This window comes from Daucus carota, chromosome 5 (assembly GCF_001625215.2).
Source record: "Daucus carota subsp. sativus chromosome 5, DH1 v3.0, whole genome shotgun sequence".
Lineage (NCBI taxonomy): Eukaryota > Viridiplantae > Streptophyta > Magnoliopsida > Apiales > Apiaceae > Daucus > Daucus carota.
In genome coordinates this window covers 40961092-41033180 of record NC_030385.2, presented here as the reverse complement: position 1 = coordinate 41033180, position 72089 = coordinate 40961092, and the positions used below count along the sequence as shown (strand labels likewise).

At 34.4% G+C, this 72089-nt stretch overlaps 4 protein-coding genes and 1 pseudogene across 12 annotated transcripts; 4 read left to right on the top strand and 1 right to left on the bottom strand.

The window, feature by feature from the left end:
• Positions 1–21846: 21846 nt before the first annotated feature.
• Positions 21847–24840, bottom strand: LOC108221027 (subtilisin-like protease SBT4.14). The gene is made up of 8 exons (XM_017394925.2): positions 24622–24840; positions 24393–24525; positions 23656–24229; positions 23521–23564; positions 23259–23447; positions 23032–23143; positions 22671–22917; positions 21847–22520 (listed from the first exon to the last, which is right to left on the bottom strand). The coding sequence occupies exons 1-8, from the start codon at positions 24638–24640 to the stop codon at positions 21994–21996; spliced, it is 1845 nt and encodes a 614-aa protein (XP_017250414.1). The 5' UTR covers positions 24641–24840; the 3' UTR covers positions 21847–21993.
• Positions 24841–28653: 3813 nt separating this feature from the next.
• Positions 28654–48876, top strand: LOC108222550 (uncharacterized). Of its 9 annotated transcripts, none has more exons than XR_010291776.1 (6): positions 28656–28976; positions 30684–30848; positions 47428–47508; positions 47565–47807; positions 47969–48387; positions 48499–48876. XR_010291776.1 is itself a non-coding variant. In XM_064092822.1 (6 exons), exons 3-6 carry the CDS (start codon positions 30825–30827, stop codon positions 48095–48097), a joined length of 477 nt encoding a protein of 158 aa, XP_063948892.1. In that variant the 5' UTR covers positions 28656–28976; positions 29158–29231; positions 30684–30824; the 3' UTR covers positions 48098–48876. The 9 variants fall into 9 exon arrangements, 3 of the variants coding, with proteins under 3 accessions (XP_063948892.1, XP_063948893.1, XP_063948891.1); XM_064092822.1 differs by adding an exon at positions 29158–29231 and having other exon boundaries at positions 47969–48876; XR_010291780.1 differs by having other exon boundaries at positions 28654–28976; positions 47442–47508; positions 47969–48876.
• A 6196-nt stretch (positions 48877–55072) lies between these two features.
• On the top strand, positions 55073–57179 carry LOC108221041 (uncharacterized). The gene has a single exon (XM_017394941.2). The coding sequence runs from the start codon at positions 55145–55147 to the stop codon at positions 56519–56521; it is 1377 nt and encodes a 458-aa protein (XP_017250430.1). The 5' UTR covers positions 55073–55144; the 3' UTR covers positions 56522–57179.
• Positions 57180–59357: 2178 nt separating this feature from the next.
• Positions 59358–62896, top strand: LOC108224100 (geraniol 8-hydroxylase). Its single transcript, XM_017398654.2, has 2 exons — positions 59358–61377; positions 62073–62896. The coding sequence occupies exons 1-2, from the start codon at positions 60484–60486 to the stop codon at positions 62691–62693; spliced, it is 1515 nt and encodes a 504-aa protein (XP_017254143.1). The 5' UTR covers positions 59358–60483; the 3' UTR covers positions 62694–62896.
• A 188-nt stretch (positions 62897–63084) lies between these two features.
• On the top strand, positions 63085–66784 carry LOC108224101 (geraniol 8-hydroxylase-like; annotated as a pseudogene).
• Positions 66785–72089: the final 5305 nt, after the last annotated feature.

Here is a 72089-nt window from a genome sequence, read left to right as displayed (position 1 = left end):
TCCCCTAAGAAATAAGAGTATCAAAATATTTAAAAATGTGATTTTGCACAAAGCTAAAAAAGTTACTATACGACTAATTAAACTAAATATTTCTTATTTTTATGAACTTCATAGTGCCAACTGACATCTACTCTATTTTTGCTATTTGAGATCTGGTTTATAACAATTACATGAAAAATCATTAATAGTCTTAATCAACAAGCTCAGAAAACTAATGATAAAAAATTAATATTTTATAACAAGACAATATTATAACACGCGGTATCAAAGTATAATCATCTAATATTTCAAATTAACAAAAAAAAAATATAAGGCATTGAAGTACTATATAATTGTTATGAAAATTAAAAGGGTAAGCCACATCAAACGTGTCGGAATTTTTCGGGTACAATTATAAAGTCAGTAGTTCAATTGATACTTTTATAACAAAGTAAGGTAGGGTCTTTTACATACAGTATATGTTTCAATTATTATTTATAGGAGGTGTGTGCAATATATGATAAAAAAGAATGTGTTGATAGTCCGTCCATCATATATCACTTAACTATTACACAAACGTACGCTCAAAAAAAGAGAAATAAATATAAAACAACGCGGACAACACATCTTTATCTAATCATGATTTAGGATATCGTAATTCACATATCAAGAACAAGTTTTCATATTGGATGAAATAATTTAATAATTTTCAACAATAAATTACAGATCTTTTTAATGATGTATAATATATTTAAATTCTAAAAGTTTCAGTATTAATTTCGAATACATTTTTGAACATGTTGATAATATGGTAGTGACCTCTATATCCTAATGAATTTGAATATAGAAAAATCAGTTCAAATGTTGTTTTTTATCCATAATTTTTTTTAAAATATAGTACATATTATTACTATCAATGCTATTAGATTGCAAATGTTACATTTCATATTTACATATTCTGTTAAAAAATAAGACGTAATAGTTATGCTCGAAATAATATGATGACACACGAATATTATTTAAAATATAACAAAAACTAGAGTCCCGTGCCTCGCACGTAGGGGTGCCCATAATTTGACAAAACCGATCAAACCGACCCAACCCGCCCCTACTTTTAGCCAACCCAACCCGATATTATTAAACCGAACTTTAAATGGGTTAAATATTTAAAAACCCGAATTAAATGGGTTGGGTTAGGGTTTTAATAATTTTTAACCCGTTCCAACCCGACATATATTACTCCCTCTGTCCCTCTCATTTCTTTACGGTTACTATTTTGGGATGTCCCTCTCATTTCTTTACGTTACTATAAATAGTAAGTTTTTCCAATCATTACACCCACTATCTTCCTCTACTATCTCATATTTAACAATAAAAACTACTATTACACCCACTACTTTCCTCCACTATCTCAAATCTATTATTAAATATTAGTAGGTCCCACCACTTTACCCACTTTTCATCTAACTTTACTCATTTTTCATATATCGTCTTGGTCTCCGTGTCCCCCTCCAATGTAAACTATTGAGGGGGACGGAGGGAGTATGTACTAACGAGCCATACTACTAGTTTACTAATCGACTTAGAAGTTAAGATTTTTTGATATTAATATGTTACATACTCAAATTATGAATTATATTTAATATAATGATGTTCAATTTATATGTAATGTATTTAGTTTTTTAGATTTTAGTGTATTATGATGTGTATATATGGTGATCAATTGTCTAATTGCATACTAGATTAAGTTAGCACGTGATTTTAATTCTTAAACTTCTAAATTATTTTATCACTGACGAACAAATACAAATTTATATTACACTAAATTTTATTTATAATTAACCCGATCAACCCGACTAATCCGATCAAACCGAACCAACCCAACCCGATTTTAATAAGGTTTACGATGGGTTCAAATTTTATAAAACCGATCTAATTGGATTGGATTACTAATTTGCTAGTAACCCGCCCAAACCGATCCGCGGGCACCCTGACTCGCACGGGCTTTTATGCTTCTATATATTAAAGGAGAATCAAGGATAAAATGAGCAAAGAAAATGCCGGTGAAATCACTTATATACCCTCAGTTTTCACATAATTTCTGCGGTGCCATCCCCTCTTCATTTTCTTTGTACTCTCGGACATTTTCTTTTATGCGTATATTGGGCATGTTTGTTTAACAGAAGCACCTTCTGCTTCTGGCTTCTTCTTCTATTGACCCGTTTGTGTAAATAAGTAGAATCACTTTTAAAAAGCTGAGAATGCTAGATTCTCGCTTCTGCTTCTTTCCCAAACACTTTATTAACTTATTTATTTCTCACTCCTAATCCATTTTTCTAATTTAAGAAGTCACTTCTTTTAAGTTTGTCCAAACGCCCCGTTATCCCGCTGCTTTTGATTTATTCAGCTATCCTCTCCTGCCAACAATTTATGTTATATACTGGGCTGTCTCTCCTGTATTGGGCTCTCTGTATTTGTATTACACACCCGCCTGGGTTATATCGCCGGCCGCCGGCTAAAGCATTATGGCTGAGAAGGCGGACGTGGAGACCGAAGCATACAGACACATATATGCGCTAACACAGTTGGTAACGAAATTGGATCTTGCGACCTAGGGTATCCATCATCGCCATTCGGAAGGGGAGGATCAAAGGTGTTGTATGACTTGTATTGGCGGGGCAGAGGAAGAGCCATGTGTCGAGGTAATTTTATCCACTCAACTCGGTGCTTATATCCCTGTCTTTACAGCCTCTGCATTTTCAGTTACTTACCCTTTTAATTTTTTGTTTATTCAATGATTTTCTTCTGGTAAAAATCGGGTCTCCGATTGATTTGATGATTGAATGTGTTTCAAAGGTAATTAAGTCATGTGCCCTTTTATTTTTATTTTTATATTTAGTACTTTCTTGTGATAAAAATCGTGTCTTGGATTGATTTGATGATTAATGTGCTTCAGAGGTAGTATGTGCTGATTTCACCTTCAAAACACAGCCTAAACTTGAGGTTTGAGGCCAAGCAATTATATCAGGAGCTTTCACCAAAATTCTCAAGCCTCAGAAGTTTAGGTGGTCTCCAAAGATGAAATTAGTACACACCTCAGACTACTATGAAGGCCAAATTTACGTACCATTCAACTACATGATTATGCTAACATGCATATTTGCGTACAAGATTGGCTACTTCAGGCGATATGCAAGCATGGTGAAGGATTAAACCAACAGAAATCCGTCGCTTAGGCAGCACCACATTTGTTCTGATTCTAATTTTCTAATTTTGACCTTAATGATAAGATATTTCAGATGCTCTTGTACTATTAACAGGATAGAATTATGTAAAATATAAAAACATCTTTAAGATCAATATACTTAAACAGCATACGGCCCAGGTACTGCAGAGAATCAAAACTGTAATCAGACATCCTATAACAGAACTGAAACTTTAAAACCCCAAGAAATTCAAATTCCATGTTAAACGACAATCAAACAGAAAGAGTGTCGGTAGATATCAGTATACCAAACTGTTTGAGAGATATACTTAGTGACAGAAGCAAACAAATTGTTAAAAGGCATTGTCTGAACAATACCCAGAGCATGATCCATCTCAATAGACTATCTTTTCATATTATTAGCTCAATAAGTAAAAAGTGTCTATCTTTATAGAAGTTGCATTGTGAATGTTTCTTTATTTTATACTTATCAATGGAATTGTGGAAATGAATACTTACAAAGATCACAAACCATTGTCAAGGGAACTAATGAGGCCATCTTCAAAATCATCTCCACAACTAGCACCGCGAAAACATGGAGATTCAGCGATGCCTTCTAATTGATCCTCTTCAGCATCTTCCGAGTCTAGCTTCAGCTTTTGTTTCATTAACCTTACCTGACCTTCCAACCAATTCCTTTCTGTCTTGTATTTTACCGCAATCCACTTCAGTGACTGAATAACATCTTTATCATGGAGTTGTTTCTCCTCAGCCAATCTCCGGTACTGTTTAGCCTCCATTTTAACCAAGCTCTTCTCATTCTGAACACGTAAAATCATTGCCATCATCTCCTCAGCAGCTGAGGCTGCTGCCAACCTCTCCTTTTCAAGCCCCATACACGCAGCATCTGCCCTGTCCAATCTTCACCAAGTTCATCAAGTCCATAACATCAAGTTCTTCATCGCCATCACAGAAATTAGAATCATCACCACCACTCCGCACTAATAACAAATTTCCACTTCCAAAGTCTATTTGCAATGCTATAGAAGATAGTTACTGTCTAAGCTGTTCCAGACAAAAACTAAAGGAATGAATGAACATGTTATCTTATAAACCTTTGTTAGTTTTCAAATTAATTAAACATAGAAAGAAGCGCATGTAGACTCTTTTTCAGTTGTTGGTTTTTAGATTTATGTCCAGGGAGTGGATCACATTATTCAATATTATATAAGCTAAGAACCAGATGTTTTACATGTGATAACATAACACTTGTATGTATCTTATAACCTGATGGCCTGTATTATGCCTGTTCCCCCTTTTAAGTGTCCAGAGCTAGAAAGCAGGGATACTTCATCTGGGTGAAGAACTGGGGGATACTTGGGGGTGCGGGGGTGCGGCGGAGTGCGGCGGGATACGCCACGTGGCGTATCGGTGGAGGCAGTGACGGGGATACGCGGGGGTGCGGGGATGGGGGTGCGGGAGTGGCACAAATCGTAATTTTTTACAACTTTTTTTTTTAAAAAAAAACTTAAAATTAGTTGGTCAAAATCATGGAAGCCATGATTATGCTCAATTGAATCACTTAAATTGCAATAGTTATATATGTATTCTAATTGTCAAGACTTAAAGATGATTAATTTAGTTATTCCACTATTTTGTTCTACTTAAATGCATCTTATGTATTATTTATATATATATAATATATATAATATTTTAATATTTGCCGTATCCCCCCGCACCCGTATCCCCATATTTTGGAATTTGACGAATTCCCGTATCCACGTACCGCGCACCCGCACTCCCGCACCCGCACTCATGCTTTCTAGGTCCAGAGTGACTGGCAAAACGATGCAAGGCATAATTGAAATATTTCCGTTTGGCCGAGTTTAAAATTATAGCTTATGATTATAACACTTGTATGTTTCTTATAACCTGATGGCCTGTGTTATGCCTCTTTCCCCTTTTAAGTGTCCAGAGTGAATGGCAAAACGATACAAGACATAATTAAAATATTTCCGTTTGGCCAAAATTATAGCTTATGATTTAATTTTGTGTAGTGGTGTTTAGGCTAAACTTATTTTTCTGCAGAAGCTTGATAATCCAAACCTAAAATCCAGAAAGAGTGAAAAGAATAGAAAGTACCAAAAAAAGAGCAGCTTGCACTGAAATCGCACAATTTGTTTTCAAAAGATCTTCTCTTTTTCAGATATTTAGTAATTACCACAATATTGTATTGGCATCATTAGTCGTAGCAAATAGCAAACCTTGAACTAAAATAGAACCATAATTCTTCTTTTTAAATACTTATTTCTTATATACAATGATGGGCATATCTGATTTTTGTTTTTAATATGATATGTTCTTAATATTATATAGTAATAATTTTGGCTCTGGTTCAATTATATCTTCTTCTGTACAGTGTCATGGTGCTACACATTCTGCACTTTGGCTTTCTATCGATATATTTCTAGAAGATACTATGGATGGGTCACAAGTTGTGGCTACAAGTGCCACTGAGACTGTTATTGGTATGTTTTATTCTTTGAACTAAAATTGTGTTATGAGTATGAACTTCTGTCCAGCTTAACTCCCTCTGAGCATCTAGATATATATGCAATGCAATGTTATATTACCACGAATCATGTGCAAATTTCAGAAAACAAAAAAAGAAATGGAGAGTGAAAGCATTGGAGAACTTGTCAAGAATCTTATTACCAGAAATGACACAGAATACAATGGAAATTTGACTTTATAGGCTCATATGTCTCTCCACTTCTTTCCTTCAGCACTACCCTTGCTGGATTTATTAATCTCTCTAATGGATGTGCTTTACGTTTTAACTTCTCTTAAATTTTTTTTGTTTTAGGTTCTACTTCATATGAGAATCATTGAGCTCCCCAGTGTTCGAATACTCATGATTCTACGTAGGTCAGAGTGACTTAAAGGGCAAGAATGGCAGAATCATCAGGTAATACAACTAATTTATCTGAAACGAGTTCAGCTACAAATTATAAATGGATATTTCGTTGTCTGGTATGCTTGCAGGTAGTCTCTTATGTTACCTCCTGAGTATTTAATCTAGACCTAATTGATTAAATTTTAACAAGCATTAATCTTCAATAGGAAGACCTTAAAGTTTCTTTTACAAATAAAATTTAAAACAGACCTTCAAAACTCTGTCAAATGCCTCGAGCACGTCAACAATAATCTCTGGTAGTCATGACAGTTGTCTCATATAAATTTTTTAGTCAAGCCTCAGATATTATGTGTTCAGTTGACATAAGAGATAACTGACAACGAAAACTTATACCGTCTTGCACGCCTGCAAGTTCTATATGTCTTGTTCATGTAACAAGGATTGAGTATTAGTAGTTTATAAATCGTTATTGTCACGTTAGTTTCAGAATCATGGAGGAAGGAACAATGAATCTGGAGGACGTATATGCAAGGTTAACAATGGAGGAGGAAGGAGGGGTTATAATAGGGGAGGACGATGTAGGGCAAAGTAAAGAAGTGTTTGTACTGATTGGGCGGTTCTTGACGGATAGAAACATAAACTTCTCAGCCATGCAGAATGTCTTGGCATCATTATGGAGGCCTCGAGAAGGAGTGGAGATACGGGACATAGGTGGACAGAGGTATTCATTTGTCTTCTATCACAAGTTGGATCTTCAGAAGGTAGTGGAGGGTGGACCATGGACGTTTGAACAGAGCACTTTGGTTTATAGACCTCTGAAAACTGGCGAGGAGCCACAATCACTGCAACTTAACACTATGGACATATGGGTACAGATCTATGATCTGCCGCATGGGATGGTAACGGAGAAGGTTCTGCAGAGCATTGGCAACTATATAGGTGAGTTCAATAAAACGGACCCTAATAATGTTACCGGAGGGTGGAAGATGTATCTGCGCATAAGAGTAACAATGGATGTGAGGAAACCATTGAAAAGAAGAATGAAGATTAAGAGGGAGGGAGGAGACTGGGGGTGGATTAACTTTAAGTATGAACGTTTAGCTACATTCTGTTTTGTTTGTGGTTTGCTGGGGCATTCAGATAGGGAGTGTGGGGTGGTTTATGCAAACCCAGATAAAGTGATTGATCGTGCATACGGTACGTGGCTACGAGCACCTCTTAGAAATGCTCGAAATCAAAACATCGGGGCGAGATGGTTACGTAACGGAGGGGAGGGGGGACAGGCATGGTCACCGGTAGGTGGAGCAACGTCATCAACCGTCGTACAGGGGGGACAACAGATTACAGCGAGATTCATGGAGATTGATGGTAAGATGACCGAGATTTTAGGGGGTGAAGGAGCTGTCTGTTACGTCCAGCGTGATCATAGGGATAAGCAATTGGGGGGAACTTTGTTGGGCGGGGATAAATTTGAAGATACAACAGTTGTCATGGATACGAAGCGCAAAAGAAGGGATAATGTAACAGATTTCGAAGGCGAGGAAACGGAAAGCAGAAATGTCGGGTTGGATGACTCAGCCAGTGATTTTGATTATCATGGGCCAAAAAACTTGCGAGAGGCGGGACCTGTTGTACAGGCCCGCCTATTACAATGAGTCTGTTAGCATGGAATTGTCGTGGGCTGGGTAAACCACAGGCAATTCGATTTATAAAAGAAATTACCCAACAATTGAAGCCCAATATTATTTTTTTATCTGAAACATTTGCACAAGAGAATAAAGTTCGTGATTTATGTAGGAGTTTAAATTTTGCTGATTATTTTACTATTGAAGCTCAGGGACACAGTGGGGGTCTAGCCTTATTGTGGAAGAATGAAGGCGGGTGTATTATTACAGGGAGTAGTAAACATTATATAGACTTTGAGGTGGAGAATAATCAAGTGGGAAGATGGAGGTATACGGTTTTTTATGGCTGTCCGGAGAGAGAGAGGAGACGGGAATCCTGGAGTTTATTGAGAGAGTTAGCTGAAAGATCGAATCTGCCATGGTGCATAATAGGAGATTTTAATGACATGATGTTTGCTGCGGAGAAAAGGGGAGGAAGGGAGCAACCTAGAAGCCTACTTCAAGGTTTTACAGAGACAGTGGTTGCATGTGGCTTAAGTGATTTGGGCTTTGTCGGGGAGAAATTTACATGGGAGAAGTCAAGGGGAAAGCATAATTGGGTGCAGGAGAGGTTAGACAGGGGACTAGCAAATCATGAATGGTGTCAGTTATTCCCGTCAGCAGAAGTGCATGTGGTTGAAGTTGCTACATCTGATCATCTTCCGTTATTTTTGCACCTTAATAAACAGGTATACCAAAGAAAAGAAAAAAGATTTCGGTTTGAAAACATATGGCTTCGTGAAAAGGAATGTATGCAAGTAGTAAAAAATGGATGGGAGGAGGCAGAAGGGGAGGAAATTATGGAGAAAATTCGAAATTGTAGTATCAAATTGCAGGAGTGGGGGGGAGGAATAAGTAAGGAGTATAAACAGCAAAGCATGGAATGCAGGGCCAGATTACGGAAACTTAGGTCACGCAGAGATGCTCAAGGTGTCCAGCTCTATAACGAGGTAAGGTGGAAGTACTTAAACTTGTTAGAGCAGCAAGAAATTTATTGGAAACAAAGGGCTAAGAACTTTTGGTTGCGTGAAGGAGATAAAAATACTCGGTTTTTTCATAATTATGCATCGAAGAGAAGACAGAATAGTACTTTGCAACGGATTAAGAACCGTGATGGGGAGTGGAAGGAAACACCTGATGAAATACAAGGGGTAATAGAGGACTATTTTTCACAGTTATTTAAAGCAACGTCAATTGATGGTGACTTGTCCCCTAGAGAAGTGGTGCAACAGGTGACAGAAAGTGAAAATGCAGAACTTGTCAAAGAAGTTATAGAGGAGGAGGTTAAGGAAGCAACATTTTCCATGCATCCGGATAAATCACCAGGACCAGACGGATTAAATCCTGCCTTTTTCCAGTCTTTTTGGAGTGTGGTGAAGCATGATGTAACGAGCTTTTGTCAGCAATTCATGAGTACAGGGACGCTTCCGGTTGGAATAAATAAAGCTGTTGTGTGCTTAATACCGAAAGTGAAGGTGCCTAAAACCATGGGGGATCTAAGACCCATATCGTTGTGTAATGTATTGGTCCGGATATTAAGCAAAGTTATGGCGAATAGACTAAAATCGAGCTTAAAATCAATTATCTCAGATAGACAAAGTGCATTTATCGAGGGTCGTTTGCTCACAGATAATGCAATGGTGGCGTTTGAGATAAATCACTATATGATGAGGCGTACTCAAGGGAAAAATGGCATTGCAGCTCTAAAAATAGATATATCCAAAGCGTATGATAGATTGGAATGGGGTTTTATACGAAATATGATGAAAAGGCTTGCTTTCTGTGAAGGTTGGATTGACAGAGTGATGAAGTTTATCTCCTCGGTATCATATAGTTTTCTTCATAATGGGCAGGAGTTTGGGGAGGTGTGTCCTCAACGGGGTTTGCGTCAAGGTGATCCCATATCACCATATCTATATATTATGTGTGCTGAAGGATTAAGTGCTATCATTAGAAGAAATGAAGAAGTCGGGATACTACATGGATGTACTGTGGCCAAGGGAGCACCAACTATATCACATCTTTTGTTTGCTGATGACTGTTACTTCTTCTTTAAGGCGACAAATTCTGAAGCAAGTGTGATGAAGCGAATTCTAAATAGATATGAGAGCATATCGGGTCAGGTTGTCAATTTCAGTAAATCACTGGTTACGTTTTCACCAAATACATGTGAGGATGATAGGCTGGCTGTTTGTAATCAGTTGGAGGTTCGGGAAGCCGAGACACCAGGACGTTATTTGGGACTACCAATGCGCGTGGGAAGAAAGAAAACAGCAGAGTTTAGTTTTCTTCTGGAAAGAGTTGGTCAGAAGTTGCAAGGTTGGGAGAAGCAAATAATATCAAGAGCAGGTAAAATTACTTTACTTAAAACGGCAGCTCAAGCCATCCCTAACTTTTGGATGAATATCATGTTGATTCCTAATGAAATATGTGAGAAAATTGAACGCCGAATGAATGCTTTTTGGTGGCGGAGTGGTAATATTAATAATAAAGGAGTCCATTGGATGTCATGGGAAAAGTTATGTGTCGTTAAAGAGGCTGGAGGACTGGGGTTCAAGAGCCTACGGAACTTTAATGTTGCGGTGTTGGCCAAACAAGCATGGCGTCTGATTAACAATAGTAATCCTTTGGTTACTAAGTTAATGAAAGCAAGGTATTACCCAAACTCTGATTTTCTTGGTGCGAAAATGGGTAGTAACCCGAGCTATGTTTGGCGTAGTATACTGGAAGCACAAGAAGTGATAAAGAAAGGAACCCGTAGACGAATTGGAAATGGAGACGATACAATGGTGTGGAAAGATCCTTGGTTGCCCTGTTTCGAAAATGGGAATTTAACGACCACAATGCCAGAGGAGTTACAATATACAAAGGTAAAAAATCTGATGGATGAGCATGGGAGTAAATGGGACGAAGATGTGTTGAATGATTTGTGTAATGATCGTGACAAGAGGCTAATAAAGCAGATTCCTATTCCTATACGCAGCAGAAGTGATTCCTGGTATTGGATACAAGATGATAAGGGTGAAGTTTCGGTTAAAAGATGTTATCGATGTATTCAGGGAGAAGCTGAATGTACTGAGAAAGCTTTCTGGAGAAGGATTTGGAGAATGGAATTACCAGGGAAGGTTGTTAACTTAATATGGCGAGCGGCGCGAGATGTTTTACCTACAACAGTAGCATTGCAGAGTAAGCACGTGAATGTAGATACAAGATGTGGTTGGTGCCAAATAAATTCAGAAACTGCAGTTCATGTGTTGTTTGAGTGTACATTTGCAAAAGAAATCTGGGAGATGCTACGACTTCAGAACGTTATTCACACAGAAGAAGGGGACTCAGTGTTGTGTGTGTTGAAGAGAGCGCTACAATCTGCAAGCAAAGAACAAGGTCTGCTAATAGGACTGTTACGCTGGTGCTTATGGTTTCGCCGGAACAAATGGGTGTGGGAAAGAAATAATATGTCAACATTTGGCATAAAATCACTAGCTGTAAACATGTTGACAGATTGGAGAAAGGTGTTGGAGCAAGGGGAGCGACGTACAGGAGGAGTACAGGTGCAGCAACGACAATGGTCTAAACCACCCGCTGGTTGGCTAAAGGTTAATATCGATGCTTCTTGCAGGCAAGGCAATGAATGGATAGGCGCAGGGTGTGTGGTCAGAGATGAGGAAGGTAGGTTTGTTCGTGCACGAACTACAGTAGTCAGAGGACGGGCATATGCAAGGGAAGCCGAAGCTTTGAGTCTCAAAGAAGCATTATCCTGGATGAAAACGTGGAGGCACAACAAGTGCATTTTTGAGTCAGACTCTAAGGTACTGATAGATGCAATTCGAGCTGGCCAAGGCAAGTCAATTTTTGACACTCATGTGGAGGATTGTAGGGAATTACTTAAACACTTTGAGGATGTGTTAGTTGTCTTTGTAAATCGATCTGCGAATAGTGTAGCCCATGAATTAGCAAAGGCTGCTTATTCTATGTCAGGTCCTCAGGAATGGTTATACGCTGCTCCTGAATTTATTATCTGTAACCTTGCCCTAGAGGCGATTTGATTAATGCAAGTACGACTATTTCAAAAAAAAAAAAAGAGATAACTGACAACAATTGTACTATCTTAATGGCTAAACAGGCTCATATCATGAATAAAGAGGTCTAAGAGCATCTCCAACCATCTAAAGCCCTTGGCTAAAAGATGAGTTGGCTTACTTAAAATAAAAAAATTTAGCCAACCGCTCAAAAACTCAACTCCAACCATGCTCACCTGTTGTCTATAAATTTAGCCAACCTCCTATGGATGGCTAAATTTGTCGAACCTCTACAGGTCTGTAAGAAGATCTGTAGGAAGATTGTACATCATTTATTACCATATTGAACTGATATATTCTATTTTAACAATTTAAAATATTAATAACATACTATTTTTAAATTATAGCCAACCAATATAGCCAGTACCATTGAAGCAAAATGTCTTACAGGTTCAGCAAATTTTACATAATGTCTTACAGGTCCAATTTAGCCAGCGATTATAGCCAACGCCGTTGGAGATGCTCTAAGATACTGTAGTACCAACTGATCACCAGGGTACAAGTATATAAAATTTCTGCTACTGTCATGAATTTTCTATGTTAATCAAAAAAATTCATGAATGATTTCCTCTTAGTACTGCATTAGAAAAAGGGAGGCATGCAAGACTACCAAAAGGTTGGATACAAGATGAATTGATTGAGCATATTTAAAGTGAATATCGAAATGAGAAGTTACGTGAAAGAAATTAACAGGTTTGTAAGTAGCTTTTCAAAAAAAAAAAAAAAAACAGGTTTGTAAGTACATTTACATAGTACCAAAAAGGTGAGGCTGACTCTAATAATTTCTAAGCTTTATAGCGAAATAGGCATTCGCCATATAAGTTGTTTGATTCACATTAAGCCCTGAAGTGATTTTGAAAAAATTTGTGTTTTTGTAGTTTTGCTGGATCATATTAATATTTGTAATACTCTCCCTTACTCTGAGGCTTCCACACGAGCTCGTATATATTTCTAACATTAATATCTCTTTATTTAATCTTTGGTGATTTTCCGGGGTTTATACCATTTAGCTTAGAGTCCTATGTCTACCATTTCGAAGTTTCTCCCTTTGTGTCATTCTTCCTTTCCAAATTTACTTAAGCCCTTCTCATATTAAGATACACTCTTTTTTCTGATATTTCAGTGCATGACAGAGCTTTTGGCTCATGCATGCATATTTGGCATTCAAATATATACCGTAAACATTAAAGTAGTTTGTTTAGTGAATAAAAGTGCATCTGTGAAGTTCTTGATTTTAATAGTTTTCCTTCGATGAAAAATATTCATGCTTACTATCAATATTCATATTTATATTTTGCGTTATTGATATAGTTGTTGAGTTGATGACCATTACAGGTGACATGACTGATCCTCACAATCAAACCATCAAAGAGGCACAAATTTGGGTAAGTTTGGCAGCGTTGCAGAACTAATTAAAGACCAGGCGATGAACAATTAGGCATTGTGCTCTAAATAATTGTGTTTACTTTTTTTTAGCATGTACCCAGTACCTCCACTATTTCCCCGGACAATTGTTTGTTCTTTTCTTTGTATGTCTGGCATACTTGAACCTTTAAACAACTGCAACTTTAGATCCACTCTATGGGAATCCATTGCTTACACCCTAATGCAATTTTTGGAAAAATGTATGGCCGATATGCTTTAACTGACTCCATTACTTGGGACCTCAGCTTTTATTCACTAAGGAGTATGTATAACATTTTTCTATTATAAATAGTCCTAGTGAATAAAGCCGCGCTTCGCGACGGCGTCATAAATTTTGATACGAATTAATATTAAAATAGCATAATATTGTTTTGAGTAAACATATCATTAATAAAAAAATATTATAGTTAGTATAAAAATTTGTTTAAGTGGTCATCCGGTCAAACACAATACTAATAGTAAAATTAGTTTGAACTCCTTTCCGTCAAAAACAATATTAATCCATAAATATTATAATTTAGATCAAAATTAGTTTGATCCGCTCTCTTGTCAAACATAATACTATTAACAAAACATTATAATTTAGATATTAGTTTGAGTCACCTTACTGTCAAACACAATACTAATAAAAATTATTCTTGTTGTGATAAAATTAAAGATTATAATCAGATAAAAATTATTTTGAACTGTGGTCCCGTTTTAATAAAAAAATATATTATAACATAGATAAAAAATTATTTTAGCCACTTTCCCCTCAAACATAATACTAATAGAAATTTTATGATTATTTAGATAAAAGTTATTTTGGGCCGCCTCCCGTACCCGTCAAACACAATACTAATCAAGAATCATTTACATTATCATAAAATCAATATATGATTCCTATTTTATATATCCTATTTTATTTTGTTAGTTATTTTTATTTTATGATTCCTATATATTAGTTAAAAATTATTATTCTTTTATGGTTCTAATTTTTTTGCTATTAGTTTTTTTTAGTGTTATTACCTTTATAATCCTTTATTTTCTATTGAAAATTTAAGAAAATTATAAGACTAAATTGAAAATAAAAATTGTACGTATTACCTTACAAATTTTAAATATAAACTGTATTTTATCTATGATTGTTAGTTCAAATTAATATAAAAATTATTCTAATTATGATTGGATAAAAATTATTTTAAACCGTGGTCTCGTTTCAATTAAAAAATATATTATAACATAGATAAAAAAAATTATTTTAGCCACTTTCCTGTGAAACATAACAATAATAGAAAAATTATTATTATTTAGATAAAAATTAGTTTGGGCCGCTTCCCGTGCCCGTCAAACACAATACTAATCAAGAATCATTTACATTATCATAAAATCAATATATGATTCCTATTTTATATATCCTATTTTATTTAATTAATTAATTTTATTTATGATTCCTATTTATTAGTTAAAAATTATTATTCTTTTATGGTTCTAATTTTTTTTACTATTAGTTTTTTTAATGATTACTATCGTTACAATCATTTATTTTCTACTCGAAATTTAAAAAATTATAAGACTAAATCGAAAATGAAAATTGTACGCATCTCCTTACAAATCTTAAATATAAATTGTATTTTATCTATGATTGTTAGTTTAAATAAATATAATAATTATTCTAATTAAAGATTGTGATTGGATAAAAATTATTTTGAACTGTGATCCCGTTTTAATAAAAAAAAAATTAAAACATAGATAAAAAAGTCTGATAGGGAAACTGTCCCAGCAAAAAGTAAAAAAATTGTATTACTTTTAGAGTCCTTTTTCTATATTCTAGAGTATTACGTTTAGAATCCGATAAAAAAAGAATTATATTGCCTTTAGAATTCTTAAACCTGATTTTTTGACTTATAATCATAATTTCTATCCGAATTTTAAGAAAAATCAGAAAACTGAATCGAGCAATTCTAGAGACGCCCGCATCCTCCTTTATATATATATATACACTAGTGAATAAAGCCGCGCTTCGCGGCGGCGTTATGAATTTTTTATATGAATTAATATAATAATTGCATAAAAGTTATTTTGAGTCATGTTCTCGTTAAACATATCATTAATAAAAAAATATTATAATTAATATAAAAATTTGTTTAAGTGATCCTAATGTCAAACACAATACTAATAAAAAAAATTGTCTGACCCGCCCTCCCATCAAAGACAATATTATTCAATAATTATTATAAAATTAAATGTAATAATATTGATAAAAAATTAGTTTGAGCCGCTCTCTTATCAAGCACAATACTAATAACAAAATATTATAATATAGATATTAGTTTGAGCAGCCCTACTGTCAAACACAATACTTATGATAAAGTTTAAGATTATAATTGGATAAAAATTATTTTAAGCTGTGGTCCTGTTTTAATAAAAAAAATTATCACTTACATAAAAAAGTAATTTTAGCCACTTTCAATTTAAACATAATACTAATAAAAAAATTGTTATTATTTAGATAAAAATTAATTTAGGCCGCCCTCCCCTCAAACACAATACTAATCAAGAATCTTTTTTTAGAAATTTTGATAAGAATTAATATTATAATTGCATAAAAGTTATTTTGAGTTATGTTCCCGTTAAACATATCATTAATATAAAATTTGTTTAAGTGACCCTCTTGTCTAACACAATACTAATAAAAAAAACTTGTTTGACCTGCCCTCTCATCAAAGACAATATTAATCAATAATTATAATAATTATAATAAAATTAAATATAATAATATAGATAAAAAATAGTTTGAGTCACTCTCTTGTCAAGCACAATACTAATAACAAAATATTATAATATAAATATTAGTTTGAGGTGTTCTACCGTCAAACACAATACGAATAAAAATTATTATAATTATGATAAAGTTAAAGATTATAATTGGATAAAAATTATTTAAAGCTGTGGTCCCGTTTTAATAAAAAAATATATTATAACTTCGATAAAAAATTATTTTAACCGCTTTCCCATCAAACACAATACTAATAAAAAATTAATTATTATTCAGATTAAAATTAATTTGGGGCGTCCTCCCCTCAAACACAATAATAATCGAGAATCATTTACATTATGATGAAATTATAATTATAATTGGATAAATATATCAAATTTCATAGATTTTATTTTTTTAATTGATTAGAATTATCTCTCTTTTCTTTTAAGATTCCTATTTGTAAACTACTTAGAATTTCACAAATTTTCGTTTTTATACTTTTTTAAGATTCCAATTTCTTAATTACTTAGAATTATCTCTTTTTTACGATTACTTTTTTTTTAAATCTATTTTATCTATTTTTCATCAAAAAAATTATAATTATAATTGGTTATATATATCCAATTTCAATTTTTTTTAATTGTTTAGAATTATCTCTCTTTTCTTTTACGATTCCTATTTGTAAACTAGTTAGAATTTCACAAATTTTCATTTTTATATTTTTCTTAATCGTATTTTTTAGTAATTGCTTTATTAAATAAATAAAATCCATTCCATTTACGATTCCTAAATAAGAAGAAAAAATTGTATTACCTTTACGACACTTGAACCTATTTTTAGATTACAATTTTATTTTCTATTCAAATTTTTAAGAAATTTTTTATTTTATAATTTGAAAAAAATTAATAAAATAAGACTATAAATTTATAACTTTTGAAAATAAAAATTTTATTTTTTAATTATATTTTTTTATGATTGTTAAGAAAATTATGACATTTCATTTTTATAAAAAATTAAAATATAAAAAACAAAAAGTTAAAAAAATATTAAGATTTTAACATATCACATCACAATTTATATATAAAAAAGTTGATTTATAAATTTTTTATACAGAAGTAATGTAACACACCGCACATTATACAATTATATTATGACTTGCTCAGGCTGCTAAGAATATATTATTTACTATATCATTTTATTGTAATGGTAATGGTAATATCTTTCCCCTGATCAGTCTCAAATCTCGAAGGATCGAATCGCAAGAACATTAGTAACGCATGTTTAAATTTGAACCAAGACCATGGAAATTGTATAGAAGATTTTGTTTAAAATTTCAATTAAAATTAACAAACGTGGTGGAAATAAGAATTGGACTTCTTTAATAACTTGTATATTAATGTATCAATGAAAAATAAAAATTGCTTACCTCTGTGAGACTGTGACTTTTATTTGAATCCAATAAGAAAAAGAATTGTATTATTTTTAGAACTTTTATTTGAATCCAATAAGAAAAAGAATTGTATTATCTTTAGAATTGTCCTAAACATGATTTTTTGAATTATAATTTATTTTCAATCCGAAATTTTAGAAAAATTAGAAAACTGAATCGAACAATTCTAGAGAGCCCTGCATTCTCCTTTACTAATAGAGAAGTTATTATTATTTAGATAAAAATTAGTTTAGGCCGTCTCCCGTGGCCGACAAACGCAATAATAATCGAGAATTATTTATATTATCATAAAATCAATATATGATTCCTATTTTATAGTATATCTTATTTTATTTTATTAACTAATTTTATTTTATGATTCCTATTTTTTAGTTAAAAATTATTATTTTTTTATGGTTCTAATTTTTTTTGCTGTTATTTTTTAATGATTATTATCTTTACAATCCTTTATTTTCTACTCGAAATTTAAGAAAATTATAAAAGTAAATCGAAAATAAAAATTGTACGCAATGGACAAATCTTAAATATAAATTGTATTTTATCTAGGATTGTTAGTTTAAATAAATATAATCCTATTCCTTTGAGGATTTTTATATAAGAAAAGAATTGTATTACCTTTAGAATCCAAAAAGTAAAGAATTGTATTAACTTTTGGAATTTTTGAACCTGATTTTTAAATTATAATTATATTTTCGATCTGAAATATAAGAAAATAATTTTATTTTCTTAGAATCCAATAGAAAAAGAATTGTATTACCTTTAAGATCCGTGAATTTGATTTTTTGAATTATAATTTTATTTTCTATTCAAAATTTAAAAAAATTATAAGATTGAATCCAACTATTATCGAGATTGGTTGTAAGGCCATGCATACTATTTGAATGAGGTTGTGAAGATCTTAAAGATGTTTTCACGATAGAGATGCTATCTTATTGACCATTATGGAACGACAAATATGTTTTCACGATAGAGATGCTATCTTATTGACTATTATGGAACGACGTGAGTTTAACGCTACAAACCTGTTTAGACAATTTGAGATTCTGGAATATCTTGGTTTATATTTTTTAGATATATAATTTGAATAAAAATTAATATAATAAGATTATAAATTTTATAACTTTTGCTAATAAGAATTGTATTTTTAAATTTTATTTGTTCAATAATTATTAATTGAATAAATAAAACACAGTGTCATCATTGCTTATTTTTTTGTTGCAAGCAATACAATTAAGTTGGTGATAATCAGTATATACTGATTGTTCAAGATGGTGACGATGAGCTAATCGAAAATAAAAATTGTATTAACTTACATTACAAATTTTAGTATTTTATCTAGTAATCCTATCGCTTTTAAGATTTGTAAATAAGAAAAGAATTGTATCATCTTTGAAATTCAATAAGAAAAGAGTTGTATTACTTTTAGGATTCTTCAACCTGATTTTTTTAATTATAACTATATTTTCTATCCGAAATTTAAGAAAAATTAGAAGATTGAAGAAGACTGAATCGAGCAATTCTAGAGACGCCCGCATCCTCCTTTATATATATATATATACTAGTGAATAAAGCCGCGCTTCGCGGCGGCGTTATGATTTTTTTATAATTTTGATACGAATTAATATTATAATTGCGTAAAAGTTATTTTGAGTCATGTTCCCGTTAAACATATCATTAATAAAGAGAATATTATAATAATTATAAAAATTTGTTTAAGTGACCCTCTTGTCAAACACAATATTAATAAAAAAAAATAGTTTGAACCGCCCTCCCATCAAAGATAATATTAATTAATAATTATTATAATTATGATAAAATTAAATATAATAATATAGATAAAAATAGTTTGAGCTGCTCTCTTGTCAAACACAATACTAATAACAAAAAAGTTATAGCATATATATTAGTTTGAGTCGCCCTACCCCTACGGTCAAACATAATACTAATAAAAATTATTATAATTACGATATGATAAAGTTAAAGATTATAATTGGATAAAAATTATTTTCAGTTGTGGTCCTATTTTAATAAAAAAATAATATTATAACTTAGATAAAAGAATTATTTTAGCCGCTTCCCCGTCAAACATAATACTAATAGAAAATTTATTATTATTTAGATAAAAATTAATTTGGGCCGCCCTCCCCTCAAACACAATACTAATCAAGAATCATTTACATTATAATAAAATTATAATTATATTCGGATAAATATATCCAATTTCATAGATTTTAGCTATTATATTTTTTTTAAAATTTCTATTTCTTAATTGTTTAGAATTATCTCTCTTTTCTTTTAAGATTCTTATTTCTTAACTACTTAGAATTTCATAGATTTTAGCTATTATATTTTTGTTAAAATTCCTATTTCTTAACTACTTAGATTTATATCTTTTTTACGATTACTGTATTTTAGCTACTTTACCTATATTCTCTCAAAAAAAATAGAAAAATTAAACGGAGAGTTTCTAGAGACCCACGCTTCGCGGCGTCGTTATAAATTTTGATATGAATTAATATCATAATAACATAAAAATTTGAGTCATCTTCCCGTTAACCATATTATTACTAATAAAAAAAATATTATAATTAGTATAGAAATTTGTTTAAGTGGCCATCTTGTCAAACACAATACTAATATTAAAATTAGTTTGAACCGGCCTCCCGTGAAAGACAATATTAATCCATAATTATTATTTTTATGATAAAATTAAATATTATAATTTAGATCAAAATTAGTTTGAGCCGCTTTCTTGTCAAACACAATACTAATAACAAAATATTATAGTTTAGATATTAGTTTGAGTCGACTTACTGTCAAACACAATACTAATAAAAATTATTCAAATTATAATAAAATTAAAGATTATAATTGGATAAAAATTATTTTGAACCCTGGTACTGTTTTAACAAAAAAAATATCATAACATTGATAAAAATTATATTAGCCACTTTCCCGTCAAACATAATACTAATAGAAAAATTATTATTATTTAGATAAAAATTAGTTTGGGCCGCCTCCCGTGCCCGTCAAACACAATACTAATCAAGAATCATTTACATTATTATAAAATCAATATATGATTCCTAATTTATGTATCCTATTTTTTTTGTTAATTATTTTTATTTTATGATTCGTATTTATTGGTTAAAAATTATTATTCTTTTATGGTTCTAATTTTTTTAATGATTGATATCTTTACAATCCTTTATTTTTTATACAAAATTTTAAAAAAATTATAAGACTAAATCGAAAATAAAAATTGTACGTATTACCCTACAAATCCTAAATATAAATTGTATTTTATCTATGATTGTTAGTTTAAATAAACATAATCCTACTCCTTTTAGGATTCATAAATAAGAAAAGAATTGTATTGCCTTTGGAATCCAAAGAGGAATTGTATTAACTTTTGGAATCCTTGAACCTGATTTTTTAAATATAATCCTATTTCTTTTAGGATTACTAAGTAACAAAAGAATTGTATCATCTTTAGAATTCAATGAGAAATACTAAATAAAAAAGAAAAAAATTGTATTATCTTTAGAATTCAATAAGAAAAGAGTTGTATTACTTTTAGAATTCTTGAACCTGATTTTTTGAATTATAATTATATTTTTTCTCTCCGAAATTTAATAAAAATTATAAGACTGAATCGAACAATTCTAGAGACACCCGCATCCTCCTTTATATATATTGATTGATGATTGATTGATTGATGATATATTGATGATTTAAGAAAAATCAGAAGACTGAATCGAGCAATTCTAGAGATGCTCGCATCCTCCTTTATATATATATATATTGATGATTGATTGTGACATTGATGCAATACAATGGTAAAGTTCCAATTCATTTTCTCTGATCATTGTTTACAATATATAACTCTCAACTGAATATTGGTTGTTCATGTAACTTATCTGGAAGAATCCATCAGCAAAAGAACCTTTCACTACTTTTGCATTTAGACACAAAGACTTGAGATCCTTTCAATATTTCAATTTTGATAGAATTAATGGTTGTTATCGGATTTGAAGCGAGGTACATGGCATCAGAGGATCAAATTAGAGATAAGACTCGATTTCTATACAGACTTTAGACTCCAGTATATCAATACATCGCCTATAAGCATGGCCTTCCAATTGTATGATGCATCTTAAGGCCAAGGACCCCAATAGGAAGTCAAGTCAGACTCTTGAGATCTGTAATACATTGTTGAGTCATATGATGCAGACTGTTGTACGATGATATTATTCTTTACTACCCATTCTGATACAGCTAAATTGAGATGCAGTAAGTAGGCTTTACAAGGCCAGTCTTCCAAATTTCTCCATAATAATTCCAAAGGATGCATCAAAATAACTACCATATGAACTAACACAATATCTCCATATAATCTCTGGTTATACTCAAAAGATAAATAAGTTCCAACACATAGATAATACGTGTATTACCAACAACTTAATTTGTATACAACTAATTTGTATACTTGATTTGTCACTCATACTTGTTGACACCACAAAAGGAAGCCTGTTTAATCTGTATCTCTCCTACCATCCTCATACCAGCTTGATTTGTCAAATTCACTATGATGGTACAAGTGAATTGGGCTGCACACTGATTGTCCGCCACCAACTGGAATCCACATAAGTAGTGCAGATATATGGGCTGATGGACGAGGAACTATATTCACAATCAACTCAAATTTCTGCTTCTCACCACGTTCAAATTCTAGACAATCAGGTACCGCTGTGATTTCTACGGGATCCCATAATTTGCTGAAATACTGGATAACACATTTGTAAACCATTTTGTGGTCACCAACATTTTTTAATTCACGTCGGAAAATCCGGTTGCAACTCCGTGAAGTGTAAGTAAAGGAGGCCGCAAAAGTAGGGAGATTGAGGTCATAAATTGAACGCTTTTGATCAACGTACTCCCTGAAATGTGTCCAGTTTTCGTCATATACAAGTCCGGGATGTAAAGCAGCTTTAATGTTGATCGATCCGGGTCCAAATACAAGTTCATTGCCAGGAATGTTTCTTGCTGAAAAGCTTTTTGCTGCATCATATCATTGATTAAATGTTAAGAAAGAGATAAACATACCAAGAATATGTACTACTTATTTGTAAAGTTTTAATTCAATAAGAAATATAAAATTAATTTTGATTTTTACAGAAGGGAAAAAAAAGGTAGAGTTGTTTTAATCACCTGTTGTTATAAGAGCCGACTTTACTTCCGAAGGAGTCCAACGAGGATGGTAAGAACGTAAAATAAGAGCAGCTCCTGCTACTTGTGGACATGCAATTGAAGTTCCCGAAACTATGTTGCAGTCACTAAAAAGTGGCTCCTCTATATCACCACTACTAGTTTGTTCAACTTCTAAACTTTTATAGTTAAGTGCTATGGTACTGGGATGTGGTATAAGGACAGCATAGCCTGGTGCAACCACTTCAGGCTGTGATACAAATTGAATAAATTAATACTCCTCAATCAACTGAAAGATAGTAGATAATATAACTTACAAACAAATTTACAATTACGTGTTCTTATAAGTTACAAACAAACTTACAATTATGTGTTCTTTGTAAATTCTTGAAGGACCCCGGGAGGAAAACACAGGAACCAAAACCCCTCTACTATCTGTTTCAATTTTACTTCTTTGAATTCTTATAAAAATTTCCCTGTAAATACAATGATAATACATCTTATTAGTGTTGCGATAATGCAATTAGTGATTATCACTTATTAAACTCAAAGGTATACAATAAAAATCATCGAGAGGGAGGGGAAAAATACCCAAATTCGCTCTGCCACTTCAACAATTGGTCCACAATCTCCTTACTCAATGAAACCTTCATTATACTAGAAACCGACGATCCCGCAACAAGTGTCCGTGATTGCGGCTTAGCAAGGTCCAAATAACACATCTCACTTGATCGGTCAGCCTTGAGTATACAATCTTTTCCAAATACATCTTCCAATATACTGTAAAGGTGCACTATACAAGATTAATGCGAGATAAAGACGAAAAAAACAATAAAATATTTTTAAATCTTACCACAACTTAAAAAACGGACTTTCTTGCACATTGAGAGAACTCCCCTGACAAACAATATAAACTAAAAATAAACAATTTGCTAATGACATGAATGAGTTTCAAGTAATGTAAAAATTTGACATTAATTACCATTACCTTAAACTTGCCAATTATATTTAAATTTCCATTTTTATCATGCTCCAAAATATCAACCAATGGAACATTTTTGTCTACGGCAACCTCGATCACAGTTTGCACTACATTTGTTGATGTATGTGCTCCTACTGTGAGAGCCCATGGCATACCATTCTTTGCTGATTCTCCAAGTGGACCGTCATTTCCCACTGTAACACATGTTAACATGTCTTTCTTTACTCCATCTAAGATAGACATCCCATAGTCGTCATTTTTTGGACACTTTAATCGATGAGCACGACCCACTGTATATCCTATAGATATGGAAAGAACTTTGACTCCATCTTGAATAGCTTTACGAATAGCGTTTTCTATACCTCCAGGTGGGCGTCGCTCACATCTTTCGCATCCAATTGGGTAGGCGTATATTTGGGCACGGGGGACAATGCCCTCACATGTAGCCTCGTGTATGCCAAAAAAGTTGAGTTGTTTGCGTTTACAACCAATTGCCGAGACACACATATAGCCATGAGGATTTAATGATCCGCCAACTATACTACATTGCTTCTGATGGTCGACGGGAGCAATTGTTAAACTGTAACCAGCCATAACACAAGCTTATTAAAATACAGGCAATTGTAAAAGTGTAAGCAGACATAACACAATATTATTAAAATACAGTACATATATGCTGGTAAAATATTGTACATTAATTACATATATGCGGGTAAAATATTGTACATTAATTAATCTAATACCTTTGAAAATTGTTAATATCATCAGACATAAGTTCTTCACTCCATCCTCCGTCGATGACGCCAATCTTAGAATATTCAACAGATTCTAAATCAGTAAACTCTTCGGTCCATCTCCCCTCCATTACGCCGAAATCTAATAATTAGGTCAGCAAAGATATACAAATATGAGATGCAACAGAGCTATTATAATAATCATTATAGAAGAAACTAAACAACACTGGATTATTACCTCCAATTACTTCTTCCATGTAAAAAAATTCAAGCCGAGAAGAAACTACTTGAGGATGAGCCTGTTCAGATCAAACAATGTTTGCAGGTTGATTTCAGCAAATGTGTTTGTTTACAACTTTTGAGCTTCCTTTCTCGTTACAGTTTTAAGTTTTCAAATCAAAATCTATTTCAGATCTAAACTTGGCCTGGTATCCCGTATTTTAAATTCTGAAAATCTAAAATCTCAATTTATTGTCATATAAAATATAAACTAGCACTGTAGCCCGTGCGAGGCACAGGCATGTTCTCATATTCGTGATGAATATTGTTATTCTCGTTATTGTTCGACAGTGTCAAAAATAAAGAGTTTAAATTTCAGATCCTTGTTATTGCAGTGTGCAGTGTAAACATATCTTTTATTATTAGAGTGCGATAACTGTTAGTTGTCCTTAAAATAATGTTAGCAAAGTGTCACAATGATATTCCTGTATCATTGAAGTATAACGTTGATATTCAACTGGTTGTAGTGTATCTTCCTCATTCACCTTCAATATATTTTAATTATTTTTTTTTAAAAAAATTGACTATTTCGACCAATAATTCACCTAAGAATTTAATTAAACTTATAATATATTGTTCCACTGTCAGTGGAATAACACACTAATACTCCCGACACATGAATTATCACCCTGATAGGTAACTGGTTGTGACGTATCATCATGATAATCCTCTAATAGTAAAAATTTTGTAGATATTTAGAGTCCTCCTTAGCAAAGTAACATCTTTATATTCAACTGGTTGTGGCATATCATCCTGATAATACTCTGATATTAGAGTATGTTGTGGGTAGTTAAGACCCTTTCTAATTGAATATTTATATTTTGATTAAATATATTTGAAAATTTATTATTTCGGCCAGAAATTTGCCCAAAAATTTAACCAAGTTTATTAATATGTTGCTCCACTCATAGTGGGAAATACACTGATACTCCTCTACCCGTGAAGTATCACCTGATACTCAACTGGTTACGATATATCATCATGTTAATCCTCTTGCAATCAAAGCTTTTGTCGATATTTAGGGCCCCAACTTACCGAATATTCATATTTTGGTCAAATATTGTTGAAAATTGGGTAGTTTGGCCGGGCATTTACCGAAGAATTCAATTAAGTTTTTATAAATAGATAAGTTTCACTCTGAGTAGAATATCACACTGATACTCCTTTACCATTGGAGTATCATCCTGATACTCAATTAATTGGACGTATCACCATGATAGTACTCTTACAGTCAAATATTTTACGCATATTTAGGGCTTCTTTACTAAATATTCATAATTTAGTTAAATATTATTGAGACACGATCACACGGGAATGTTCTCATACGCGTGGATGGATGTTGTTATCTTGACGTTGTCAAAGTGTTAGGTTTGGGTTCTTATTATTGCAAGGTGATGCATTAACCATTAATATGAATTAGATATAGTTGTGCTTATAATAATGTGAGTAAGACATCACACTGATATTCTTTTACAAGTGGGGTATCATATTGATATTTGACTGGTTGTCCGTATCAACATGATAATACTCTTGCAATCAAATATTTTGCGTATATTTAGGACTTCTCTACTAAATATTCATAATTTGGTTAAATATTGTTGAGACACGATCACACGGGAATGTTCTCATGCGCGTGGATGTTGTTATCTTGATTTTGTCCAAGTGTTAGGTTTGGATTCTTGTTATTGCAGGGTGATGCATTAACCATTAATATGAATTAGATATAGTTGTCCTTATAATAATGCGAGCAAGGTATCACACTGATATTCTTTTTCAAGTAGAGTATTACATTGATATTTAACCGGATGTCGTGTATATGTTGCAAAACTCCGAACGAAATATCACATGATATCTAATTGATTGTGACGTATCCTCATAATAATCCTTTTACGGTAAAATATTTTAGAAGTATTTAGGGCCCATAGATAATTTAGATAGGCATTCATCCAAGAACTTAATTAACGCATTTTTGTTAAAAATTATGCAAATTAGATTTTTTGACTATAAATTAGTTAGTGTGATACATGCTTTGACGATATAATTATTTACCTACCCATTAATAATTAACATATTATTTACAAATTTAATTATGAACTAGCGTAAAAGCCCGTGCAAGGCACGGGCCTCTATTTTCATGATGATAATTAAAAATTTTACAAGTCTGCTATGAAAATGGAGGTCGAAAGATTGCTGAGATGAATAATGAGTATGAATTAGCGAGAACAGATTTGAGAATAGATTTTAGCTTTGACAGTGTCTACTCTTGCAACTGACTGGATTCTCTGAGTACGATCTTGAAGTCATGAATCCCCAGCAAAGGCAGAAATATACGCTTTGATGACGGCTCTGAACTCAAACTATTCATTCTGAGGTAGCCAATAACATCTCTCACTGCAAATTGCATCAGCCTCCAAGGAGCATTGATAATTGTTTTGGAAACCTCATCTTGCTGTCACAAGAACATAGCACGCAATTTAAGACAACTTAAGAGCATAGTCCTTGCATGAAAGAGGTGCAAAGACAATTGTGCACATCCAGTACTACTACTTTGTAATATAAGTCTCTCTGTTTCATATAGTTTCTGACTTATAAATTCCTTAATGTTATGAGCTCATAATGGCTTCTAAGCATGTCAACATCCCATCCTGCTAGGAAATTATTACAACAGAACTTGCATTAGATGTTAACACTTAATCAGACACACTAAAAACACGAACAGACTCTTGTCATATAAATCATTAATTATCAAAGTATTCTGTGTTTACTGGAAAAAGAAACTTAAATCATGTCTTTAATATAACCTTTTCCAAATTCAGTTTTAATGAAACTCAGTATATTATGTTGATGTTAAATCAACCACCTGTGAAACACGAACACATCTTTACATTCTCTCCCATTTCTCTTATTTATAACTTTTCTTTGTAAGAAAGATATTTAGTTTCCATATTCCGAAAGCTGATACATGTATCTAATTATGTCCAGATCCTATTCTATTCAGAAGTATTTGAAAGCAATTAGAAGCAACCATATTTAAAATGTTAAAAATCATTTACTTCAACCATAATCGTGTTTTGCAACTTTTAAACTTAATAAACATGCAACATAATACCAAATATGAGCCAGAAAAGAGCAATTAAAGATTTCGGAGATGGTCAAAACACAAAACTAAACTGCTATCTACATCACATGTAAACACTTTGTTACTCGCCAATCGCTAAGCCTTCTTTATCATTTGATAATTATTAACAATTAATTTGATCTTATATAATTTAAATTGTATAACTTTAACATACAAGTATCCCATTCCATTATAAGCTGAATGAAGTTGTAAAACACACACACACACACAATATATATATATATATATATATATATATATATATATATATATATATATATATATATATATATATATATATATATATATATATATATATATATATATATATATATATATATAGGCGAACATTCCAGAGAGGGACTCCTTATATGGAGTTACATAGTGCGCCACTATAAATCATCAATTTTATTATAAATTCTGTTATAGAATACATATAAAACGTGATTCTAATATAGAATACTATAAAATAAATTTATTTTAAGTAATTTAACACTTAAAATTTGATTGAAAAAAGCATATTTTCGCAACTGATTCTACAACAGAATAATTCTGGATGATTATTCTGTTATAGAATCATGTTGAGATATTGCATAATTTTAGATGATCTTTGGAATAAAAAAATTGTATAACTTCATTTTCGGTTTAATAATCAAAATTTGCAATTATATTTCATAAAAAATATAATATAATATATATTATGTATATATTTATAATGGTGTGCTACCCTATATATATATATTATATATTATATATATATATATATATATATATAGAAAAACAAGTTAACCCTAGTTTCTGAGCAAATAAATTACCCGGCTCCTCACCAAACTCCTAAGCAAATATTTGTTAGGAGCCTTTCGAAACGTTACTATTGTTCAGCCTCATTTCTATTTTGCAACATATGTTTAACAAACATGTTCAAGCACAGTTCCAAACCTGCCCAACTCTGCATCTTCCCGTTCAATAGCTATGGTTTCCCGTGGAGTGCTGCAACAATATCCTGCGTACAAGCTTCCTGATTCTCTCAGTTAGGAGTTCATATTGGCGATTTTTGGTGTAGTTTCGGCGGGTAGTCTCTCCTTTTGACGAGTTCCCCCAGCGGCCCAGTAACACCCCAACCACGCCCCCTCTTTTTCCGATCATAAAGCCTGCGGAACCTTTTTTTCAATCCCCTGATATGGCCGATTCTTAAGGTTTGTGAGCTTATTTTTTTTCTTATTTTGTGGGTTGAGCTAATATTGAACGCATCATGCCTTGCTATAGTTTCATGATTTTTTGGTGTTATGGATTGTGAATGAGTAGTCAAGCATGATCTTTAAGCTCTAATTTTGAACTGATTTTTCAGTTTAGTATTTTATGTCTTGTTTGCTGCAGCCACGCACTTGCAAGTTGCAAGTGTTGAAATTTGTTTTTTGGTCATTGATCATCGGTAGAGCTTGATGTACCAGGTACCTTGGCTTTCATGTACATGAAGAAGTCTGTGTTGGTGTCTTCATAAATTTATTTCACGATTTATTATTATTTTATTTTTTGTCTGAAACTTACATCAATCTGTATCTTCATGAATTGATATCGAGACTATGATCAGAATATGGAAATCGGATCTTCACCAGCCCCTGTCTTTGCATTTCTGCTAACTTTTCCTTAATTTGTTTCTCTCTCTACTCGCAAGTCCTCTCTGCTAATTACTACCTAAATCACTGCCTATAAGTATTTGATAGGGCCTCTTATTTTAAAATTGTGTATAAGTATTTGATACCAGTCCGTATTAATGGAAGACTAGATGATTTTGCCACGCTTCTAGAGTGATTCGACCTACCAGGTGAACCATGTGCATGGATAGACATTTTGTTTTTGCTAGCAAAACTGCTAAACCTAAAACTTATGGTGGACGTGCTTGATTCAGTACCCAAAGCATATTTATAAAGAATTTGGACACACAAATGGCACGAGTGATTATGGCAATTGAGAATACTTATATATTTGAGTATCTTGGGAGGGTCTTATTTATGCATTAGATATAAAGGATCACTTGCTATTATCCTGTACCTCAAGATACCAATTGTAATGAAACATATTTTAAGTAAGATAAGTTAAATACATGAATTTATTCCAACTGAATGAATTAAAGTAAGCTATGCGGGCCCTTTAGTTGACTAGACGGAACAACCACCAATTCGTTTTGAGCTCCTCTTTGCGGGTCTTCAGAGCTTCCCGGTCCTGACAACATTAAACCTTGTTAGAGCAGAGGTGCGTTGATTCTTCTGCCTTGGAATTATCGAAGCAGGATATCCATGAGAATAATAATAAACCGCCCAAAAGGTCCAAATTGTTTACAAAGTAGCAAATAGGCCAGCCCTCAAGGGTTAGTGGTGATAATTTCTGAATTTTGTGGCAATTAAACATGATGCCATATCTATTAGACGTGTTAAAACGCAGATGCAATGGCTGGAGAAACATACATACTATATGCAGCTTACATGGATATATCACATAAAATGGTGGCCAGTAGAATGACTTGTCTCAGTTTGCTTGTGGGAGAATTGGACAATGTGTTTAATTTTGCTGGTTGCAATTAGTAGTGTGGATGCCTTTTCGTGTATGTTTTTAGGAAGTGATTCATTTAATATTATGCAGGTAATTATTTAACTGAAACTTCTGTTGGGCCTTGTGACTGAATTCTTGTGTTGGAAAACAATAGCTTATGTTTATCAAGATTGAGGTTAAAACTTAAATTGGCTTGATATTATTTTCGCTCCCTTACATACCTTTGTAGAACATAGGTGTTGAATTCTAAATACATGGGTATGTTGGACTTCACTTCAGCTAGATGTCATGTATGTTTTTTCTATAATGATCAACAAGTAGTTTAATAAAAAAGGCCTGATTTTGATCTGTAGAAGGAGCTATGCCATTCCAAGGAGCCTGCAAGGATGGACCTGCGAACTTCATTGACCAGGCTACTAGAAAAATTGGTCGGCCCAAGGTCACTGTCACCCAGGATGTTGTAGAAAGGAGAAGGCTATCCAAGCGTAGGCAAAATGTTCGACGTACTGTCCTGCAAGGTTTGTATGCTAGACTTGCATGTTTTCCAGGTGTAAGTATTCACTTATTTACGCATTTAGAGGAGGTTAGTATAAACTGTACACCTATGCAAGCAAGTTGGACTTATAGGTGCCATCGATAAAGCACTACCCAGAATTAGACCTTTGCCCTCTTCTTCAACTAATAACTACTAAGTTATAGCAGAACCAGTGGATGCAGTATGGTATTCCATGTTACTTATACACATAATGGAGTATAGGTTGTGTTTATATGTATATTAACATTATCACGTAGATAAAATGGCTAAATAACTATTCCGTCAGTGAATACAGCTTCATCGAGGAAACCCTATCCATCACTCAAGTACGTCACGTTGATAGCATTATCAACATTGACTGCCGGCTCTTTTGAAAATCCTGGATGAGGTTCAAATTTAAAATTTATTTACCTAGATTGAGTTTAACAGGTTATGTTAGGGTACAAGTAAAGCTGATTAGAAGGCTTATAGATTAGGAAGCAAAAGCCAATTTGGACCTTTATAAAATACTTCCTTGACAACAACCAAAAAAAAAATATTAAGTTTGGGAAACATACCTTCCTCAGTTATAATTTGAAAGCCCCATGTCTGCATTGTGAATAATGCTTACCCGCGTATATGAAAAGTAAAAAAAAAACAAATAATCAGACCAGAATTCCATTTCCTTGCACTAAATTACATTTTACATTCCAAACTTCTAATGGATATTTATTTTATTGAAATTAGTATGTGTCGAAGCAACTTTTTTATAAGGGAAGAAGAAGAAAAAGTGCAAGTTTTGCTTTGTGCTCTCAGTCTTTTCAGTAGGTTGACATGTAAAAAGATTTACATACTAATTCCTAACTATCTCATGGAATTAATGTGTTAATGTGTAACTGTAATCCTCTATGGTTGTTTATGTTCAAAAGAACTCGTGTTCCTGTTAAATCCTCATATCATATAGGGGTATGTTATTTAGTTGAGATCGAGTGATAAGAGTGGCCATACGTGTGTCAACAATATAAATCAACCAGTTTCACTAATATTCAGCATCTCCTAGAGAATCAAAACTAATGTGATGTAAGTCTAAATGTAAAGACAACCCTATCTGTTACATAGGGATGATAACTCAACAATAGAACAGGACAAGTAAATAACACTACGCCTGCACCGGAATTGGAAGATACGAAGACAAAGGTTGAAGAAGCCATCTACAGTCTTGAAGGAATAAGTTCACTGGAAGAAGTTCATTAATATGTTCATGCCTCAGTGAAGAATAAAGATTGAAGTATTCAAGATTGTGGAAGCAATGAAGATGTTGTCCAAGTACTCGAAAGATTTCAGTGCAACCTCTGAAGCAAGATATTTCTATATATCTTGGTTGGTTATTTATAATCAACAAACTGAAGCATAAACTAACCCGGAACCGACTGATCAATGTTTGCTGACAAAGACGGTACAATGTTTAACTTCAGTGTTAGTCGCTTGTGAACCAGACCAGTGCACTAAGCGTCAGCACGTACGGAGCTTTGCAAAGTATTTATCGATCGAAGAATTGATCCAGTCATATCAAGTCATTTTTGTTCCAAAGCCAAGCCAAGCCAAATGCCAGCTATGCCAAAGCTTACTGCTCAAATGCCATATGTCAAAGCTTCCACAGAAAGCCATATCAGGAAGTGACATTTTATATATGTGTGCACTTATATATTTGTATATGTACAAATATAATTATATATGTATATATGTATATTTAATTAAATATAATATATATAATATATATGTATATATGTTTTTAAACATATGTATATGTATATTTATATGTATATATATTTAAATAAATATATATGTATATAGTATATGTATTTATATTTTACATAAACATTTATATATTTTTAAGTGTATATATATATTATATTATGTACATAAGTATATGTATATTTATATCTATAGGTAATTATATATATCTCTATATATATATATTTATATTTATATTTACATATAATTATATGTATATTATATATATTTAATTATATGAGAATATATTTAAATATATGTATATATATATATATTACTATATGTTTATATAAATATTATTTATATATATTTATATGTATATCTTTATTTATACATATATTTATATAATATTATGAATATAATATAATATATATAATATATGATTTGTGCCAACTCAAGATTTGAGCTAATTTGGCTAAGTTGGGAGAGGAGCAAACTCAAGTCAATCTCAGTCAAAGGAGTGATAACAAGGAAAGCTTTTACAATGGTGGAGCAACTTTTGACTAAGTCAAAAGACACTATGGTGGAAGCTATGTGAGGAGCAACATTTGACCGAAGTCAACAGCTCTTCCTCACTTAGAAAATTCTCTAAGTATAATCACAAGTGAAGACAATGCACTCTTGAGGAGCAAACTTTGACTAAGTCAAAGTTCGTCCCTAAGTGATGAGAGAGAACAAGGAAGCTATGTGAGGAGCAACATTTGACCGAAGTCAACAGCTCTTCCTCACTTAGAAAATTCTCTAAGTATCATCACAAGTGAAGACAATGCACTCTTGAGGAGCAAACTTTGACCAAGTCAAAGTTCGTCCCCAAGTGATGAGAGAGAACAAGGAAGCTATGTGAGGAGCAACATTTGACCAAAAGTCAAAGGCTCTTCCTCACTTAGAAAATTTTCTAAGTACATCACAATGGAGTATCCACACTCTTGAGGAGCAAACTTTGACCAAGTCAAAGTTCGTCCCCAAGAGATGAGAGAGAACAAGGGAGCACATTCAATATGGAGTTTCTTGGAGTTAGATTTATTTTGTTAAATCGAATCCGTCTAGGACGAACTCAAGTCGTCCAGGACGAACTCGTTAACCATGGTTAGTTTATGAAAGCCTATAAATATGTGATTGTGGTTCTCACAATTTACAACATCCTTCGGGATGGATGGCCAAGTGCTATGCACAAACTCTCTCAAATATACACACACCCTAGCCTAGTTTTGTACCGTAAATATTTGTAGTAGATAGGGCTTGTAATATTTAGAGGAGTGGTCATTGTAGCCAACCTCCGGGTTTGGATTTGTAGCACCCTTCGAGGTATTTATCAATATACAGATATACCTTGGAAAATATTGTGTGTTGGTTTAATATTTTCATATCCTCAGAAACCGACCCAATAAATATCCGGAACACGAAACCCATTACAGAACTGCAATTTGTTTATCCGCAAGATTCGAAAGAATTTTAAATTGTAGTGAGTATCGTATTCAACCCCCCCTTCTACGATACTTTGGACCTAACAATTGGTATCAGAGCGAGGTTGATTGATATACAAATCAGGATCCTTATCGTACGGAAAATCAAGAACCTAGCTTTTGATATTTGATTAGGGGAAATGTTCTTCCGGTTTGTGTTGCTGAATTTGTCCGTAGGCCTAAGTACGGATTATCTGTCGGATACTGAACTTTGGACCGGGACTTATAAATTTATACTTTAAATTTTAAAAAAGTTTATTTTATAAATTTGACTTAATTTATTTTAAACTTATTAATTGAGTTTATTATGAATTAATTAAATTTATCTTATAAACTTAATTAAATTTACTTTATAAACTTTACTAAATTCATTTAATAAATTTGCTTAAATTTATTTCAGACTTGTAAAGTTTACTCTTAGACTTTATCAAGTTCATCATAAATTTTTATAAATTTATTATTTAAATTTGTATAGTTTATGATTTAAATTTAAGTTAAAATATAAAATATAAATTTAAGAGGATTTAAGTGATTATGGATATAAGTTCAAGTTCAAGGGTTCAATTTAGTTTGTTCTGGAAGCTATGATTTAATTGGAGACAAGACACTTGAATATTTTCAAAAATTAAATTTATACAATAAATTTTAATATATTTACTAAATGAATTTGAAATAAATTTATTCTAAACTTTTCAGTTTATTATGAATTTATTTGAATTTATTTTTTAAATATAATTAAATTTATTTTATAGATTTGACTAAGCTTATTTTATACTTTATTTTCTTTCATCTTTTAAAACTTATTTTTTAAATTTATTTTCTCTATAATTTAAACTTACTTTAAATAATCAAGTGTCCCGTAACCTTTATAATTATTCTACTCCAAGACAAATCAGATTGACATTTAGTTGAGACAGATCAGGCTGACAGATTACAAGACAAACACCGGGTTTTCAAATACCAGATTCTCAGAATCGGTAATGGAAGTACATTGATGACCCAATCCAATTGATTACTCAAAGGATTATTAGAAGCAGTTTTCTATGTTCGACAAAGATGATTGTGATTCGAAGAAAATTCTATTAAAGACTAATTTGGTACTACTAACAGTGGATTTTGAAGAAGGTACTTCAGGCCTTGATCTGAGTAATTACTCCGACTTGATTATCAGATCACCAGATCAGGATGGGAATTTGCTACATCTACAATGGAGCATCTTTCCAGGGCTCGGAATGTCAACTTTGAATGGCACCACTAGCAGTAGGAAAAGAGAAGTTTTTACAGAAGAATCTGCAAGGGATTTCAATCTAACTCAGTGATTCAGAGATATACAATTACTCAGTGAATTGTACCAATGCTAAATCTATTTGGAATCAGCTGAACCAAAGACAGAGAACTGTGGAGGTTCAAGGATATAATTATCGAGTTATGACCGCACTAAATCAGTTTCGTGCATTTATGTCAGAACCATAGGATTGAACAGAAGAGTTTGTAACTGCTGAATTTGAGGAAGCTCAAGTCGACGAAAGTTAACACTTTTGAAGAATGTGAGGACATAACTTCAAGGATTAGCATAACACTGTCTGAGAGGTTTAGTCATGGCAGATTCAGATGGAATCCATTGGTTTCAAGTGGTGACTCTTCGGGGTTCAGTTCGACAGGTTGTTTGAAAACTGAGTTGGTCAGTACACACAATATTGTTTGGTATCTTTAGCAAATGAGGGTTGCTATATATATTGAAGCCTCGACAAACAAGGATGATAAGGTTTGTCTGGAATCTAAGTGGATGCTTTGAGCATCACAACAAGTTCTTATGCTATTTTAGGAAAGGTGTGAGCTGGATCAGTTGCTGATGAGAAGGATGATTATGGTTATCTGGCTATCCTAGCATTCTCTGAAGATGACTCAACTCGCACATCTCAGGTACGAATTCTTTCTAACTATGCATTACATATTTCTTTATATTCAAAGCATGTTATAAATCTCTGAGTAGAATTGTTTAACACACAAGCACAAGCATGATAGCATCCCAATAGATAATGTTGAACTAGTATGCTAGATCACTGTTCTGGTAACTAGGATTGATGATAATCTTGTGCATGTGTCTTTAGCAGATTCTTAACATGTGTATGAATATTTAGGATCTGATTATTTGCAATGGTGAGATTAGAAGCTTTCCTTTGGAAAACAACTCTTAGTTTTAGGGGTTATGATCCTAGCATGTATAACTTTGTTAAAACATTTACTTTCAGATTCCCTAGTACAACTAGATTTGCTTATTTATCTGAATTGTTTGTTAAGGAATTTATTTGTTCTATGATGGAATGTCTACCTTGTGTCAGTAGAACTTTTAGAACTTCATGTTAGATCTAAAACTGACTTTGGTAATAGAGATAGTATAATGCCATATAACAACAGATTGGGATTAGTATGAAATGATAATGTGATTATTAATTTCTTGTGTCTAATCCATATGCTTTTCGAAGATTATTGAATATCTGTAATTCTACTTTATACCTGTTGCACTTGTGTTAATTGGTTTAAGTAGAGAGTACTGAATCTTCTGAATTGCATAACTGCCTGTCTTGCTCTTGTCTTATCTTTGATTGATTGCCATGTGTATTCAACATCATGTCTGCTTATTTTCATGTCATGAATGCATGTCTTTGTACTTGCATTGATTTTAGAAAAGCATGTTTGAGAATCAGATTAGGGCAATGTCTAGATAAGAATTAGCATGTTAAGGTTGCTTCTGTTGTTACCATTGTTAAAGAAAAATCTCTAATCCATCCGGACCCAGTTATGATTGGGGACCATAGAACTCTTTCCATTTGTGATTGCAGGTTACATATATTCCATATGATTTTTGGTGCACTCTGTTTGCTGAGTAGCTGAAATCATATGAATCACAAAAAGTACCCTGTTAGCAAATGTGATCATGTGAGCAGTTCCGTCAATAATCTTTGGAAGATGACAACAAAGATTCTCTTATGGAACATGCTCCTTTTATGAAATGTCATCATGGAAGTATATCTTTCTTGGAAGAGTCAAAGCACACAAATTCTGAGTATCAGACTGTTCTCTGACAAAGGACATTATGTCAGTTCATGGAATAGTGCTTTATCTCAAATCAGGAAAGATGTGAATCTGCTCGAAGCTAATATGGAACTTCAACTGAAGATGGAGTGAGCTATTTCAATAGTAAAGCTTCATCGGATGAGTGTTAGCTATGGAACATGAAGCTCTCACACTTGTATGTTAAAACAAGGAGCTCTTTTTATTCGTAAGAAGAGAATTGGTGAGAGGACTACCTCATCTGGGATTCTATATGGATGAAGCTTATGAGGTATGTCAATAGGGAAGTCGAAGGAGCATCTCAAAGAAGCAAAGATATGATCAACATTACTAAGCCGCTTCAGATGATACATATGGATTTCTACGGATCAGTTAATGTTATATCTACAACAAAGCCAGATATCTTTTTGTGATGATCGTTGACTACTCTAGAGTCTTTTGTGTTGTTCATATGTGTTCGAAGGACAAGATGTCACAAATGAAGGTTGATCAAGATGAACCCTGATCATTGATAAATCCAGAAAGACACCATTCTTTCCAGTGGCCAATCAGAAGCAAACACTAACTCTTGGTATGTGTTTGGAGGAAAATGCCTCTTTGAAAGTCTTGCATTTGAAAATCAAAGAATATTTTCCTCGGCTACTCAATGGAGTCTACAGTCTACAGGGTGATTATGATTGATCAACAGAAGGTGATTGTAAGTCTGGATGGGACGTTGAACGACACTTTGCTCCAAGCTGTTAAAGGTGATATTATTGGTTTAATGATGATTCAGATCCAAGCAGAATCTCTTTGCAAGGATAAGGATTATTAAAGAAATCTCAGCAACAGCTTAGGGGGAGCATTTGGTAGATCCACTAGTCAAACTCAATACCACACAAGATGAACAGGACATATCAAGAACGTATCTGCTTAGACAAAGGGTTTGGAGTCAATATCATTCCAGGGTTCTAGTTCTTAAATGTTCCTAACGGTGAAGTGAAGACTGGGAGAGCTATTGTGAAAGGATGTTATTTCTTTGAGTTTCAATCTGAAGTGAAACTTGAGGAAGATTCAGAAGCTCTTAAATGGATCCAGATTGAGTGATTGCACAGAAATATGATCTCAATCAAGTTGGAAAGCAGATTGTGTGGATTCTGATACCCTGACCTAAAGACAATTCAGTACCTAGTACTTGTCGGGTATTCAGATTCCAACTGGATAATTTTGGCTCTGTTACGAGGGACAAGCCAAATTTGGTTGCTTAGAGTTACTTCAAAGGAGAAGGTTATGAAGATGATAGAAACAGAATCTTCAAGTTCAGAACTCTACATCTTAGGGAACTCAACGACCTTCATGATTGAACTAAAGCACCATTGACGAGACTCGGGTTCAGGATATCACAGTGAGCTAGAAGATGAAGCTTCATACAACATTTCAAGGACTTTGCAGTTGCAGATCCAACGGAATTTTTATGCTCTTTCTTCACCAGCTCTCTATGAGTTGCTATCCAACACCTGATGATCGTCACGGACATGGTATGACTTCTGACTAGCATATTATTTTAATATCTGTTTGCTAGAGTCATATTTGGTATCCAAATTATTACCTCTCATGATACAAGGCACACACAATACAACTATCTGTGCTGTGATACCATGATTATATTATATGTGGACTAATGTCACTTGTGCAAGATAATTGCTAAGTGAATGCAGATTAGTGATATGATGAGTTTGTTGGAAAGTTGCAATTCTTCATGGTCTACTAGTTAGCCTAAAGAATGATGGCAATAAAAGGAAGTCAAGGATCTTTTGAATATGCGCATTTTGGAAGATTCTAGACCTGCCAAGACTTATGCCAACAACCACTGGACTTGATCATTACAAGAGAGGTACATCAACTGAAATGTCAAGTCTCAGAGGTATTCAACTTATCACTTTACTTAACTACAAGTGGATCACATACTATATTTTTCATAAGGTATTACTTATTTCATGAGCATGTCTATCGTATTTATTAAATGAATTCATGAGTATTAAATTGTTTATACATAGGACTTGTGAATTTATTTAAAATCCAGTACCTCGTGCTTTTTGCTATTATATGAGATTGCCATGTCTTTTGCTTTGCATGCTTAGATGGTGATTATATGTTTTAGCATGAGTGTTTGTTATTTCAAATTATTTAAATTATGGTGCATGACAATTAAGTGACTTATTTGTTCATGATTTAAATGATTAGGGATGACATGAAGCATGACTTAATTATGTTATTTTTTTCTTGATCTATACCTCTTCAACAATTGGTATCTAGTAGAGAAATTTTTCATAATCTGGTCATGATATATCTCTATTTGTGAAAATACTTAGGATTATCTTCTAGGTTGAATTCATTTTTATAGGTATAAAATCTGAAGCATGACTTATTTGTTTCTAGACTTGTGACTTGTATCAGTAATTGGTATGTGGTTAGAATCTAGTTAGAATTTAGTCATGATATACTAGTATTTGTGGAGTTACCTAGATTCTCTCTAGGCTGAATCCATTTATATTAGTGTATATGTTTGAATCATAGCTATTTGTGTTAGATATTTGATGATTTATTAATTGGTATTTTATTTCATGTCTAACTGCACATAGGTGTGATACTTTTAGTGTTAGTGATATTTTGCATGCTTATATGTAGATCACTAATATTAATTGTTAATATTTTCTGCGAGGAGTTGTGTGAGTTTACTTGTACTCAATGCTTACATGTATAGGACTTGTGAACTTTTCTTCAACTTTCGCTCGGGCTTGCGAATATCTTTGTATGATTGTCATGATTTTAGTTGTTATATGCTGATCTGATAATTGTATGATATTGCGTAGGTAATTATTATTTTATCTTAGTTAAATTGTGATCCATGACAATTATATGCTTATTTGTTTCATGATTGACTTTGATAAAATAATAGAAGCATGATTAATTCATCTTTGAAATATTTGATTGGTATCTTTTCTTTGATGCTTTATTGATGTTTTATTTGTGAATTAATTGTGATGTATTGGCACTGGTGAAATATTGTTGCATATTTCTTAAAACCACTAGTGCTAATATATTTTAGGTGTTTAATATTCTGAGTACAAGGGAGACAACATAATCTTTATTCTGTCTCATATTTATGTTCTGGAGTGGTGAGTTTCTTCAAAGAAATTTTCTTATCAATTGATTTCAACAATTGGTATCCACTACTCTATTTCATAAATACTTCTTAGAATATTTTGCATCTATACATGTAGCGTCATAGGACGAGACATTGATTATCTTGTATTTGTGTACTTGGTGATCTTTGTCACTTGCAGCGTCTGTTTTGACGATGTGCTAGTATGATACCTTTTTTACTAATTATTGTGATGAGTGCTTTATACACTGTAGCGCATAAATTTTTTTGTTTCCTTTTTAAATTGTAGTGAGAAACAAGAGTCTGTGTCTTTTTCAAAGACAAGTTCATTTAAAACTTTTATGCATAGATTCAGACTCTCGTACTCAAACCAGTTTTTGATGGAAAACTTTGATTCTTTCATAGGTTGTGATTGTCATTCTTTATGAAAATCATTTTACAGTCACAACTGATTCATTTTTCTAAATGCAATTGCTTTCATTTAAAATCATAGATTTTCTAAAATGCATTTATATCTCCTTCTGTTCTTCGGAACTTAATCTGCCTCTTGGCTTTCCTAGATAGTCATAAGGTTGAAAACCAACAATCTTTATCCCCGACTATAAAACCAAATTCAGAACACATCCCAACTTTCCCCCTGGAGTAATAAGGAACTTTTCAAACAAAAAGTCAATGAGGGAGAAACTGTACTTGTTGCAGCAAATAAGGATGTGAGGGATAGTGTACCCACAGCTCTACCTCTCAAGGAGAAAAGGTGTTTTCAAACTTGAGGTAACTGTTGCTCATCTGTATTCTCCCAAAAGAATATAGAGCTGAAAAGGCAATTAAACAGTCTCTGGAATCATTCTCTCAAAAGGATGAGTCCATTGAAATTCGCTCGTCAGCCAGAGCATCTTGTATTGAGTCAAGCACATCATCAGTAATCACTCTGATGAAGAGCCTAAACAAAAATCTTATGGACACAATACAAGAGAGTGCACAGTAAGGTTAAAGGTTTTGTTCCAGAAGCAACTTCTTCATTTACCATTTTACGGTAGATAAGATGGTTGATGCCTTTACAGGTGTAAGGAGGAAACGAGGATCTCAATTGCCAAATATTCAGGATTCTCGTCTCCCTCCCCAGATAAGAACAGATCTGGATCCAATCGGAATGGATTTCCTATTTATAGGAGATCGGCAACTCTCTGACTATGACTCAATTTATTGATGAGTCAGATGAGGATCGGGGATTTACGAAAACCCATTGCACCGCCAGTGACCTCTCTTGAAGGGGCTATGGTGATTTTCTCATGCAGGTACAGATGACCATACTTTGAGTGCTGAGAGAAACACTGTGATCCAAACACTGAGAGTTAAACACTTGGTGAGATTCTGAGAAGAACCAGTGAGATATCAGAATGAGAAATATGTGAACATGAGTGAGTGCAAACACATAGGATTTTGAGAAGAGTGAAACACTTGTGAGGTACATATAATAATAATTGGTATTGAAAGCTCACAAGTCGTTGAAAGAATTGACGGAAGCAACTATGGTTCATTCCATTTCACGGTGTGAACTTATGGTTGATGATTCACTTGAATCAAGTGTCTTCACAGACATTGAGGAGGACTTAGGCCTTTGCCATAATTAAGCCTTTGTCTAACCTCCCAGAGCAAACAACTTTGGATCCTTAATTGAATAAGCCACTTAGTGGTTGGCAACTTGTGGACCATGATTCGGATTTATCTGATGAGTCTACAGGGACTGGGAATTACGAACTCCCATTGCACCACCGGTGACCCCCTTTAAGGGTGGCTAAGGTGATTTTCTTGCAGGTACTCAGCATTTTGGAAGCTCAGTATTTGTGTGGAGAGATACACTTACAGAACTCGTGAGTGACACCCTTACCCAAAAACCGAGAGAAAATTGAGTGTTGAGTGATACACCTGCAGAACATTTTAGTGAGACACCTACTAATTACCAAATTTATACCTAAAGACAAAGTGGATGTTGTTACTGGAATGTCAGTTCTTATTCATTACTTTTCCGTTTGGAACCTATTCTTTCAGTATAGGGACCAACCCAATTAAAGTAAACCCTTCTTCTGAACTCTTTCTTCGACCCCAGCTTTAGCGTTGTTTAGTTCTCTATGTGGCGTTTATCTTTTGGTACAGGAAGTATTGTACACGTTCCTTGACCATATTTGATACCACATATCCTCGGAGGATTCCACAACTAAGGGGGAGAATATATTTAGGGGGAGAATATATGAAAGGGGGAAGAAAAAGTAAGTTAGCTTTCTTTAGCTGTCTACAACTAAGGAGGATTAAACTACTCTTTAGCTGTGTACTACTGAGGGGGAGATTCTTCTTTCAACTAAGGAGGAGGATTGATCTTTCATCTAAGGGGAGACAACTACTTATCACTAAGGGGAACCTGATCAAGGTAACGGGAGGAGATGTATAAAGTGATACATTTATTCTTCAGTAAGTGGTAGACAGGAACTTATTCATTACCACTGAAGAATTCAATGAAGCTGCTGATTGTTCTTTGCATAATGGAATGTTTTGAATTCTCTTCAAGACAGACTATGAGGATTTTCAGGCAGGTAAGCAAGAACAAGAGAAATAAAGGGTGATATGCACATTTTTTTTATTTCTATTCATGAAATCTGGAAATGTATTATATGATCCAGAAACTTTGTAGCATTATTTACTAGTCCAGGATTTTACTTTTTCTAGTGTTAGTTGAGTTATCCTCCAGAGGATTTGCTTGTTATGATTAACAAACAAATAGGGGGAGATTGTAAGTCTAAATGTAAAGACAACCCTATCTGTTACATAGGGATGATAACTCAACAATAGAACAGGACAAGTAAATAACACTACGCCTGCACCGGAATTGGAAGATACGAAGACAAAGGTTGAAGAAGCCATCTACAGTCTTGAAGGAATAAGTTCACTGGAAGAAGTTCATTAATATGTTCATGCCTCAGTGAAGAATAAAGATTGAAGTATTCAAGATTGTGGAAGCAATGAAGATGTTGTCCAAGTACTCGAAAGATTTCAGTGCAACCTCTGAAGCAAGATATTTCTATATATCTTGGTTGGTTATTTATAATCAACAAACTGAAGCATAAACTAACCCGGAACCGACTGATCAATGTTTGCTGACAAAGACGGTACAATGTTTAACTTCAGTGTTAGTCGCTTGTGAACCAGACCAGTGCACTAAGCGTCAGCACGTACGGAGCTTTGCAAAGTATTTATCGATCGAAGAATTGATCCAGTCATATCAAGTCATTTTTGTTCCAAAGCCAAGCCAAGCCAAATGCCAGCTATGCCAAAGCTTACTGCTCAAATGCCATATGTCAAAGCTTCCACAGAAAGCCATATCAGGAAGTGACATTTTATATATGTGTGCACTTATATATTTGTATATGTACAAATATAATTATATATGTATATATGTATATTTAATTAAATATAATATATATAATATATATGTATATATGTTTTTAAACATATGTATATGTATATTTATATGTATATATATTTAAATAAATATATATGTATATAGTATATGTATTTATATTTTACATAAACATTTATATATTTTTAAGTGTATATATATATATTATATTATGTACATAAGTATATGTATATTTATATCTATAGGTAATTATATATATCTCTATATATATATATTTATATTTATATTTACATATAATTATATGTATATTATATATATTTAATTATATGAGAATATATTTAAATATATGTATATATATATATTACTATATGTTTATATAAATATTATTTATATATATTTATATGTATATCTTTATTTATACATATATTTATATAATATTATGAATATAATATAATATATATAATATATGATTTGTGCCAACTCAAGATTTGAGCTAATTTGGCTAAGTTGGGAGAGGAGCAAACTCAAGTCAATCTCAGTCAAAGGAGTGATAACAAGGAAAGCTTTTACAATGGTGGAGCAACTTTTGACTAAGTCAAAAGACACTATGGTGGAAGCTATGTGAGGAGCAACATTTGACCGAAGTCAACAGCTCTTCCTCACTTAGAAAATTCTCTAAGTATAATCACAAGTGAAGACAATGCACTCTTGAGGAGCAAACTTTGACTAAGTCAAAGTTCGTCCCTAAGTGATGAGAGAGAACAAGGAAGCTATGTGAGGAGCAACATTTGACCGAAGTCAACAGCTCTTCCTCACTTAGAAAATTCTCTAAGTATCATCACAAGTGAAGACAATGCACTCTTGAGGAGCAAACTTTGACCAAGTCAAAGTTCGTCCCCAAGTGATGAGAGAGAACAAGGAAGCTATGTGAGGAGCAACATTTGACCAAAAGTCAAAGGCTCTTCCTCACTTAGAAAATTTTCTAAGTACATCACAATGGAGTATCCACACTCTTGAGGAGCAAACTTTGACCAAGTCAAAGTTCGTCCCCAAGAGATGAGAGAGAACAAGGGAGCACATTCAATATGGAGTTTCTTGGAGTTAGATTTATTTTGTTAAATCGAATCCGTCTAGGACGAACTCAAGTCGTCCAGGACGAACTCGTTAACCATGGTTAGTTTATGAAAGCCTATAAATATGTGATTGTGGTTCTCACAATTTACAACATCCTTCGGGATGGATGGCCAAGTGCTATGCACAAACTCTCTCAAATATACACACACCCTAGCCTAGTTTTGTACCGTAAATATTTGTAGTAGATAGGGCTTGTAATATTTAGAGGAGTGGTCATTGTAGCCAACCTCCGGGTTTGGATTTGTAGCACCCTTCGAGGTATTTATCAATATACAGATATACCTTGGAAAATATTGTGTGTTGGTTTAATATTTTCATATCCTCAGAAACCGACCCAATAAATATCCGGAACACGAAACCCATTACAGAACTGCAATTTGTTTATCCGCAAGATTCGAAAGAATTTTAAATTGTAGTGAGTATCGTATTCAACCCCCCCTTCTACGATACTTTGGACCTAACATGTGATAACCGTTAACATTATAATAGTAACGCTATGATGTTATTGTTGACAGAACCGAGGTGCTTGTCATCTCTTCCCCTGGTTACTTTCAACACCGATTTTTAAGTTCATTCCCCTGCTTAAAGATGTTTCTAGTACTGAAACACGAATCAATTAATTTAGATGACCTACCTTTAGTTTATGTGAAAACGTGTTTGACCTGGCTTAGAAATAAGAAGGTTCATAGCTCTTCAGAATTTTATTTTCTTATATTCCAAATCAACAATCTCTTGTGTGATTTTTTTGTATACTACATAAAATTCTTAATTAAATGCCTCTTAGAGTAAAGATTAGCTGCAGCTGTAGAAAAAAGGACAACTGATGTAGAAGTCGACAATAGTTTGTATACATCAAGACAATTGTATGCAATGGTTAGGATTGAGAATGAAGTAGCATTCGCAGAGAGAATTAGTAATGAGGTCCAGATTTGTGCAGAGAAAATAGGGTTGAGAATGGAAATGAAGGAAAAAGATTTCTTTTTATGTGTTAGAAGGTCTAATAGGATTATAAAGGGTGGGAGAATATGAAACAATAATCAATAACGAATTTGATCAGCTAGCAAGAATATATATTTTTGTATGTCAGCCCTTTGTCATATTCATTTGCACTTAAAAAAATATTTTAGCCCTTGTCTCTTAATTAACGAACACAAAAAAAATAAAATAATTTAGACCTTTGTCATATTCTCTTCTTTGGTCCTTGAAGACAGAAAGGAAAAAAATCAGTTACACACTTGGCAAAAAAAAATAAAATCAGTTACACAGTTATACCTATATAGCGTATCAGACTATCACATGAAACCACTACTCTTGTTTTCATTTTAATAGAAAATAAAATAAAATAATGAGAGTGACCATCCCATATAACAGTTGTATACACACATCCATGTGAAGAGATGGTTTGTGAGAGTTTTAAGCTAAAAAATTTGAAGATTTCCGACGATGATGGTAAGCCTGCTGCATTAAGAAGAGCCTGCAGACTAATTTGTATCGGTGGAAGAAGAGTAGAAGAAGGTACAAGTGCTTGCGATAGGAGTACTGAAGCCGAAAATGGCAAGGCAAGATTTGCTGAGATTGTGAAGTAACGGTAGTTTGAAAGAAATATGTAGATAGAACTTCTGATAATCTTTCCAGTAGTCTCCATTACAATGTATTATCAGAGGGAGGAGACTGAGCCTGTTATATGAGCAGGAGTTGTATTATTTTCATTCTTTCTGCAGCAAAAGGGTAAGTTTTTCAGAGATTATGGTGTAAAGCTAGCTAACAACTGATAAATAGTTAACAATTGGTTCATCAGGTCTTGTCTCTGTGATTTTACCCCCACCAGTATAGTACAAAATAGCAGCTGGCAAAAATGTAAAACATAGGGAATAAAATCATTTGTCATAAAGTATGAAAATTGAAAATCATTAGATTTAAGACCTTTTTTACATTGCTGTCGTTTTTGAAGTGTCTTTTCATGCAAAAAGAGTTTCTTTTAGCCTTCTAGGTAGCTTAGAAAATACAGCTGTAGCCTCTTCATTCACATTTTTACACTAATCATGATTATGAATTGATAAATATTTTAAGTACAAGCCTTGCTGAGGTAAAGCATACACGTAGAAACATTAAGTGTACTATTTCCTACATTGTGGTGAGTTTTTGATGAATATATTATCAGAGTCTGGATTTGATACCAAGAAAGATCATTTTTAATGTATTTGCAATACTTTCTGTTATATTTTAATAGTTTCCACGAAGATACTATCAAAGTGGAAGGGACATGGGTTGATTAAAATCCAGAAAATCATATACACGTATTTGGAGAAATAAATGTGCATTATATGTATATAAAAAATGTAGATTTTTGACACAAGGGGATTAAATAAATCAAGAAACGTAGAAGGTATCAACGTCAAAAAGAGAATTAATGGTACCACACATATGTTACTTTCCTAAGAATACTACACCCCACAAACGCCAACATTGACATTATTATGGCAGATGCAACTGCAGCAAGTTTTTCTGTCGGTAGTTGTCGTATGCTCTGTCGTCATGCTATATACTTTATAATATTCAGGTCTGTGCTATCAGGTCTCCTGGTTTAGGGGATAATAGGCGAGCCAACCTGGCGGACATTGGAGTTCTTACCGGAGGAGAGGTTAGTCGACGACTTACATTGTAATTTCACAACTATTCATACAAAATCATTCTCAGGTGTCTTGCAGGTTATCAGTGAGGAACATGGTTCAAGTCTTGTCAAATTCAGCATTGACGTCTTTCTACCAAAAAAGGTATAGCTTCTTAACCGGCGCAGCAATGACAGATCCACACAAGACCGTGGAGAATCTTTGCCCAGTCCCAGATCTAAGAAAACCCTCTCTAACAAATCAGACACCATACTGTTATGAAACGACGTCTCCAACGAATCAAAAAGCGTGTAGGATTAACCATATTCTGGTATGTACTACATCCCACAAGACTTATGGGTTAATGTGTATATCATCAGTAAGCATTGCCTGACAGGGGAAATAGTATGCTCAATCTGTGCCCTCATATATTCAACAAAAGATTTAAATTCCAATTCATTGCTCTCATCTTTAAGATTTTGTTATCTTCAGGTAATCAGGTGGATTGACCATGGAAATTTAACAATGCTTCCAGCCTGTTCGTGCTACAAGTCACTCTGCAAGCCTTTCTACATAGTAATCAAGATAGATGTTTTCACTATCCTACATAAGAGTGGTTAGCATAATCTTCTTAATATTCAGCTTTGTTAGAATCTAACAACTTCAGTACACGAGAAGGAACTTCTGTTACTGCTATATTCCAAGGAACACAAATAAGTGTCCTCAAGTTCAATTTCAAAAGATTTGAAAGCAACACATAACCATTTAAAGTTTTGCCTTTTCCTGGGGACCCTAGATAAGTTTTACACGAATGTTTACACGAATGGCTACCACCTGAGAACTCAAACTCTGAACAGTTTTACACGAATGGTTACAAACCAGGCCGGACACCAAGAAATTGACCTTTTCTGGTAATCCACTTTTCTACAGATATAGGCACATCACGTTTGCTTGTTTCGTCTTCATCATTATCATCGTTTTCTGCTGAACCATGTAATTACATGGGATTTTCCATGTCCCAGTGAGTCTCAGGGTCCCACTTTGGTTCAGCATCCCATACTGGCCCTGGATCAGACATTGTTGATGAAATATCCTCTTTATCATTTGCTGCTGCTGCTGTTCCCCAAGATGACGTGGTAATGTCATGTGTGGCTGTTAGCCCAGTCCATCCTTTATCAGTCCTCGATTTCGACCTGGTTCGTGGCCATCTTGGGGTTGATGAAAGAGGTAGATGAGGAATGCCAACTTCTGGTTCTGCAGCTACTTTACTTCTTCTTCCAGATGACAAGCATTTTGATTTTACTCTTGAAACACAATTTTCCATGTTTGACTAGTAACAGATTTAGTAAAATTGTGAAGAATAGACAATGAAATTAAATACCCAACTAACGTTTTTTTAAGATACGTTATTTTTCCAAAGAGATGTAAATTGAGATTGAGAGGGTAATACATTAGCTACACAAAACTACTCAAAATAAATAGAGTAGTCGCTACATGCACAAAATTGAGTACAGATTTGGCACAAAATGATGTGGCAACTAAAGTGGGAAGTGTTTTGATTGGTGCTATTAATACATACACAGGCCCATTCTGATCAAAAGTTAATACGTTCATTATGTGAATGTTTTTGTTTCCAATTTTGTGCATCTAGCACTTTCCAAATAAATACTAGTGCTTATTAACATGTACCCTTGAAACACAGGTTAGGCCATCTCCAACGATGCCTTATAAAGACAACTTTATCTTTAATTATAAGATCAAAACTCATAAAAATTATCTTCAACCATTACTAACTCTATGTCTCTATCTATGAAGTAATCAACTTTCAGATTTGAAGCTACACTGTAGAAATGAAGTAATGATAAAGAAAGCAAATGCAACTTGATTTTACATATGTTTCGAGATATGGAGTTTTTATATATATGTAATTGTATGCATGTATAAATTTATTTAAAATGTAAATTTTTACAGCAGAATCTTAATAGTTCTATGGTTCTATTTATAAAATATTTAGAGTAATGATTGGAGATGTAATACTGATATAAAGTAAAAAAGGTGAAATTATAAAGACAAAATTATTTTGAAATAGAGTTAATGATTGGAGATGACTTTAAACAACCAACCAAATAAAACTACAACTTTATTATTTATTAATTTTATAAATATTTATTTGACTAATTTAATCACCCTAAGTGATACTCCAAAATATTCAAACCACCCCATTTATAAGGGAGAACTCAATCATATAAAGTACTCCCTCTGTTCCATAATAAACGTTGTTCTTTTTTTCAAATTTTTTTTACAAATTTCCAAACTTATAAAAAACATACTATAAAAATAGGAAGTTCAATCTTTATATTTATATAAAGGAGGATCCCAGAGAGGATGACGTGTAGCCTCTCAAATCTCCTCTTTTGCTTTTCCTCACTTCTCAGGATCTCCCGTTTATTTTCTCTGAAATTCTTGAAATTTTGGAATTCCCGACAAAAATCGAAAGGCCTCCTATTTATTATTAACTTTGCTACTTCAGTTAGGTAATTTGTAAAGGCTGAAACGACAAAAATCGAAAGGCCTCCCATTTATTATTAACTTTGCTACTTCAGTTAGGTAATTTGTAAAGGCTGAAACTGAGAGTTTTTAACTTCAAGTTCACATCTCAAAACTAACATCAAGCTGCTCGTCATGGCAGCCAGATCTTTTTCGAATAGAAACAATTATCATCCTAAAAGCTGTGATTTCGCTTCCGATATTTCTGCTGCAATGATTACTTTGATCAAGTAATTTCAGCGGCGTTCACTGAATTCCAATCCTCCGATCCTGTCAGTGCCATTCTTACGAGGTTAGACTCTGGCCCCTCATTCTTTGGGTCAATTATGTTTATTATTTTTAGGGTTTTGATCATTTTGTGCATTGAAAAGAAAAGAAGAAATAAGGGCTTATCGTACTGCTATAGTTAACATTGGCAATTAGCAACTGATCCATATTATTCTTCAAAGTTATCTGAGAATCAACATCTTTTTTCATGCTTAAATGTGTTGCAGATGTGGTAATGTAGCCGCCATTCTTCAGCTCGATGAGAATCTTAATAAGAAATTACGTGTTTTTGAAGCAGCACCACAGGTTTGTGAAAGAACATTAAGGGTTGTTCTACTGTTTTATGTGTTCTGCTGTTTCATAGCCATGCCTTTTGGAGGCAGGGAACGTGCTTTTAACGGATTAGTTGAATCTGTAATCATGTTTAAACTCATGGATTTTCGCATAGTACTATAACTGCTGTGTGAGAAAGAGTATGTGCGATTTCTTCAGGTATTAGTAGCTGGTGATGATTTAAAAGTTTAGATTGTATCATGGCATGATGATGTCCCTGGTGTATTATATATTATGCAAATTTCAACCATTAAGTAATGAGAAGCAAAATTATGAAGCTGCATTTTCACTGTTGTTATTGCTGTTTAGTATTTCAGTGTATTTGAAGTCCTACAGGTTCTTGAATGCACATATTTTATTTTGTCATACATCATTTAAAAATCATAGTTCAGAAGGTTGCTTTTGTTCCTTTTGGTGGCCTCCCTCGATGACATTGTAGGACTTGATTAACATTGGCAATTAGCAACTGATCCATATTATTCTTCAAAGTTATCTGAGAATCAACATCTTTTTTCATGCTTAAATGTGTTGCAGATGTGGTAATGTAGCCGCCATTCTTCAGCTCGATGAGAATCTTAATAAGAAATTACGTGTTTTTGAAGCAGCACCACAGGTTTGTGAAAGAACATTAAGGGTTGTTCTACTGTTTTATGTGTTCTGCTGTTTCATAGCCATGCCTTTTGGAGGCAGGGAACGTGCTTTTAACGGATTAGTTGAATCTGTAATCATGTTTAAACTCATGGATTTTCGCATAGTACTATAACTGCTGTGTGAGAAAGAGTATGTGCGATTTCTTCAGGTATTAGTAGCTGGTGATGATTTAAAAGTTTAGATTGTATCATGGCATGATGATGTCCCTGGTGTATTATATATTATGCAAATTTCAACCATTAAGTAATGAGAAGCAAAATTATGAAGCTGCATTTTCACTGTTGTTATTGCTGTTTAGTATTTCAGTGTATTTGAAGTCCTACAGGTTCTTGAATGCACATATTTTATTTTGTCATACATCATTTAAAAATCATAGTTCAGAAGGTTGCTTTTGTTCCTTTTGGTGGCCTCCCTCGATGACATTGTAGGACTTGATTAACTAGAATTTTATATTTCTGAAATCTCCAATTGATGGATTATATATTTCTAATGAATTTGAAAACATATAAAGCTTGTGTTAAGTGGTGGTATGATTTTATGGCAGTCAATTGAAATGCAGGAATCAAGAGGAGCTCCTGCCAGAAAAGCCACCACCTGATTATTTTATATGAGTGTGATTTCGCTTCCGATATTTCTCCTGCAATGATTAATTTGATCAAGTAATTTCAGCGGCGTTCACTGACTTCCAATCCTCCGATCCTGTCAGTGCCATTCTTACGAGGTTAGACTCTGGCCCCTCATTCTTTGGGTCAATTATGTTTATTATTTTTAGGGTTTTGATCATTTTGTGCATTGAAAAGAGAAGAAGAAATAAGGGCTTATCGTACTGCTATAGTTAACATTGGCAATTAGCAACTGATCCATATTATTCTTCAAAGTTATCTGAGAATCAACATCTTTTTTCATGCTTAAATGTGTTGCAGGTGTGGTAATGTAGCCGCCATTCTTCAGCTCGATGAGAATCTTAATAAGAAATTACGTGTTTTTGAAGCAGCACCACAGGTTTGTGAAAGAACATTAAGGGTTGTTCTACTGTTTTATGTGTTCTGCTGTTTCATAGCCATGCCTTTTGGAGGCAGGGAACGTGCTTTTAACGGATTAGTTGAATCTGTAATCATGTTTAAACTCATGGATTTTCGCATAGTACTATAACTGCTGTGTGAGAAAGAGTATGTGCGATTTCTTCAGGTATTAGTAGCTGGTGATGATTTAAAAGTTTAGATTGTATCATGGCATGATGACGTCCCTGGTGTATTATATATTATGCAAATTTCAACCATTAAGTAATGAGAAGCAAAATTATGAAGCTACATTTTCACTGTTGTTATTGCTGTTTAGTATTTCAGTGTATTTGAAGTCCTACAGGTTCTTGAATGCACATATTTTATTTTGTCATACATCATTTAAAAATCATAGTTCAGAAGGTTGCTTTTGTTCCTTTTGGTGGCCTCCCTCGATGACATTGTAGGACTTTTTTTTTTTTTTTTTTTTTTTTTTTGACAGAGATGACATTGTAGGACTTGATTAACTAGAATTTTATATTTCTGAAATCTCTAATTGATGAATTATATATTTCTAATGAATAAGAAAACATATAAAGCTTGTGTTAAGTGGTGGTAGGGGTGAGCAAAAAAAACCGAAAAACCGAAACCGAGCCGAAAAACCGAAAAACCACACCGAAAAAAACCGAAACCGACAAAAACCGAAAAAAACCGTAGCTCAACCGAACCGACGGTTAACCGAACCAACGGTTACGGTTTTACACCTAAAACCGAACCGAAAAACCGAACCGCTTATATAATATTATATAATTTATTATATATTATATATTTAATATAAAATAAATTATTACATTGGTATTATTGGTATATTATCTGCTAAGCAAGGAACGATCCACCTCAACTATAGTTACAAGTCAGCAAGTTACAGTAGTTTGTTATATTTAAGTAGAGAGAGTAGTAGAGTAGTTAGTAATTAACATCATTTTCATAAAGAGATACTGTGTAACTAAGCCTTGTACTGAATTCTGTTAATTTCTAAGTAATGCAAGTTCGTTTCCTTAAAAAAAAAACACTGGGCTGATTTATACTTTACATTTATGGATCATCTTTACATACCGTAATAGTGCTCATCTACTTCATTTCGATTATATTAATAGGTATTTATATTTTCTTTCTTATTTATTTTGGTAAAATACGTACTAATGAATAATATTTAATTAGTGATTATACCTTATTTTTTATTAAAAATTTTTTTGAGTTGATTATTAAATTTGTATAATATTTTTTATGATAAGAAACCGGAAAAAACCGTAACCAAACCGACGGTTAACCGAACCGAAAAAAACCGTTTGAAACGGTTCGGTAACGGTTTTAAGGTAGAAACCGAACCGAACCGAACCGACATGTACGGTTCGGTAACGGTTTTAGCTAAAAACCGAGCCGAACCGACCCGTGCACACCCCTAAGTGGTGGTATGATTTTATGGCAGTCGATTGAAATGCAGGTTTCAAGAGGAGCTCCTGCCAGAAAAGCCACCACCTGATTATTTTATATGAGAATAATTTGTTGAAGTGATGCCAATTCTCGGCTTAATGACTCTACATCCAAATATGACAGTGATACTTGAGGATTTAAGGAGGGTCTTCACACAGATGACTTGGAGCCTCTCAACTCTCTTATTTTATTTTTCCTGAATTCTCAGGAGCTCTCATCTATTTTCTCTCAAATTCATCTGTGTCGTCTACTTTTCTGTTTTCGCTCTCTCTGGCTTGCACTGATTGCAAAGATTTTAGTGTCTCTTTTAATGAGAAAGTTTACTTTGTTTTATCACGTTTAGTTGCCTTTTTCTTCATAAATTTGTCAGGCTGTTTGCTTTTTGTGGCTCTTCCTTTCTTATATAATCATATATGTTGTTTGAGTATGTGCAGGGGGGGTCTCGTGTTTAGTGTAGAACAGTATTAGCCTAAAACTTGACGTGTTATTAAGATTTACTTCCGAGTATCAAAAACTCGGCAATCAAGAATGTGATGAAGCAAATAAATATAACCCAGCGAAGAAAGAAAACCAAAGTATTGATCAGTTAATATTAGGAATTTTCCAATTTATTTTGCTAAAGTTTTAGTGTGAATTACATGTTTCAGTGGCATCAAGGCTTTAGAAGAGCAATATGGAGTAGATAGTATTGCACTTCAGAAGAGTCAACATTAAACGTGAAGTTTACTTCACAGCAAGCACCACGTCAATTACAGGAGAAAAAGAGCGGATCTGGTTCAATTTTAATTGCAGAAGTGCTGCTGGTTAGAGGAATTCTGTGCGTTGGTATTCCCTCGAGTCCATTGCTCTCAAGAGAATCTGTTTTCAGTACTATTCTGTAAATCATCGTCGTAGTTTTCTATGTAGCATAGTTGGACGGGGCTTCTGCAGATACATATATTATACACGAAGATTATTTTGTTAGTATTGTAATGTGAAGTTGTTAACCTGTAAAAGTAGTACCGAATAATGTGTTCAAGGTTACTTCTATACTTTTTCCCATATAATTTTTCAAATGATTACATCTCAAAAGAAAAAGCGACATGTTTAAAATGTTAGATATTTTTTTGCGAATGTCAATATGAGCCCCTAACCCTTTAAAATAAGAGAATATTTTTAAGATTACAATATTAAAATTCAATAATATTGATAGGAGATTTTGTATGTATTTATTTACTTTATATTGTTAACTAAATTATATCTTAAAAATAGATACTATAAGTTTTTCAATCGCGCGGAGCGTGTTCCTCCCCCGTTTTTAATACAAAAGAACAGTAATGACTTTAAATCCGAGCACTACTGCGCGAGCTAGACTCCTGAATCTCAAAGAAGAGTAATGACTTTAAATCCGAGCACATTCGAAACCATACTCCCCTCTCGTTTCATCACATTCACCTATCCAAGCCCCACTCTCCCTCAAACTCTCCTCCGAGTTGCCGTTCTTGACTCGCCCCTCACTCAACCCTCAACCGAGTCCCCTCAACTCGCCGCCATGTTTGTGCCAACTCACCGTGAAACTGACTGGATCTTCTCAACTCAGTCCGGCCACCTGCAGCTCCTCCTCAATTTTGCGCAATTTTCCCGCCTAATTCTCATAGGTTATGTGCCCATTTCTCCCAACTTGGTAAATTCATTTACCCGACCCGAATGCGAAACGGGTCATGCCCAATTGGTGAATCTTGAAGAAAAGTTGACTCCTTTGTTGTTTGCATTGGCACCCAAGTCATGTTTTGTAAAGGGTTTGCCAGAAGTTGTGTTTTTGAGGTATGAGGATGATTTGATTGGTAGTGTTGTTGTTGAGGTTTGTGATGGGGGTTTGGTTGGTGAAATGGTGGTTGAAGATGTTGAATTGGAAGGGTTTGAGGGTAGGGAGTTTAGGAGGAGGTTGAGGTTTAAGAGAATGCCTAATTTTGTCCAGACCCAGGTTAGGATTTTCCCGAAAGGAGGGAGAGGTTTTGTTGGTCTTGAGGGTGTTGAATTTGGTCTGGATTTTGGGGTTTTGGTGCATTCGTATTTGGTTCCAATGGTGGCAGGTGTTTCATTAATTGGCGGGTATTTGGATGAGAGGATTCAATGTGGGTTTAGGCCGAAAGCTTTGTGTTTGGGAGTTGGTGGTGGTGCTTTACTTGGTTTCTTGAGTAGGAATTTAGGATTTGAGGTTATTGGTGTCGAGGCTGATGAGGTTGTTTTGAGAGTTGCGAGACAGTATTTTGGTTTGGATGATTGTGATGGGCTGGTTCGGGTTTGTTTGGGAGATGCAATAGAATTTTTAGACGAAATTGATAGTAAAGCTAAACGTTTGAATATTGAGTGTTTAGATAATCGTAATATTAATGGCAATGATGCCAAATTTGATGTTGTTATGGTTGATTTGGATTCAAGTGATGTCAATATGGGTATTAGTGCACCACCCTTAGAGTTTGTACAGAAGGATGTCCTTTTAGCAGCTAAAAGGATTCTTTGTGATCAAGGTATACTTGTTATCAATGTGATTCCTCCTGCAGCTTCTTCATTTTATGAGACATTGATCATGAAACTGAAAGTTGTTTTTGAGGAATTGTATGAAGTAGATGTTAGAAATGGCGAGAATTTCGTTCTTATTGCTGCTGCATCGACAGTTGGAATATCTTCTTCTGGTACCAAAAATGTTTTTGCCTCAAAGTTGAAACAGGCTATATCAGCAGAATTTATTGATTCCATCAAAAAACTTTGATGCAGTATTGGTTGCTGAATTAATTAGAGAATTGCACAAAATGATTAGAGAAAATTCTTGTAGTTGAAATACTATTAGTTTTGGGGTACAGAGCACCAGTCTGAGGCAAAATTTTGAGACCCTTTCATTGCTTCTTGTCATTCAGAGAACTTAAAAAGATGATCCTCATGGAGTACGCCTATGTATACGTATAACGAAGCCTAATTGATTTTTTTCCAGTTAAAGTGATTGTGTTGCGAGGCATTTCTCAAGGTATTATGTATAATTGTATATCAAGTTCTGATATCTAAGGATTTAAAACGCAAGACCTACACCATTTAGCTGCGAAAAATTTGATATATTGTCTACTGGAGATTGTTGACAGAGTACATTCTGGTCTGATGTGGCAGAACCCAATAAATGATGTGTCGACTCCATTAACTTGTTTTTAATCAATTTATAGCAGTGTTGTAAAAAGCTGGAATCGGACATAATCAGTGAAGTCACGGAACAAGGATTAATCGGGGATTAATTGAATTGATCGGTGATTAATCGGAGATTTAATCAGTTCGGCGAGCAACGGAACCGAGATTAATCGGTGATTAATCGTGATTAATCAGTGACTTTTAGAACAAAGATTTATAGTGAATATAAGTTTACATAAACGTCTATAATATTTTTTTTATAATTGTAATATTTTATGATAAAGTTACTTTATTCCAGCGTCCAAAGTCTTGACAAACTAATATTCAATTAGTTTATTAAACATCGAGTTTTAATTATAGTTAGACAAATTTATTTGATGATATTTATTTTATTTTAAAAAATTTCAAAATTAATCTAATATTAATTCCAATTTAAATTTTACAAAGATCGAAATAATATCTTATTCAAAACAAAATTTGGTCTGATTTTAATTTAATATTTGACCCCAGTTAAAGTTCATCAAATACAAATCAAAATCAGTTTCAAACTATGTCTAGTTGATAATAAATCGATTCGAGATCGTACCTCTAGTTATATCACAGCCAATTAGCCAAAAGCTAATCCAATACCAATCAAATTGCAAGATTTGTTAGAATTACTCAAGTAATAGGATCTGGAAGTAGGAACATAATTGACTGCTTTGTGTAATTCTAGTCTAACAAGGTATCTCTTTCTTTTAGACACTACACACTTGATTCCTGATCCCAGGAAGAGCTACTCCCCCTCATCTTAAAGAAACCTGCACAACACCATGTCTTGGGCTGATCTCCCAAAAGACCTACTCTCTGTCATCTTTCAAGACCTGGCAAACAATAATTGCCATTTGCCTGATCTTTGCCAATGTCTCTACGTCTGTAGCTTGTGGCGTCGTGTGGCTAAGGAGTTATGCCAATGCAGCGCTGCCAGGGCGGCTCCATGGCTGTTGATCCCGCGGGAACAACCAGATAAGCTCGTATTCGATACTAGTCTAAACAATTCCCACAACAAAACTAGCATTGTTTTTGATAATAGTAGCAGTGACATATTTTCACTTGGCCTGCCCATAGGTGAAGACCAAAGTTCTTTTACTGATCAGAAAGTAATCGTGTATGCTTCTGAGGCCGGATGGCTGCTTTTAGGGCTTGAATTTAAATCATCATCATCCAATCTAGAACAGCCTGTGTTTCTTTATAATCCCATGTTAAAAGTGCTAATTAAACTTCCGCCACTGCCTTCGCGTCTAAAGCTTGGTAGGTATACACAATTTGCCATGTCAGAAACTTCTCCCAGGTGCATCATTTGCCTCCGGATAGATATGACACTCCTTGCCTTCTGTAAACCTTCCGAGGGACAGGAGTTGTTATCATCATCATGGGTGTTATCAGAGAAACCTAAATCTTCTAAATTTTACGTTGTGTCCATGATTTTTCACAAAGAAATTTTTTACACCATGGACGATGATTGTGCTCTGTATGTTCACCCTGGCATTACTGACTTTATGAATGACAGCAGCAGAACGAGGGCTTGGCCCTGGCCATTGGCACAAAACAGGGTGGCATTAAGTACTTATAAGAAGAATGTACATCCCCGCTACTTCCGACTGGTGGAATCCATAAATGGTGATGTGCTGATGGTTGAAAGGATATCAGAAGAGAAATACAGACATACAATATCCTTTAATGTTTACAAGTTGACCGTCCGTGGTAGCTACAAGAGGAAGAACTGTGGGAGCGACAAGAGCAATTGCTATTACTACTGGAAAGAGGTAAATAAACTCGAAGAAAACGAAGCCCTATACCTTGGATGGAACGACTCTGTCTCTATATCTGTCAATGTTTCAGACAGTAACAACATCAACACCTACAAACCCAACTGCATCTATTTCTTCGATGAAGAATTAGATGGTAAACTTTGCAGTTATTGTGTGTTTAACTTAGAAAACAACAGCATCCAGCATGCCGTCTTGCTCGATTCTGACGAATATGATACAGATACAGACACAGACACAGACACAGAGAATGAGGCAGCCGCAGTACCTAAATTTTGCAGGCTGTTTACTCCATCTATTCCAGGATACTATTAGTTATACCTGAAAGATATTAATATTAGTATACACAGTTGGTATTTCATAGATATTTTTCAAGTGCTCCAGATGACTATTGTTCTTTCTATAATTGAGTGCTTGAATGTGAGGTCGTGCTACTTTACACTTTTTTACTTTCCATGATTTTTACACTCTTGATATTTTGATTTTGAAATCTTCCCTCATATCAATGTCATTGTAGTTCTATACTCAAGCTACTATCAGAAATTACTACTATCGCAATCAAGTATTCGACTAAATTGCAGTTATTTGCTGCAGTTACTGTTTAGTTGAGTTTATTTTAATCATAGACTAAATAAAACTTGAACATGGTGTTGGTCTGAAATTTCCAACAATGTGTCTCGTGCTAAACAATTTATCAGATGGATTCAACTAGGGGACCCTGAAGTATTCAAGACAAGCACTGTGAATGTAAGCATCCAAACACGCTGATATGGTTGTTGGACACTTGGACTTGATTTCTTAAGTTGCATTAACTTGCTGCCAGCTGCCAGCTGCCAAGTACGCAAGGTGTTTGTTAGATTGTCCCTGATTCGATTATCCACAACTAGTCATTTTATGAGGTATATCCAATCTTAAAATAAATTTTCTTACAACCAAATGCCAATATACTCCCTCTGTTTCATGTTACATGTCCACTATTGAGAACAAAAAATTGTTTTAAATTATTTGTCTATTTCAACTTTCAATGGAGTGTAGTCAATATTTATATTTCCAAGATGAGTTTTATACCACACCTTACTAAATTATATTTCCTAGATCAAATATATGCCACATATTATACTTGGTCAATGCAATAAATATAATAATAAATGAAAGATTTCTACAAAAGTTAGTTTTTCTTTATATGCGTAATTTGTTCAAAAGTGGACATGTATAATGAAACGGAAGGAGTACATCTCTAAAGAATGTGTCTGTGAAGATGTTTGTTAAAATTATTTATCTGTTTACGAAATTTAACTTATTGATGTTAAAATTTTGATATAATCTTTAGAAATCAGTTTACAGAAATGCTTCCTCCACGAGATACCTAAAATTTGTTCAGTCTCTTTCTCTCTCTCTCACTCGAGCCACATACAAAAAGGTGTCTTCTCATAATGTCTGTGCTAGCCTCACAATAACCACATCCTACTTTCATGTGTAACTCTGCATCGCCTACCATCATTCATTCTTATGTCAGTTTGGTTCAACATTTTATTCATCATCAAGTCGATCAACATTTAGTACTACTTCACTTCATTCATCATCAAGTTACCTGTCCTTATCAATCATAAAATAACTACATATATATGTTTGGATGCCGGATCTTACAGACCTATCATTTTGGTAGTTGAGTTGATCAAATAGCATCTCTCAACCTCCAGTCCCCAATATCTGCATCTTCAGCTCTCAGACCACAGTTCCACCAGGATTCATGGATACAATGTTGATCAGTGTAGCCATGTGCATCCTGCTAGCCTTTACTCTCCGCTTCTTTCGGAGATTTATAAGCAAAGTTCCTCAAAAACTTCCACCAGGACCCTACCCCTGGCCCATCATCGGAAATATACACAAACTAGGCAAGCACCCTCATAAGTCCTTAAGCAATCTTGCTCAAGTTTACGGTCCCATCATGCGTCTGAAATTAGGCCTTGTAACCACCATAGTCATTTCTTCATCAAGCGCAGCTCAACAAGTCCTCCAAAAACAAGATATCGCCTTCTCTAATCGTCCTGTTCCTGATGCTACACGCGGTTGTGACCATCACAAGTACTCAGTAGTATTCTTGTCTGTTGGTAGTCGGTGGAGAAGTTTAAGAAAAATTACGACCTCATCTATACTTGCAGCTAACAAGCTCGATGCAACTAAGCATATACGAAGTAGGAAGGTGCATGAGCTTATTGGATACTGTAAGCAGTGTAGCCAGAGTGGTGAGGCTGTAGATATTGGTCGTGCTGCATTTCTAACTTCGCTTAATCTTTTGTCCAACACTATATTTTCAAAGGATATGATAGATATGTATCAGAATTCAGAGGAGGGTAAAAACTTCAGGGAGTTGGTCTGGAACTTGATGGTTTTGGCGGGTAAGCCTAATTTGGTAGATTACTTTCCTATTCTTAAGTGGATCGATCCACAAGGCATAAAGCGGCAAACTACTGATTATTGTGGGAAGCTACTCAAGTTGTTTGATAGTTTGATAAATGAGCGCTTGGAGTTGAAGAGACTGGGAAATTCCAGTGAGAATAGTACAACAGACATGCTTGATGAACTGTTATCAATGTTACAAACAAATGAGATCGACAAAACTCAAATCCAACACCTGTTTGTGGTACGTTTCATATACTTTTCTTTTTCTCGCTTCTGGGTACGATCACACACACGCCTCTACCAAGCTTAGAACCCTTGATATTGCTCGTTATTAGAAGAATCCTCAATCGTTTTTGTTTAAGGATGAGTACTTCTTAACTAATCTAACTATAATATATACTGTGTACTCCCTTAAGTTCCATTCATTTCTTAACCATTACGGATACTAAAGGGTACCACTATCTTATTAACTATTTTTGCATCTTTACGTTTCTATATTTTTTGTAAACTCTGTGCTCAAGAACAATGTTGAGAATTCATTGGGACAGAGGAAGTATGTAGTATAATAGCTTCTAAAATAATGTTGAGAAGTCATTGGGACGGAGGAAGTATATAGTATCGTAGCTTCTAAGTTACCAACTCGTTATTATGAAAAAACCTTGATATGCCATGCTAAAATAGTAATGTGTCCCCCCATTCAAAAAGACTATTTTTTTGAGATCAAAGAGAGGAACACTACTGCGCCAGCTAGGACTCTAACTCAAGATTACTGGGTTGTATGAGCTCTGTAACACCTCTTACATCTTTTGTTCTCCTACACTTTAAGATATCATATCATAGAATTCATATTACTTTCATATGGTAATACATATTATGTAGCCAACTATCTGAGATTATCAAAATCCAAAATCATTAATATTCAATACACATCGGCAGGACTTATTTGTTGCAGGAACAGATACGACTTCAAGTACAGTGGAATGGGCAATGACTGAGATATTAAGAAACTCAGAAACAATATTAGTTAAGGCGAAAGCTGAGCTGAACCAAGTGGTCGGGAAAGGAAAGGTTATAGAAGAAGCCGACATATCTAGGTTGCCTTATTTACAATGTATTGTGAAAGAGACTGCAAGATTACACCCACCGGCTCCTTTCTTAATACCTCGCCAAGTACAAGAAGAAGTTCAACTCTGTGGCTACACTGTTCCAAAAAATTCACAAGTCCTAATCAATGCATGGAGTATCGGACGTGATCCCCTGATATGGAAAAATTCCCTGTCATTTGAACCGGAGAGGTTCCTGAACTCTGAAGTTGACGTGAATGGCCATAATTACAAGCTAATTCCATTTGGTGCAGGTCGAAGGAAATGTCCAGGATTGCCATTGGCCATGAGGATGGTGCCAGTGATGTTGGGCTCCCTCATTAATTGTTTCGACTGGAAACTCGAAGGTGGAATTGCAGCAGAGGAAGTGGACATGGAGGAGAAGTTTGGGATCACTCTAGCAAAGCTTCATCCGCTTCGTGCTGTGCCAACTCTAGTTGTACCAGCTGGTTAATTATTGACATATTGGATAAATTCATGTGGTCCTTTACTTTGTGGACGAGATTCACGAGAATAAGGTAAATAACTTGTAAGAGCAACTCTGATGAGAAAACCGAGAGCCTCATAACTCATAAGACGTAGCTTCTTTTATGCATGTATTTGGACTACATCCCTGCTCTAATACATAATATACAGAAATTGTGATTTGGTGGGGTTGGTGAGATTTGTTGAGTGGGGGGAGGTGGTTGATTTGTGGCATGCCATTTTTTTTTACATATCTAGTCTTACCAGTCAGTTAGGGTATGCATATGTTAGCTGTACGGTGTAGCCTGTATGGTTGTACTGGGTCCTTGCAAAAAAAAAAATGAAGGCACTACTCCTCACCAAAATGACATAAATCGAGTCGAGGTGAAGAAATTAAGGTCACTATGGGTTTCCTTAAAAAGTGTTTTACTCCCTTGGTTTTGATGAGCACAAAAGACGTGGATGAGCAGATGATCAATGTCCATATAATGTTATATCAACTGTTTGTGACATTCCACCCACTGGCTTGAAAACGAGAGAAGCAAAGATAAAATGGAACACGGTATTATTCTGAAAATTCTAACATTGTGTCCTGTAAATATCAATTACCAGATGGATGCCGTTAGTGGACTCTGAAGGATTCATGCTATGCATGGTTACAACTGATATGGTTTTGGACCACCTGAGTTCCCAGCGTATACCAGTACGCAAGTTATTTGTGGAACTGTCCCTGATGCGATTATTCACAAGCACTATCCAACGATCTTGATGAGTCATTTTGATTTGTCGACCTCAACAAATTGTTTAACATTTTTCATCTTAAATATGTCATTATCCAACGATCTTGATGAGTCATTTTGATTGTGTGGCTAAAGTTTTTTTTTTAGGGTACCAATTGCAAGGCTAGAGTTATTTGTTCTTAATTCTTATTATTATGATTATACAAATTTTTAGCCCTCTATGCAATATTGATCTGCATCTCCACCTCTCAGACCATAATCGCACAGGGATCCATGGATACAATAATTATCACTACATTCATATGCATACTGCTAGCCTTGACTCTATGCTTCTTTCTGAGAAATATAAGCAAAGCTCCGCAAAAACTTCCACCGGGACCCTATCCTTTGCCCATCATCGGAAATATACACAAACTAGGCAAGCACCCTCATAAGTCTTTAAACACCCTTGCTCAGGTTTACGGTCCCATCATACGTCTGAAATTAGGCCGTGTAACCACCATAGGATCATTTCTTCATCAAGCACAGCTCAACAAGTCCTCCAAAAGCAGGATCTCGCCTTCTCTAGTCGTCATGTTCCCAACGCTACACACAGTTGTGACCATTATAAATATTCAGTAATATTATTGTCTGTTGGTAGTCGATGGAGGAGTTTAAGAAAGACTATGGGCTCATTTATATTTACAGCTAACAAGCTCGATGCAAATCAGCATCTACGGAGTAGGAAGGTGCATCAGCTTATTGAATTCTTTAAAAAGTGTAGTGGTGAGGCTGTAGATATTGGCCGTGCTGCATTTCTAACTTCGCTTAATCTTTTGTCCAACACTATATTCTCCAAGGATATGACTGATCCGTATCAGAATTCAGAGGACGGTAAAAAGTTCAGTGAGTTGGTTTGGAACATTCTGGTTGAGGTGGGTAAGCCTGATTTGAGAGATTACTTTCCTGTTCTTAAGTGGATTGGTCCACAAGGTATAAATCGGAGACTTACTGATTATGTTGAGAAGCTGCTCAAGTTGTTTGATGGTCTGATAAATGAACGCTTTGAGTTGAAGAGACGGGGAAACTCTGGTAAGAATGGTGCAACAGACATGCTGGATGAACTGTTAAAGATGTTGCAAACAAATGAGATCGACAGAACTCAAATCCAGCACTTGTTTCTGGCAAGTTCATTTTCCTCTATGTTTTCTGGTTGTGATCAGTTACTGAAATTTGAATTCCAAAATTCCAAAATTATTAATACTTAATACACATTTGCAGGACTTGTTTGTTGCAGGAACGGATACAACTTCAAGTACAGTGGAATGGGCAATGGCTGAGATATTAAGAAACCCGGAAACAATATTAGTCAAGGCGAAAGCTGAGCTGAACCAAGTGATTGGAAAAGGAAAGATTATTGAAGAAGCGGACATATCTAGGTTGCCTTATTTGCAATGTATAGTGAAAGAAACTTTAAGATTACACCCACCGGCTCCTTTCTTAGTAGCACGTCAAGTACAAGAAGAAGTTCAACTCTGTGGCCATACTATTCCAAAGAATTCTCAAGTTTTGATCAATGCATGGAGTATCGGACGTGATCCCCTGATATGGAAAAATTCCTGGTCATTTCAGCCGGAGAGATTCATGGACTGCAGAGTTGATGTCAGTGGCTATAATTACGAGCTAATTCCATTTGGTGCAGGTCGAAGGAAATGTCAAGGATTGCCATTGGCGATGAGAATGGTGCCAGTGATGTTGGGCTCCCTCATAAATTGTTTCGACTGGATACTCGAAGGTGGAATTGCAGCAGAGGAAGTGGACATGGAGGAGAAGTTTGGGATCACTCTAGCAAAGCTTCATCCACTTCGTGCGGCTCCTTCAAATTTCTAACCACCCTGAATCAATTCTTTACAAAACTAACCACCTTTTTTTTCACTTCACAAAACTAACCACCCTAATTCACAAAAACCAGGGGCGAACACCACACAAATTATTTTTGCAGCAGGCCCCTCCCAGGGGCGAACAACAAACATTTTTCCTTATATGTTCGCCCCCCCCACGGGCGAACATAGAAGGGAAAATGTTTGTTGGTTTGCTCAAAAATTCTTCACTTTTCAGTTCGTTTATTTAATTTATAAAAAATTCAAAAAAAGGGGAAATTGTGATATATTATTTATATTATTATATTTTATAATATTATATTATATAATGATATAATATTACAAAATTATTTTATATTAAAATATAATATTTTAATATTTAAGTTCATATTTAAGCTCATAAAAGATAAATAATATTATTATTGTTTTATTTTTGTTAATCCGAAAACGTCATGTAATATCTTGTCCCGAATGCATTTGATCAAACACAGCACTTTTATTCATAGAAGATATTAAAACAACGATAACACGACTTAAATTGAAAAGCAGAAAACAATCACGACGAAACTACAGACCACTTAATCGTCCTCGGACGACATTACACTATCAGAATAATAATCCGGAGTGGTGACCAATGCAAGGTATTGTTGTTCCTTAAACCGGTCCCCTTCTTCCCGAAACATCCTAGCATCATCGTATAGACTATGACGATGCAGTCGCAGATTCATGCGATTCTCCTCTTCTCTCGCTCTGAAGAGGGCGGCCTCCAGCTGCTGCGGCGTTTCTCGAGGCATAGTACGAGCCCTTTGTTTAGGAATCGGAATCCCAGCTAGTGCACAACGTTCCATGCACACTTCATGCCTACGCACACGCCACTCCCACTCATTCAACATGGTGGTAATCGACTGAGGGGAGTATCGTAAATTAGGGTTTAAAGAGTACGTAAAGTCATCATCACACCACCATTTTCTACCCATGGCAACAAACAGATCACCTGGTGTGTAACTCATGATTTATGATGAACTATATCTTGTGTGAGGTCTATGGTTGTGTGTGCATTGTGCATATTGTATGTGAACCTATTTATAGGCATAGCATAACATTGCAACGAAATAATGCTGATATTCACATGATCAACAGTTGTATCCCATAATGCTGATATTCACATGATCAACAGTAGTATCTCATAATGCAGAGGTTCACATGATGAACAGTATGTCATAAAGTAAAGGTTCTGCAGAAAGTAAGGCTGCATTAGAATTAAAGCCAAAGGACTTGTAAAATCCAAAATTATTATCAGATCCGGAAAGATTTTTAGCCACTTGTAAATGCATTATTTTAAAGGGGAATAACTGCATCCTTCAATAACATATCAAACTGCAAGGACTTGTCATATCAAACTTTAATTATGAGTTGTCTACTCACCCCTTTAAATTGCAGCTACTGTTCTACTGCATTACAAGTTTGACTCAAAAAGATACAAGAAATGCAGAGACTTGCATTTCAAATATTTTAATTATTTTAATCAAATGTAATTTTATTAAAACTTTATGTAATGCTTGTGTTTCCTTTAATTTTATGTAATGCTTGTGTTCTTTTAATTTTATGTAATGCTTGTGTTTCCTTTAAATTACACATCCCTCAGTTTATGTAATGCTTGGATTAACAATAATAAAAAATAAGCACTAAAATATGTGGTTTTTTCGGTAATATGAATAATTTTGTTTAGGTTAATATAAATAGATATTGCTCATATCATTCTGATTTGCAAAAATAAAAACTGCAAATAAAAGTACATTTGATAAGTTCGACGTCTTTAATATTCTCAATCCTGAGTTATGTCGACATAATAGTCGGAATCATAATCTTCATCATCATCTTCAGCATCAGCGGCCACCGAGGTATGCTTTTCATTGCAATCATAAAGAAAATTTGGCACATCTCCCCATACTTCCCAAAATTCAGCTTCTTCACGTGCATCAAGTTTCTTCTGCAGTGCATCACATTCTTTCGTAATTCCAGCCATGTATCGATTGTAGCGAGCATCAGAAAATGGGATACCCAACCGACGAAGTCTGTCAAAATAAAGTTGTTGAACTTCAGGATAACGTTCCGACTCGTCTAATACCTCCTGATATGTCGGCACCCAATCTTTGCCCTTTCTGATTCTCCTAGTAGTAAACTTGCGGAAAGAGTTGTTGAATTTCATCTGGGCCAGCTCTCGAGGGTGCTCTTCGGCCTGGCGACGTTTCTCCTGTAAGATCTCCTCTTTAAGGCTCATTGGAGCCCCCCCTGGATGCTGATTCGTCGCCATCCGTCCCATTGGTGGGCGACGCTTTTGTTGCACGACCGGTTGTTGGTTGTTCTGGTTGTTGCGCATTCCTCCCAACAATAGCTCCGGTTGTCTTCTCTCTTGTTTTTTTAGGCGTTTTTCATAGCCGGGGGTCATTGGTGCCTTGCCCTTATCCATTTTGGGGTGATTGAAGTGATTAAAAGAAGAAGTGTTGCAATGACAAACAATAAAATGAGTGAAGTGTATGTGTTGAATGTATGGGGGAGAACATATTTATAGGACAGCTCCACATTGAATTATTGTTGTAATATTATGTATATTCAAAAGTAGTTGCAGTTATGACATAATTCAAAATTTGTATTATGGCAACTCCCTGCACTGCTCTTCTTGCATGTTTAAAATTTCGAAATGACAAGTCTCTGCTGCATTTTTGTCTAGGGTATCTTAAAATTTTCTTCAGCTTTCTTTTGCAGGTACTTTATACAAAGCATGCATATTACTGTAGAGTTGGAGTGTGTTGTCAAGCTATCATGTCATGCTTATTGCTGTACACATGTGAACCATGTCTTTTTGCAGAACCTCTTGTATCTTTTTCAGTCAAACTTGTAATGCATGCACAGAAGAACAGTAACTGCAATTTAAAGGGGCGAGTAGACTACTCATATTTAAAGTTTGATATGACAAGTCCTTGCAGTTTGATATGTTATTGAAGGATTCATTGATTCCCCTTGAAAATAATGCATTAGTAGTGAACTGCAGCTTTTCTTTTTGCAGAACCTTTAATTTATGCCCTACTGTTGATCATGTGAACCTCTGCATTATCAGATACGACTGTTCTCATTAGAAAAATTTGTATCAAAAATATTACTCTATCGTTAGTGGAAATTTTGAAAATATTATATATTGAGTTTCACACATTTTTTATGAATGGTATTACATCCAAATGAAAGATTCCGAGTCCTACTATTTTTGCTAATATTTTTAGATTTTTAAAATTTTATCAACTATTTATTTTTAATTTTTTGATTGTTTTATTTGATTTAAATAAAAATAAATAGGAGAAGTTTTTATTCCGTTTATTTATCCCGTTTATTTATTGCTTTAACACCATAAGCAATAAGTTTATGTAAATGCTTCTGTTTCGTACAAGTGCTTGAAACCCCTTTTATCAAAGGAGCAATTATAACTCCTCCTGCTCATGCACAGTATACGTATAGTCACCTCCTATGCATTATTACACTTGTGAAGCACCAATTATTCAACTAGCTAGCCTACTATTCATGCACAGTATGTTTCTCTTTATATGTTGCAGCTCTCCATGCACCAATTACTAAGAATTTTTGCCTAACATTAATTCCTTGGCCAGTTGCCTTATAAATTGAACTCAATTTCAACATTTCAACTACGAAAATACATCGAAAACAATATTTCTTTCATTACTTCAACTGCACCAAGATGGAAAAGGGTAAAAGGCCAATGTCCCCCGGATACGAAAAACGCCTGCAACAGCAACAACAGAGAAGACAACAACCGGAGCTATTGTTGGGAGGGATGCGCAGCAACCTAAACAACCAACGACCTGCAATAGCTCCTAAAAGCAAACCACCACAGACGTTGGAGATCAAGCGGGATCATGCGTACTATTTGCAACGTAAGTTTTCTACTAGGAGAGCTCGAAACGGCAAAGATTGGGTGCCGACAGAGCAGGAGGTTGAGGATGAGGGGAGACGTTATCCTGAAGTTGATAAACTTTTAGAAGACAGACTTCGTCCGTTGGGTGTTGCATTTTCTGATGATCGCTACAATCGATACATGGCTGGAATTGAGCAAGAATGCGATGCATTGCAGGCTAAACTTGATGCACGTGATGAAGCTGATTATTGGGCAATTTGGGGAGATGTTGACGCTGAGGACGATGAAGATGAAACCGAAGAATATGGTTCCGACTATATTGTGGACATCACCAAGGATTGAGAACTTATGTCATGTTCTCATTTGAAAACAATATGTAATTTTCTTTAAGTTTATGTAAATTCAGTTTATGTAATGCTTCTGTTTCGTTTAAGTTTATGTAATGCTTCTGTTTCCTTTAAGTTTATTTATGGGATAAATATCACGTTGGTGACTCGTTTCGTCCAAATGTATCAATTGAGTGACTCATTTCCAAATTGACTCAAATTAGACACTCATTAGAAAAATTTGTATCAAAAATATTACTCTATCGTTAGTGGAAATTTTGAAAATATTATATATTGAGTTTCACACATTTTTTATGAATGGTATTACATCCAAATGAAAGATTCCGAGTCCTACTATTTTTGCTAATATTTTTAGATTTTTAAAATTTTATCAACTATTTATTTTTAATTTTTTGATTGTTTTATTTGATTTAAATAAAAATAAATAGGAGAAGTTTTTATTCCGTTTATTTATCCCGTTTATTTATTGCTTTAACACCATAAGCAATAAGTTTATGTAAATGCTTCTGTTTCGTACAAGTGCTTGAAACCCCTTTTATCAAAGGAGCAATTATAACTCCTCCTGCTCATGCACAGTATACGTATAGTCACCTCCTATGCATTATTACACTTGTGAAGCACCAATTATTCAACTAGCTAGCCTACTATTCATGCACAGTATGTTTCTCTTTATATGTTGCAGCTCTCCATGCATATTGATTCACATCTAAACACAGCAAACCCAGTTTGAAACTCTTCAAAAATTAGAGAAGCACACAAACACCCAAAAACACACAACCACAAAAATGGCAAGCTACGTAAACGTGAACATCTTCTGGGGCGGTGAAATCGTGAAGCAAGATAACGATGTTATCTATACGGCTGATCCAAAAGAGATGAGGTTTATCAAATTCGGCACTACATTGGAAGAGTTACACGATATTGTGTATGAGGTTATGAACATAAGTAGGCATCACTGGAATTTGAAACTCAGTTTCAAATATCCTAGACTTGGTGTCGGTAACCTCGTAACAGGATATTTTGTAAAGTCCATTAGGTCGGACGACGATGTGAGGAGGATGCTAAGCATCCCCGGACGATTTTTGTATGGGATGGGAGACGTATGGATGTTTGTTGAAGCTGAGAGTGTTGCTCAGCAAAGCCAACCCTATGAAGCCCCATGGACCCAACAATCTGGGCAGTCGCATACATTTCTTGATAGCCAACAATATGATGGGAACTATGCAGGAAACTGTGGTGGGGGTTACGGTGGCGACTATGGAGGAAGCGAGTTGGGGTCTATGGCCGGATGGTCAAATAGCGTATTCCAAAGTGGCTACAACTACGGGACCGTGGGGCATACAGAAGTTGCTGAGGAGGACATACAATTGTCGCAGCCTCGTCAAACGCGAGACAGAAGTGCAGCTGTGAATCTTGCACTTCACGGGGACGAAGAAGATGAAGAAAATGCCACGGAAAGAGCATTAACTACAAGTGACGATTCGGATTGGAATCTGTCAGACGAAGAGGTTGAGGAAGAATCTGAAGACTTTTCAGAAGCCGACTCGGATGAAGTCCGAGAGGGGAATACCTCGTTGCAGACGCGCGATATGTCTGTTTATGTACCAAGGGCTGCATGGTTTGGATCTCAGCAGTACGAGACTGAGATAGTGTCCAATGTGGACACTATGATGTCCCACGGGTTCAATCCATCCGTTGATGAGTTAGGCGTCGGAGCCATGTTTCGTAACAAAGAGGTTCTAATCTCGGCGGTTAAGGAGGCACATATTAAAATGAATCGGAACTTTGTTGTGCAAAAAAGCACTACGCAAAAATACAAAGTCAAGTGTACAGTCTATGATTGTAAGTGGAAGTTAAGGGCGGCGAAGAAAAAGCAGCACGGTATGTTTGAAATCACAGAATGTCCTGAGACACACACGTGCTTGTTGGATAGGCCGACACAGGATCATAAGAAGATTTCAGCAAAAATGATAGGGTCATTGGTTGCTCCACACGTAAGTCGCACAACCTATTGTCTCTTATTGACACTGATTTTTTGTCCTTTTGATTGTTAATACTTGTTCGTTTCAACAGATTTCACAAACCCCAAATCTTAGGGTAACAAACATTATAACAATGGTGAACGATGAGTTCCAGCACATTGTTAGTTACATCAAAGCGTGGAGGGGGAAGATGGCTGCAATGGAGACCCTTTATGGCAATTGGCAGACAACCTATAATGAGTTACCACGGTTCCTCTCTGTCATGGCAAGTACAAATCCAGGGAGCGTAATGGAGATTGATGCGGTTCCACATCAAACTGAGATTGGCAAATCTGTATTTGTTCGCGCATTCTGGTGTCTGAAGGCGATGATTGATGGCTGGCAGCACGCTCGCCCAGTCATTTCAATTGATGGTACATTCCTCAAGGGAAAGTACAATGGAAAGTTGCTGGTTGCGGTGGGAGTGGACGCTAACAACCACCAATATCCAATTTGTTTTGCCCTCGTGGATGAGGAGACTACGGAGAACTGG

Bases quoted from the DNA above. Each gene is read 5' to 3' on its own strand.
- LOC108221027 (XM_017394925.2), bottom strand. The intron at 23,565-23,655 runs GTAATGGTAATT...ATTGTTTGTCAG, and splicing joins ATATAATTGGCAAGTTTAAG to GGGAGTTCTCTCAATGTGCA. The intron at 23,144-23,258 runs GTATTTTTCCCC...TTGTATTTACAG, and splicing joins AAGTGGCAGAGCGAATTTGG to GGAAATTTTTATAAGAATTC.
- LOC108222550 (XM_064092823.1), top strand. From the start codon at position 30,825: ATGTTCGACGTACTGTCCTGCAAG. The intron at 47,509-47,564 runs GTTAGTCGACGA...AATCATTCTCAG, and splicing joins GAGTTCTTACCGGAGGAGAG to GTGTCTTGCAGGTTATCAGT. The intron at 47,808-47,968 runs GTATGTACTACA...TGTTATCTTCAG, and splicing joins GTAGGATTAACCATATTCTG to GTAATCAGGTGGATTGACCA.
- LOC108221041 (XM_017394941.2), top strand. From the start codon at position 55,145: ATGACTTTAAATCCGAGCACATTCGAAACCATACTCCCCTCTCGTTTC.
- LOC108224100 (XM_017398654.2), top strand. From the start codon at position 60,484: ATGGATACAATGTTGATCAGTGTAGCCATGTGCATCCTGCTAGCCTTT. The intron at 61,378-62,072 runs GTACGTTTCATA...ACACATCGGCAG, and splicing joins AAATCCAACACCTGTTTGTG to GACTTATTTGTTGCAGGAAC.